Here is a 72,089-nt window from a genome sequence, read left to right as displayed (position 1 = left end):
CTGGATGAGCTCAGAATGTTGATGATCACGACACCTTTGTCGCGAGAGTTCATGAAGATGTAATCGATCGGTAACGACATCAAGTCAAGTAATGATGAAGTGAAAGGTTATTGGAACCAAGGGTACGACACAAACTCGAAACCAAGCTTGTTGTTCAAGGCGAAATGATATGACGATGAGGATCGACGTAAGGTTAGTTCATCGTCGAAAATTGGTGCTCCGAGAATAAGGACCAGGTAGCACAGTTAGAATCGTCACGACAATGATATAGCCAAACAGGCTAGGAATGGCGTGATCGGGTACAAACTCGTACTTATAGAAGCTTACTGAAGAGTTGTTGAACCGAAGAGCGGACTCGGTTCAGTTATCGATGTCTTTGAGTGTTCAATAACTCAGAGCCCGCGAAAAATTGAAACCGGCGGGAAGGTAGCACTTGATGAAGAACTCATAAAAAGTTATGCAGTTCCATGATAATCTCGAGATACCAGGGGGGTAATACTTGACACAAGATCAAAGTAAAGGTTGGACTGGTGTATTGATCCATAGACGACAATTGTTTTAACTTGTCCGAGAAATGAGATCAAAGAAGAACAATCATGGTCGGAACCACGGTTGCAAGGGATCAATTCACAGATACCATAGGTTAGTTATCAAGGAAATAGTTATTGTTACAAGAAGCTTTCATGATAGGATATATATCGCGTCCATGGGCATGAACACAAGTTCAAGGTCGACTCCCACTTCTCCAATGCATAACCTTTCATTCACTTCTCACGTTCGATGAAGTTGTAGTGTTGAAATTTTGTCTGGTGAAGCACCAGAAGGGTATGACTCGTGAAAACTTTCGGGTTCACACGGTTTAGAGAAGGCATATGTTCAACCCATAGGGGCTTCTTAGAAACATATACCACAAGTTTCAAGAGTAAATAACACAAACTCGATGGCAGAGCATGGTTGAGAAAAGCAGAGGATACAATTTACCAAAGGCATTATGTATCCGAGGAAAGGCTCACAAGGTTATTGAATATGAAGGGCGTTGTCAGATAAATCCAACAAAGGACTTGATGGTCCACAAGGGATCTGATACGAGTATCGGTACTCAACTAGAGGAAGAAGAATGCAAGGAGATCAGATTATAGAAACAACTGACTAACTCAATTGTCAAAGGCAAAGGAATTATGATTTCCAAATCAAGGGATCAAAAGCAATGCTCTGATTAGGGATGGATAAGTTGAATAGCCTTAGGGTACAACCAACGACAATTGGATTGGTCGAGAACCAACTCCATTAAAAGAATGGAAGCTCAGCCGGAAAGGTAATTTATAAGGATCAATGATGATTGCGTGTGTTCGCAAACATATTGAGTCAACAGACTCAAAATGATAATGACAATGAATGTCATTAAGACTACGAGACTTATGGAATTAACCATAATGCAAGCAAGCAAGAATTTCAAGAGCCAAAGGCTCCAGAGGGTTTTCGGAAGATCGAATATTATTTTGAAGACTTTTGTGAAACACAAGATCAACTGGGGATGAGCGGATACTCGGCAAGCGCGAGTAATTATCCGTAGGGGTATTCATGCAGCAAGGAACTGCAGGGCAGTAAGCGTAAAGAATTCTCGGAATATCGAAGAGTATTTCAGGACATCTTGTATAACAAGAGCAACTGGGGATGACAATATGAACGATAGGTGTAAGTAGTTATCCAGAGGGATTTATCGATGGAAGTGAATTGCAAAAGCGATGGCACATAGTCTCGAGAGCACATCATAGAGTATCTTCGGAATCTTCTGGTGCAGTAGGCGGTCATCGGTAACAAGTGGCTCTCCGGGAGAAAGTACTTGCGAGAACCTAAAGTTAGTTTTGTTTTTAGCGAAATCATTTAACCCGAATAGAAGAGAGCTCAGAGTCCCAGAGTAAAGGTCGAGGAGTAAAAGATCCTAGTACCACCCAATGGCGACGTGGGCCCGTAAGGCACACAGCCAAGTTAGTAAAAGTTTTGCAATGTCTAGGCTCGACTTCGGCCAAGAAGTGTGAAAGGGGGATTCCTACAGGCAGTTGGCTCTGATACCAACTTGTGACGCCCCCGATTCAATCGTACACTAATCATGCACGCAAATGTGTACGATCAAGATCAGGGACTCACGGGAAGATATCACAACACAACTCTACAAATAAAATAAGTCATACAAGCATCATAATACAAGCCAGGGGCCTCGAGGGCTCGAATACAAGTGCTCGATCATAGACGAGTCAGCGGAAGCAACAAAATCTGAGTACAGACATAAGTTAAACAAGTTTGCCTTAAGAAGGCTAGCACAAACTGGGATACAGATCGAAAGAGGCGCATGCCTCCTTCCTGGGATCCTCCTAAACTACTCCCGGTCGTCATCAGCAGCCTGCACGTAGTAGTAGGCACCTCCAGTGTAGTAGTCGGGTCGTCGTCGATGGTGGCGTCTGGCTCCAGGGCTCCAGCATCTGGTTGCGACAACCAGGTAGAAGGGAAAGGGGGAAAAGAGGGAGAAAAGCAACCGTGAGTACTCATCCAAAGTACTCGCAAGCAAGGAGCTACACTACATATGCATGGGTATATGTGTAAGGAGGCCATATCAGTGGACTGAACTGCAGAATGCCAGAATAAGAGGGGGATAGCTAATCCTGTCGAAGACTACGCTTCTGGCAGCCTCCGTCTTGCAGCATGTAGGAGAGAGTAGATTGAAGTCCTCCAAGTAGCATCTTCAAGTAGCATCTCCAAGCAGCATCTCCAAGTAGCATCGCATAGCATAACCCTACCCGGCGATCCTCCTCTCGTCGCCCTGTAGAAAAGCGATCACCGGGTTGTCTGTGGAACTTGGAAGGGTGTGTTTTATTAAGTATCCGGTTCTAGTTGTCATAAGGTCAAGGTACAACTCCAAGTCGTCCTGTTACCGAAGATCACGGCTATTCGAATAGATTAACTTCCCTGCAGGGGTGCACCACATAACCCAACACGCTCGATCCCATTTGGCCGGACACACTTTCCTGGGTCATGCCCGGCCTCGGAAGATCAACACGTCGCAGCCCCACCTAGGCACAACAGAGAGGTCAGCACGTCGGTCTAAATCCTATGCGCGCAGGGGTCTGGGCCCATCGCCCATTGCACACCTGCACGTTGCGTACGCGGCCGGTGAGCAGACCTAGCAACCTCCATTACAAAGGAAGTTGCGTTAACGCAGTCCAACCCGGCGCGCGCCACTCAGTCGCTGACGTCAAGAAGGCTTCGGCTGATACCACGACGCCGGGATACCCATAACTACTCCCGCGTAGATGGTTAGTGCGTATAGGCCAGTAGCCAGACTCAGATCAAATACCAAGATCTCGTTAAGCGTGTTAAGTATCCGCGAATGCCGAACAGGGCCAGGCCCACCTCTCTCCTAGGCGGTCTCAACCTGCCCTGCCGCTCCGCCACAAAGTAACAGTCGGGGGCCGTCGGGAACCCAGGCCCACCTCTACCGGGATGGAGCCACCTGCCCCTTCAACCCCCAACTCCGAATAGTATCACAGGTAATGTAACAGTGTAAAGTATATAGTATATGCCCGTGATCACCTCCCGAAGTGATCACAGCCCAGTAGTATAGCATGGCAGACGGACAAGAGTGTAGGGTCACTGATGGACACTAGCATCCTATACTAAGCATTTAGGATTGCGGGTAAGGTATCAATGACTGTAGCAGCAATGACAGGCTATGCATCAGAATAGGATTAACGGAAAGCAGTAACATGCTACACTACTCTAATGCAAGCAGTATAGAGAAGAGTAGGCGATATCTGGTGATCAAAGGGGGGGCTTGCCTGGTTGCTCAGACAAGGAGGGGTCGTCGATGACGTAGTCGACCACAGGGGCATCAGCATCAGTCTCGGAGTCTACCGGAAAGGAGTAACGAAGGGGGAACACAATAAATAACAGAGCAATCAAATGTAACACAAAGCAAGACGCGGCAATACGTTGTGCTAGGGGTGTCCTAACGTAGGGATAGGCGATACCGGTGAAGGGGGAAACATCCGGGAAAGTATCCCCAGTGTTTCGCGTTTTCGGACAGAGGAGCCGGAGGGGGAAAGTTGCGAGTTTGATATGTTAGGGGTGCGTGGCGGACGAACGGACTGCGTATCCGGGTTCGTCTCGTCGTTCTGAGCAACTTTCATGTTGAAAATATTTTAATCCGAGTTACGGATTAAAAGATATGATTTTCTAAAGATTTTATTAATTTCTGGAATTTATTTAATTATTTAATTAATTCGGAAAACAGATTAATGACATCAGCATGATGTCATGCTGACATCAGCAGTCAACAGAGTTGACTGGGTCAAACTGACATGTGGGTCCAGTGGGACCCACCTGTCATACTCTGTTTAGGTTAATTAGGTCTTAGTTAAACTAAGTACTATTTAATTAAACTAACTAGTTAATTAGATTAATTAAACAAGATTAATTAACTTAATTAATTAACTTATTGATTAATTAATTAATGTAATTATTATTTATTTATTTATTTATTTTTAATTCCTTTTTTTAATAAAGTTTCTGGGGATGGGGCCCCCTTGTCATAGGCCCTTGGGGGCTTAACGGGCGCGGGCGAGGCTGGAACGGGGCTCCAGCGGGCGCGGCCATTGTGGCGTCGGCTGCGGTAGGTGGAGCGAGGGGGAGCCGACAGCGAACGGCGCCGGCGAAGGGCGGCGCCGCCGGAGAGTGGTGGCGGCGGTCGATGGAGGCTGCGGCTCCAGCGACAGGGGCATTCCATGGCGCGCGTGGGAGGGCGAGGTAGGGCGCGGGCCAGCGGTGGACGGCGCCAGGCGAAGGAAGAAGAGGCCGGTGGCCACGGCGTGTCCATGGCCGGAGCGGGATGCGACCAGAGCGCACGGGCGTTGGCGCCCAGCCCGAGCGGGCGTACGCCCAGATCGAAGGGGAAGCCGCCGGCCACAGGCACGGCGAGGTGAGGTAGGCTGGGCGAGGCGGGGCGTCGGACCGGGCGAGGGACGGAGTCCCAAGGCGGCAAGCAGCCGGGAGGGGTGGACGCGGTCAGGGCCGGCTAGCAGGGGCGCGCACGGACACGGCGAGCACGCAGCCACGGCGAAACGGCGACGGAACAGAGGGGGAATGGGGAAAACGTGCTCACGGGGCCCTGTAGTTGTGCTAAAAATGAGCTCGGGGAGGCGCCGGAGCTCGGGGTCGCGATGATCGATGACGAGGACGAAGGCGGCGCGACGCAGCCGCCGGGGAGGAAGAGGAGGCAGGCCGGCGACGTTGTGGTGGCGACGACGGGCGACGGCATCGGGTCGAGGAGGAGCTCGAGGAGGCCGGTGGCGTGGTTCCGGTGAGGTAGGCGCCGAGAGGGTGGGCGAGGAGGCGACGCCGGCGGAGACCTCGGGCGATGGTGGACGGCGACGGGTAGCCGCAGGGCGTCGGGGGCGACGGGATCGGGGCCGATCCCGATCCATCTCGATGGGGGAGGAGAAGGGGATCGTGGGGGGCAAGTGGGGTTAGGGTTTGGGGTAGTGGGGTAAGTAGGCCACGGGGGTAGACGGGTCGGCCGGCTGGGCCAAGGCCCAGTTGAGCCACGGGGGTTTTCCCCCATGTTTTATTTATCTTTTGTTTGTTTTGTTTTCTATTTTTCTTTTAGTTTTGTTTTCCCCCATTTTTATATATTGATTCGCATTAAGTAGAGCCATCAATTGATTTTTGTAAAAAGTGTAACTTGCCTCATAACTCAAATTGCATTGAATGGCACTGCCACAAAAAGTTTTACTCCAGAATAAATTAGTTTAATATTTTATAAAATTACCAAAGGCATTTTATTAATTGTTTTGCTGCTGTTTTATCCACTTATAGTATTTAAACATTTTATGAAAGTGTGGTTCCTCCACCGTAGTTACTTCTGCACCGTTGGGCACAACCCGAACATGCGAACATTTTAGTTTTAAAGTTCGAAAATCTTGATGTTTGCCTTTTATTAAATTTTGAATTTGAATTGGTTTTTGAACTAACGCGGGATTATCAACAATAACTGCGGTGACGTGGCATCATTAACGGGGGATTACTGTAGCTTGATTACCCGGGCGTCACAACCACGTAGCTGGTTTGATCATGACAATAGAAAATCTACAACATCAACCTCCAAAATCGCACCAACTCAAACACTGACTCCTATGTTCCACATACGAAGCCTCCAAGGAGGGGAACAACACTGGTAGCGCCACCATTGTTGTGGTCGTCATCGACGGTCAAAGGATTCCCCCCATTGCAGTCCCCAAGACCTCCCTTCGACCACCACATTTAACCGGTGAGCGTCTGAAGTCCAGATGTGGGGGAGGACAATAGCACGCAAACTGCGACTGGACTCTTTCGGGAAGGGTGCCTAGCTAACGAAGAACCAAGGCACCACACCTCTCAATCATTGGCTCCTCGCTGACCACACAGGCCGAAAGAGCCGATCAAAACACCCGGAGCAAACCCCATCGCAAGGACATTGTTGTCGTCACCACCCAGGGCCGCCGCCCCCGATCTCTAAGCTCCCCCACGCCCGCATAACAGAAGAAAGAAAGTTGGCTCCTTCTCCACCGTGAGACCCAACTACGACTGGCAGAGAGCTGAGAGGGGGAGGGGAATAATTGGTGCCACTAGGGTTGGTCGCCTCCGGTGTTGCCCCGGACGGAGCGAAGCGGGTGCTGCGGAACGTTTTCTTCTATATCAACAATCATGCATCCACTCAAAATTCACAACATGAGTTGCCACTCAAAATTCCCCGTTCATATTTATCTGGTTGAAGTTTTGTAGCTTACATGGTGACAGTTTGACCATGACGTTTCCATTATCTTGGTGATAATTCTGACCGATTCAGATGGTGGCAGTTTGCACAGCATCTTCATTAGATGTACAAAAACTTAAAACTCACAAAAAAATAAGAAAGAGAAAAAAAATCATGTTGTGAATTTGCACAGCATCTTCATCAGATGTACAAAAACTTAAAACTCACAAAAAAATAAGAAAGAGAAAAAAAGGCGCATCCAGGGAATCGAACCAGATGTACAAAAACTTAAAACTCACAAAAAAAATAAGAAAGAGAAAAAAAAATGCGCATCCAGGGAATCGAACCCTGGTCAGTACCGTGGGAGGGTACTATGATACCACCATACCAGATGCGCTTTCATGTTCTACATCTTTGCTTTCAAAAAAAAATGTTCTACATCTTTGGTACGAGTAGATTTCCATTCTAGAGTACTCAGACCTGCAAAGAAATAAAAACAATAATTTATGGAGAAAACTACCATCTGAGCTACATCCCCTTGTTGACAAATCTTAATTAACAGGCGTGATCACCATTTCCGTAGCTCCATCGCCAGCAGACATCATGGGCAAGGCTGCATTGCACCGCCCATCCTCCGCCGCCGCCACCGAGAAAACTCCACCCTACCCCTCGTTTTCGCTCCCAAGTCCTTCCCCGGGAAGCTTTCTTTCAACCAAGATTTCAGCCGTGGCGTGGTGAGTCTCTCCGGCGCCAGGTTAGGTTGTTTTTGGGTGCCTTCTTATTCGTCCTTTTCCTCACTCGACCCTTTGCTCTGCCCTCAGATCGTCCAGTCCAGAGACGCCGCCGAGAACAGAACACCGTCGCGGCACCGCCGGCAATCCGCCACCAGAGTCCGCTCCAGAGTAAAATCCCCTCGCCTCTCTCTCTCTCTGAACATTAGCCGATATGTATATATAGATCGCCGAAGCGGCTACTGTTTCTTGCCCCCAATCCGCCGCCCGATCTGCCTTTCTCCTTCCTTTTTCCATGCGTCGAGTGATTTCTTGTTTCCTGCCGCTTTAGCTCTAGGCCGAGATCTACATTTTCTTCTTCTTCTGGTCGCTGAGCACGGACCAGAACGGATTTGGCGCTCGGTCCTACTGCTGGGCTTTGAGCTCATTATGCTCTAAGTGATATTGAAATTCTATATATAATTTTGTAACAAAAATTGTTGATAGTAAATTGTACGTTTTAGAAATATATTAGATATCTGTAAATGTCACAATAAAAATTGTAGATAGTTGAATTTACATTTGATTGTATAACCATGTTGCAATAAACAAATGTAAAATAGAGTGCCCCATTGCTCGCATATTCCGATTATGACCATGCCTACAGATCAATAGCTCCATGACAGCAAATGCAAATAAATTATACTTCTAGTACTTTCAAAAGAAATTGAAATTTTTTGTTTCCTCAGAAGAAAAGGGAATTTCTTCACAAAATCTCACACCGAGTGTTTTTATTAGCAAATCCCTTTTCTTCTTTTTTCACGCGGCATCGTAATGTTTTGCTTCTTGTTCTTTTTCTTCTTATCAGGGAGCAATCAGCATGGCGGACAGCAGCGGCACAACCGTCTTTGACAACCTGCCGGAGCGGCTCGTCGTCGACGAGATCCTTGTCCGGTTGCCGCCCAAAGACATACTCCGCTGCCGCGCCGTCCGCAAGTCGTGGCTCAGCGGTACTTCCACCAACACATTCATTCGTGATCATCACCGCCGTCAGCCCTCGCTCCCCATCATCAAACACCATAAGGGCATCTGCCGCCTCACCGGAGCCTCCAATGAACGAAAGATACAGCCCGTCCTCTGATATGCACGCTATTTTTCAAGCAACAACGTTACACTCCACGTCGCCTGTGATGGCCTCCTCATCATGTCGCAGCAGCGATCCGATTTCCGCATCTGCAACCCGACCACCCGCAAGTGTGCTTCCCTGCCACATCCCCCGTCACGACCAGGCTCCAGGTTTGTCGACGTAGTTGGCTTCTACCAGCACACCACATCTGGAGAACACCGGGTGCTCTGGGTGTCAGTCCCGATACCCGTCATTAGAGCAATTAGAGCGACTGGTCCTCAGGGGGCAGACATGGCAATTGAGTTGCCCGATTACTTGGTCCTCACCGTGGGATCGGACCAGCCAAGATGCATCCAGTGGCCGACTATTTCAAAACAAGAGTTTCCTGATATCCGGTCCTCCAGAAATCCACCAGTCCACCATCGTGGTAGCCTGCACTGGGCAATGGGTATCAATATAACTGTATTTGACACCATAGCTGAGACGTTCCGGTGGATGAGCTGCCCGGCACGGTTGGAGAACACCCATATGTTTTTTTAGAAAAGGAGGATGACCCCCGGCCTCTGCATCTGGGAGATGCATACGGCCACTTTATTGATTATTCACGAGGACCGTACAAAGTATTACAACCATGTGTCTGAATCCACCATCTTGGCAACATATGCCGCTACTCCTATCCAATATGATGAAGGGGTGCTAGCTGGGTCACTACCCAGACCACTCACCTAAGCCTAACATCAAAAGCGGAAGCCGAAACTCATTCGGACTCCCCAGCCGAGCCACCTACCAGGACAATCTGGTCAGACGCACTCGTGTGTCGTCGCCGCCATCTTCCACAGGTCTTCAGATCATATTGAGGCTTCTACCCTGTCTGGCCACTCTGCCATCGACGTCACCATGACGCCAGATAGCAACCTCCTCCTGCGCGAGCCCATCTCCGCGCATCGGACGTCGAGTCTCCACAGCGCCATGCCATCGATCTCCGCCGCCATCAATGTGTGAGATGAAGCACCGCTCCACCATCCCTCCAGCCAGCACTTGCTCCAAAACGATGCCCCCAGAAGGGAAAGCGATAAAACGCCATCATCATCCGATCCGGAAGACCCAGATCTGAGGTTTCCCCCTGAGCACCCCGAGCCTGATGGCGCAGACTGCCGACGATGCCTCGACCATCGGCAGTAGCTCCACCAGCCGAGCGTCGCCTACGTCGCCGCAACCTCCAGGATGAAGCTGACCAGAATGCATGTGTCGACGCCGAACCGCCACCACTTCCACCGCCGCTTGAGCAGCCCCCGAGCAACGCCTTCAGGAAGGAGCACGCCACCTTGGTGTCGTCGTTGCTTGGAATAGGGGGGTCTGAGATTTTCACCTGAGCTCCTGGGAGGGGTAGAAGAAAGGAGTTCCTCTCCGAAGCCTCCATCGAGGAAAGCAACACCCAAAGGCACTGCCATCGGAGTGGCCGCCACGCCGGCCAAGAGATTCCCCCGGAACCCTTCCAGCCACCGGATCTGCAAGGCCAACACCCATGAACGGTGGCCGAAGCCACCAAGGGCCGGATCCGATACAGATCGGAGTAGATCGGGGTCGAGGACGAACATCACCATGGCCACCAACATCCAGCGAAGAACCGTCGCCGCAGCCGAAGCCCACCACCGCCCCGCCATCCACATGGCCAGGGAAGTGGCCCACCTGCCCACGCCAGCGCCGCCCGCTGAAGCTACGCCGCGTACCACCAGCCAGGGCCGCCGCCATGGATCCGAGGCTCCCCACGAGGGGCGCGCCCGACCAGCGCGAGCGCCAGTCCCGCTGCCGCCGACGACGAACGCCAACGACGAGCGCCAGATCCCGCCGACGGGCGCCGCCATCACGCAGCCCGCCTCGTGCAGCCCTCCACGCCAGCCACCGTGGCAGCCCAGCGTCGCCGCGTCCCGCACAACGCCACGTTCCGGCCAGGGTAAATCGCCCCACGGCGATCCCGCCTCGCGAGAAGGAGAGAAAGCCCCGCCGCCGCCCATGCCGGGCGGGCTTCGCCCGCCGACACGCCCTGGCGGCGGCGAGGGGAGGGATGGGGAGAGGGTCGCGGTTCAGCGGCGGCTAGGGTTTCCTCCCCTGCCGCCCGTGGGAGCGCCAGAGGAGGAGCGCCAGAGGAGGAACGCCTATGAATCAGCAGAGAAATAACGGCATTGCTGCTGCTGCTGCTCTGGAGAACACCCATATGTGGTCGCTTGACTCATTGTCGGATATGGGCGGCGCCCTTGCTTTGTGCCGCTCCGCCCCTGACTGCGTCACTTTTGATATTTGGGTGTTGCAGGACTATGATGCCGAGACCTGGGGCTTTCAATATCAGATTAACTTGTTGGCAATGGAGGTATCGCCACCGATTGATTTGGGCATCATGCTTGTCCCTATGACCACCCTGATCAATGAGCGTGAGCTGTTGATCCAGCAGCGTCTTAGCCGTTTGTTGCATTGTGAAATTGACGGTGTGTCTTTAAGAGATGTGGAAAGTGAAGAGCATGCATACCACCTGCTGCCACTTACTACCCATTGCCTCCAAGAGAGCATGATTTCACTTCCATTGTTTGAGACGCAAGAAAATGCTGTGAACAAGGAGGCTCCATTCGTCATAGTGCTATAAAGATACCTTGCTCCATCTTAATGCTTTGGACTTGTTGTCTGCTGTGCCCTTGGGATATCTATCCCTTACGAGCCATGTTTTTTTTTTATTACCTTTTAGTACTACTAATAGAACTGAACACTTTGTATGTCTGAAGTAGCACTTCTCCTATCATCAATTCGTGATTGTTATGCTATCTTGAGCACCATGTTGATGTTCTAACTTCTAAACAATTGAGTATCTATGCTATGAAAGTGTTCTGCTGTTCCCCCCTGTTTACTTTCAGTTTGCACTGTTAACTATCACGAAAGGCATGATTGCACTTGATTGTTAATTCCTTCATGAGAAGTTATGGCATTTTAGTTGTTGAAATGGTTGGTTCAGATGCTCCCTTCTGTAGCTTAATATTTCGACCTTTCATGTTCCCTGGCATATTTGGGAAGCTGGTTGTGTGTCTGATTGTTGCTTAACCGTTGTTAAAATATTGGCAGGTGCTTGTTTCATTGACTTTCACCATTTGACAGAAAAGAGCTTGACTGTTGGTTATTGTATCCAATTTTATTTTTTTTGAGTTGGTTGCGAGATCTTATGGGTTTCACCTCTAGCCCACCCCAACTTGTTTGGGACTAAAGGCTTTGTTGTTGTTGTTGTTGTTGTTGGTAGTAACAAGTTACGAAACGGTCGGAGAAAATAGATTGGTACTTTCTGTCCTGCTTGCTGCTTTTGTGGCGCTATGTTGATCAGCATGTTACCGTCCACTTTGAGGCTGGCGTGTTATTTTTCTGCGAGGCTGCTGTTGCATGTCTCGGCACTACTGTTAGCTTGTTATGGTTTGACCTGCTGAGAGCTGAAACCGACGTATCCACCTTCAGGAATCGATGAAAAGCGATCTACATTTACATGATTCCGAGATGGTAAAAGATATAAAGTCAAAGTGCTAAGGAACGCATGGTGAACAACCAGCAGGAGCACGGTAATCCCGGACGAGTAGGAACCAGAGGAACTCAGGAACTGAATGTTAGTCAGTACTGCCTCCTTGATTGATATTGTTCAACACTGATCATTTGTTCGGGAATGTTAGTCAATACTTCAGGAACTGAATTTGTTGATAGATGCTGTGATCAGGAGCCTGTTGTGTAGATAAGGGCTGTTCTTTTTCCTGAAATCTGGATGCTGTATTGGTGAGATTGACTGACTGAATAAATTTGGTTGGGTGTAAGGCTGAACATACAGACGAGTTTTCTGTTTTCTGGAATGCTGTAACTGTCTCCGAGTATCATTTTGCTCCTCCTTTTTTTTAGAAAAAGGACGGTAACAAAATCATGATGGTGGTATTTTGCTCTTTTGGCCTGTGATTATTGTAATCACACTTGCTTTGGTATGCAGCAAATTTTTGTGCGCATGTTTTTCCTTCTATGTCTAAAAGGAGTCTGCCCACGTTCGTAAGATTTGGAGTTTGCAAATATTTGCAGTGCACAATCCACAGTATATATTTCAGTTCTGCATTAAAAATGCTAAGCGAGCGCTCTACCATCTGAGCTACATCCCCTTCCACGCATATTATTTAACAATCTCATTTTAGTAGGGGTTAACCTATATGTCTTATTGACAATCGCTATACCCAATTTCAGAAAGTTCAGCACGTTAACAAATTGGGATTAGTAAACGGATCTGGGGGCATGTCGAATGACAAGTTACATTTATCTGCGTATTATGGCATACATACGTACCATGTAATTATTCCAAGCCATTGACCGCACCATCATAAATTTCCATTCATTAGGCTTTGTATAAACATAGCTCCAAGCATATCTGAACTGCACACCACTTCCTGAAACATTACATAGTCAAAGACACCCTCCTCCATGGCAATAGGAGACTCCAGAATAGATGGTTAAGGGAAAATTTGGCATTCCTACGTTTTACAAGGATAATAAATAAACTAAGTCTGATTAAGAAGAAAGATAAAGGGAATGGTAAAGTAACTATCATCACCTAGAAATAGTTTATACTCGCACTGCGTGTGAACAAAGACTATGCATGTGGTTTGCACTGAGGTGCAAATAGAGTAAGTGGATACTCACATGGCACACTTGATGGAAGGCCTCATGTCGAGAGAATTAGAGTTAGTGGGATCAACTATTTAGAATAGTTGATTAGCCCATTTCCCTCCCGATAGCATAGATGTGCCGCAACCCTTTTTCTAAAATCAATCCGCACTTATCGAAATTTCCAACTAATGCTTCCATTATGAACTCAGGTGGCATAATGCACTTCAATGTTAGTTGTCTAGTGCTTCAACTGAGGATTGAACCATATTACAACCTGTACAAAGGGCAATCGCTCTGGTGTGGCAGCCCTCGCCTAGCTAGTCTGTTAGACGTCGAACATCTGTTATGCAAAGCCGGCCAGATGAAGAAGCGACATCTCAGCGGGGCACGGGACTCCCAATCGACATCGGGCCTTGTCCATGGAAGCGGCTTTCCATATTGGTAATTTGTTGGCGATCCCATCGACAATCTGTTGGAAGTGCAGCGCTATTGGTTTCTTTAGGCAAAGTGAAAGGCCCAAGTATCTGCATGGGAAATTCCCAACAGTACATCGGAGTCCATCTCGCGGTAGATCCACTTGATCCGGAGAGCATCTAATTGACAGAAGAACACACTTCGTCCGGTTGATCCTTAGACTAGAGGGTTCCCCAAAGTCCTCAAGAAGAGCATGACAATATCACAAATATCGACAGGCAGTGAGAGGGTCCACGATTACTCCGGGCAGAAAGCATACCCTGCTCAGGATACCTGGAAACTTTGTACTATAGTACTTCCATTGAGAATATAACTGTACTACCACCAACACCATAGTTGTGCTTCAACGGCACATCAACTGTCTGCCACCATCATACTAGTTGTGCAGCAGCGGCGAGTTAACATCTTCCAAGTCACAGGTCATTGGAATATAAGGCCCATTCTTGCTTCTATACAGACGCCGTTATCTTTTATTCGCACCAGAGTAGCACACATCAATAGTATTTTTTTTTGCGGAATCACATCAATAGGTGTTTTAATGTCATAGCCCATCATTAAGCAAAGTCAGCGATCAAAATTTAAAATAGGCCTATAGCTTTTCGTTGCCTCTCTCGAGATACAAGACCTTTGTATTGCGAGAGTTGTCCTGGCCATGTCAAGCCTGAGCCCTTTCACACATCTCTCTGTAAAATGTTGCTAGTGGAATGTAAAACATTTTGTTGTTCAAAAAAAAGAGCTTCAGCATTTTGCTCAGTGCAGTCGTCAAAACATGGCACCAAGAAATCCGGGTTGACTCTTCCTTGAAAAAATAATAAGAAAAATCGGGGTCGACCCATTTCTAGGAGAGCCTGGAGAGGAGATTTGAGTTGACCACCACAAGAGTCCACTCCACTGTCCATGTCCCACTGCACAAGACAAACGAAAAAGGTTGTACTTTTCGAGTTCGCCCCCACCCTTCTCCGCCGCCGGCGCCATCCACTCCTCATCTTTTCTTCGTAGCCAGAATCTTTTCTCGCGTCCGGGGCTCCTCCTCATCCCCTGCCCGAACCATCGTCCCTGACCTGGCCAGGGACGCATGGCGGCGAGCGAGGACGACAGCAGGAACGGCTGCGTGGAGGCCTTCCTGGCGTCGTGCGCGGCGTTCGGAGACGAGGCGTACGGCGCCGTCAGGGCCGTGCTCGAGCGCCTCCAGGCCCCCGCCACGCGCGCCCAGGCGAGGTGCCTCCTCGGCGCCGTCTGTCGCCGCCTCGCCGACGACCCCGCCGCCGGGCATGAGGAGGAGGAGGAGTGCTTCCGCGCCTTCAACCTCCGCATCCACGACGTCGTCCTGCAAGGTTGGGCCCCCATCCTCCCCCCTCCCCAGCAAAGCAAATCGGTAAAAGTCGAATGTTGATCCGGCCGTCACCCATCAGTATTGAACTTTGTAATCGGTTTGCTTAAAATTTGGAATCTGATTCCCTTTTGTGGGGATCACTTCTTAGGGTATCTGATTCCTAAAAGCTCTTTATATGAATTTATTATATGCATTGTTCAGACATATGCTCTAAGAACCATTTTTTTTGAGCTTTAGTACAGACACAAGCGCTCATATACACGCGCATACACTCACCCCTATGAACGCATACACGCACACCCTACCCCTATGAGCACCTTCGAGAGACTGAGCCGGCATATCATCTTGAGATTTACGAAGTCACCGTAGGCGTCTCGTCGTCGACGGGAACGTCTCCTCCCACTGAAAGCGCATCGCCGAAAATCCTGAAATAAATCCAGGAATAATGCGAGCACCAGGATTTAAAACCTGGTGGATTGAGGATACCACTGTCCACCTAACCAACTCAACCACAGGTTGATTCGCATGCTCTAAGCACCATTGACGGATCAATATCGCAAACTTATTGATATAACAACTAATTGCGGAAGGGAAGGCTATCAGAAACAAGTATAACAGGACATCATCTGTCCACCATGTATATTTAGTTAATACCATATATAGATGTTTTTAGGGTTATTGTATGATGTAGTGGTCTTTGTGCGAGAGCGGCGTTTCGGTGCCCGGGTGCATCTGCATCCGGTCAAAAAAAAATTCGTAAACAATTCAGAAAAATTCAAAAAATTCCAGAAAAAAATTGAATGGTAGACAATTTGATGCGTGAGGTATGCTCCAATTTTCAAAACATTTGAACTTCTGTGCAGCTCTCAGCAAAAAAGACAAATCAGACCAGAACAGTATATGAACAGTGCACATTTTTACAGACCTTCGATTTGTCCTTTTTACTGAGAGCTGCACAGAAGTCCAAATGTTTTGAAAATTGGAGCGTACCTCACGCATCAAATTTTCTACCACCCAATTTTTTTTGGAATTTTTTGAATTTTTCTAGTATTTATTTTGATTTTTTTCATGAGCGCAGGTGCAGATGAGCTCGGGCTCAGATTCGAATTTTCCTCTTTGTGCAGGAAAAACTGCAATTTACAAGTTTCTTACATTATCTGGACTGGAGTCCGGAACTGATATGATTCCTTTGTTATTATTGTTGGGGAACGTAGTAATTTCAAAAAATTTCCTACGCACACGCAAGATCATGGTGATGCATAGCAACGAGAGGGGAGAGTGTGATCTACGTACCCTTGTAGATCGACAGCGGAAGCGTTAGCACAACGCGGTTGATGTAGTCGTACGTCTTCACGGCTCGATCCATCAAGCACCGAAACTACGGCACCTCCGAGTTCTAGCACACGTTCAGCTCGATGACGATCCCCGGACTCCGATCCAGCAAAGTGTCGGGGAAGAGTTCCGTCAGCACGACGGCGTGGTGACGATCTTGATGTACTACCATCGCAGGGCTTCGCCTAAGCACTGCTACAATATTATCGAGGATTATGGTGGAAGGGGGCACCGCACACGGCTAAGAATATGATCACGCGGATCAACTTGTGTATCTAGAGGTGCCCCTGCCCCCGTATATAAAGGAGCAAGGGAGGAGGAGGCCGGCCCTAGGAGGGGGCGCGCCAAGTGTGGAGTCCTACTAGGACTCCCTAGTCCTAGTAGGATTCCACCTCCCATATGGAATAGGAAAAGAGGAAGGGAAAAGGAGAAGGAAGGAAGGGGGCGCCCTCCTTCCCTAGTCCAATTCGGACCAGACCAAGGGGAGGGGTGCGGCCACCCTTGAGGCCCTTTTTCTTCTTTCCCGTATGGCCCAATAAGGCCCAATACGTATTCCCGTAACTCTCCGGTACTCCGAAAATACCCGAATCACTCGGAACCTTTCCGATGTCCGAATATAGTCGTCCAATATATCGATCTTTACGTCTTGACCATTTAGAGACTCCTCGTCATGTCCCCGATCTCATCTGGGACTCCGAACTCCTTCGGTACATCAAAACTCATAAACTCATAATATAACTGTCATCGAAACCTTAAGCGTGCGGACCCTACGGGTTCGAGAACAATGTAGACATGACCGAGACACGTCTCCAGTCAATAACCAATAGTGGACTTGGATGCTCATATTGGCTCCCACATATTCTACGAAGATCTTTATCGGTCAGACCGCATAACAACATACGTTGTTCCCTTTGTCATCGGTATGTTACTTGCCCGAGATTCGATCGTCGATATCTCAATACCTAGTTCAATCTCGTTACCGGCAAGTCTCTTTACTCGTTTCGTAATACATCATCTTGCAACTAACTCATTAGTTGTAATGCTTGCAAGGCTTATGTGATGTGCATTACCGAGAGGGCCCAGAGATACCTTTCCGACAATCGGAGTGACAAATCCTAATCTTGAAATACGCCAACCCAACATGTACCTTTGGAGACACCTGTAGAGCTCCTTTATAATCACCCAGTTACGTTGTGACGTTTGGTAGCACATAAAGTGTTCCTCTGGTAAACGGGAGTTGCATAATTCATAGTCATAGGAACATGTATAAGTCATGAAGAAAGCAATAGCAACATACTAAACAATCGGGTGCTAAGCTAATGGAATGGGTCATGTCAATCACATCATTCTCCTAATGATGTGATCCCGTTAATCAAATGACAACACATGTCTATGGTTAGGAAACATAACCATCTTTGATTAACGAGCTAGTCAAGTAGAGGCATACTAGTGACACTTTGTTTGTCTATGTATTCACATATGTATTATGTTTTCGGTTAATACAATTCTAGCATGAATAATAAACATTTATCATGAAATAAGAAAATAAATAATAACTTTATTATTGCCTCTAGGGCATATTTCCTCCAGTCTCCCACTTGCACTAGAATCAATAATCTAGATCACATCGCCATGTGATTCAACACTATTAGTTCACATCACCATGTGATTAACACCCATAGTTCACATCGTCATGTGACCTATACCCAAAGGGTTTACTAGAGTCAGTAATCTAGTTCACATCGTTTATGTGATTAACACCCAAAGAGTACTAAGGTGTGATCATGTTTTGCCTGTGAGATAATTTTAGTCAGCGGGTCTGTCACATACAGATCCGTAAGTATTTTGCGAATTTTATGTCTAGAATGCTCTGCACGGAGCTACTCTAGCTAATTGCTCCCACTTTCAATATGTATCTAGATCGAGACTTAGAGTCATCCAGATCTGTGTCAAAACTTGCATCGATGTAACTTTTTACGACGAACCTTTTGTCACCTCCATAATTGAGAAATATTTCCTTATTCCACTAAGGATAATTTTGACCGCTGTCTAGTGATCTACTCTTAGATCACTATTGTACTCCCTTGCTTAACACAGTGTAGGGTATAAAATAGATCTAGTACACAGCATGGCATACTTTATAGAACCTATGGCTGAGGCATAGGGAATGACTTTCATTCTCTTTCTATCTTCTGTCGTGGTCGGGCTTTGAGTCTTACTCAATTTCACACCTTGTAACACAGCCAAGAACTCTTTCTTTGACTGTTCCATTTTTGAACTACTTCAAAATATTGTCAAGGTATGTACTCATTGAAAAAACTTATCAAGCGTCTTGATCTATCTCTATAGATCTTGATGCTTAACATGTAAGCAGCTTCACCGAGGTCTTTCTTTGAAAAACTTCTTCGAAAACACTCCTTTATGCTTTGCAGAATAATTCTACATTATTTCCGATCAACAATATGTCATTCACATATACTTATCAGAAATGTTGTAGTGCTCCCACTCACTTTCTTGTAAATACAGGCTTCACCGCAAGTCTGTATAAAACTATATGCTTTGATCATCTCATCAAAGCGCATATTCCAACTCCGAGATGCTTGCACCAGTCCATAGATGGATCGCTGGAGCTTGCACATTTTGTTAGCACCTTTAGGATTGACAAAACCTTCTGGTTGTATCATATACAACTCTTCTTTAATAAATCCATTAAGGAATGCAGTTTTATTTATCCATTTGCCGGATTTCATAAAATGCGGCAATTGCTAACATGATTCGGACAGATTTAAGCATAGATACGAGTGAGAAACTCTCATCGTAGTCAACACCTTGAACTTGTCAAAAACCTTTTTTTTGCGAGAATTCTAGCTTTGTAGATAGTAACACTACTATCAGCGTCTGTTTTCCTCTTGAAGATCCATTTAATCTCAATGGCTCGCCGATCATTGGGCAAGTCAATCAAAGTCCATACTTTGTTCTCATACATGGATCTCATCTCAGATTTCATGGCCTCAAGCCATTTCACGGAATCTGGGCTCATCATCGCTTCCTCATAGCTCATAGGCTCGTCATGGTCAAGTAACATGACCTCTAGAACTGGATTACCATACCACTCTGGTGCGGATCTCACTCTGGTTTACCTACGAGGTTCGGTAGTAACTTGATCTGAAGTTACATGATCATCATCATTAGCTTCCTTACTAATCGGTCTAGTAGTCACAGGAACAGATTTCTGTGATGAACTACTTTCCAATAAGGGAGTAGGTACAGTTACCTCATCAAGTTCTACTTTCCTCCCACTCACTTCTTTCGAGAGAAACTCCTTCTCTAGAAAGGATCCATTCTCAGCAATGAATAATTTTCCTTCGGATCTGTGATAGAAGGTGTACCCAACAGTCTCCTTTGGGTATCCTATGAAGACATATTTCTCCGATTTGGGTTTGAGCTTATCAAGATGAAACTTTTTCATATAAGCATCACAACCCCAAACTTTAAGAAACGACAACTTTGGTTTCTTGCCAAACCACAGTTCAGATTGTGTCGTCTCAACAGATTTAGATGGTGCCCTATTTAACGTGAATGCATCTGTCTCTAATGCATAACCCCAAAACGATAGTGGTAGATCGGTAAGAGACATCATAGATCGCACCATATCTAATAAAGTACGGTTATGACGTTCGGACACACCATTACATTGTGGTGTTCCAGGTGGCGTGAGTAGTGAAACTATTTCACATTGTTTTAACTGAAGGCCAAACTCGTAACTCAAATATTTTACTTCTGCGATCATATCGTACAAACTTTTATTTTTGTTACGATGATTCTCCACTTCACTCTGAAATTCTTTGAACTTTTCAAATATTTCAGACTTGTGTTTCATCAAGTAGATATACTCATATCTGCTCAAATCATCTGTGAAGATTAGAAAATAATGATACCTGCCACGAGCCTCAATATTCATCGGATCACATACATCAGTATGTATGATTTCCAACAAATCTGTTACTCTCTCCATAGTACCGGAGAACGGCGTTTTAGTCATCTTGCCCATGAGGCACGGTTCGGAAGTACCAAGTGATTCATAATCAAGTGGTTCCAAAAGTCCATCAGTATGGAGTTTCTTCATGCACTTTACACCGATATGACCTAAACGGCAGTCCCACAAATAAGTTGCACTATCATTATTAACTTTGCATCTTTTGGTTTCAATATTATGATTATGTGTATCACTACGACCGAGATCCAATGAACTATTTTCATTGGGTGTGTAACCATATAAGGTTTTATTCATGTAAACAGAACAACAATTTATTCTCTTACTTAAATGAATAACCGTATTACAATAAACATGATCAAATCATATTGATGCTCAACGCAAACACCAAATAACACTTATTTAGGTTCAACACTAATCCCGAAATTATAGGGAGTGTGTGATGATGATCATATCAATCTTGGAACCCCTTCCAACACACATCGTCACTTCACGCTTAACTAGTCTCTGTTTATTCTGCAACTCCCGTTTTGAGTTACTAATCTTAGCAACTGAACTAGTATGAAATACTGAGGGGTTGCTATAAACACTAGTAAAGTACACATCAATAACATGTATATCAAATATACTTATGTTCACTTTGCCATCCTTCTTATCCGCCAATCACTTGGGGTAGTTCCGCTTCCAGTGACCAGTCCCTTTGCAGTAGAAGCACTTAGTCTCAGGCTTAGGACCAGACTTGGGCTTCTTCACTTGAATAGCAACTTGCTTGTTGTTCTTCTTGAAGTTCCCCTTTTTCCTTTGCCCTTTTCTTGAAACTAGTGATCTTGTCAACCATCAACACTTGATGCTCTTTCTTGATTTCTACCTTCATCGATTTCATCATGAAGAGCTTGGGAATCGTTTCCGTTATCCCTTGCATATTATAGTTCATCACGAAGTTCTACTAACTTGGTGATGGTGACTAGAGAATTCTGTCAATCACTATTTTATCTGAAAGATTAACTCCCACTTGATTCAAGCGATTGTAGTACCCAGACAATCTGAGCACATGCTCACTGCTTGAGCGATTCTCCTCCATCTTTTAGCTATAGAACTTGTTGGAGACTTCATATCTCTCAACTTGGGTATTTGCTTGAAATATTAACTTCAACTCCTGGAACATCTCATATGGTCCATGATGTTCAAAACGTTTTTGAAGTCCCGATTCTAAGCCGTTAAGCATGGTGCACTAAACTATCAAGTAGTCATCATATTGAGCTAGCCAAACGTTCATAATATCTGCATCTGCTCCTGCAATAGGTCTGTCACCTAGCGGTGCATCAAGGACATACTTCTTCTGTGCAGCAATGAGGATAAACCTCAGATCACGGATCCAATCCGCATCATTGCTACTAACATCTTTCAACACAAATTTCTCTAGGAACATATCAAAATAAACACAGGGATGCAACAACGCGAGCTATTGATCTACAACATAATTTGCAAAATACTACCAGGACTAAGTTCATGATAAATTTAAGTTCAATTAATCATATTACTTCAGAACTCCCACTTAGATAGACATCCCTCTAATCCTCTAAGTAATTACGTGATCGAAATCAACTAAACCATGTCCGATCATCACGTGAGATGGAGTAGTTTCATTGGTGAACATCACTATGTTGATCATATCTACTATATGATTCACGCTCGACCTTTCGGTCTCCGTGTTCCGAGGCCATATCTGTATATGCTTGGCTCGTCAAGTATAACCTGAGTATTCCGCGTGTGCAACTGTTTTGCACCCGTTGTATTTGAACGTAGAGCCTATCACTCCCGATCATCACGTGGTGTCTCAGCACGAAGAACTTTCGCAACGGTGCATACTCAGGGAGAACACTTCTTGATAATTATTGAGAGATCATCTTAAAATGCTACCGTCAATCAAAGCAAGATAAGATGCATAAAAGATAAACATCACATGCAATCAATATAAGTGATATGATATGGCCATCATCATCTTGTGCTTATGATCTCCATCTTCGAAGCACCGTCGTGATCACCATCGTCACCGGCGCGACACCTTGATCACCATCGTAGCATTGTTGTCGTCTCGCCAATCTTATGCTTCCACGACTATCGCTACCGCTTAGTGATAAAGTAATTTATTACAGCGCAATTGCATTGCATACAATAAAGCGACAACCATATGGCTCCTGCCAGTTGCCGATAACTTGGTTACAAAACATGATCATCTCATACAATAAAATTTAGCATCATGTCTTGACCATATCACATCACAACATGCCCTGCAAAAACAAGTTAGACGTCCTCTACTTTGTTGTTGCAAGTTTTACGTGGCTGCTACGGGCTTAAGCAAGAACCAATCTTACCTACGCATCAAAACCACAACGATAGTTTGTCAAGTTGGTGCTGTTTTAACCTTCGCAAGGACCGGGCGTAGCCACACTCGGTTCAACTAAAGTTGGAGAAACTATCACCCGCTAGCCACCTTTGTGCAAAGCACGCCGGGAGAACCGGTCTCGCGTAAGCGTACGCGTAATGTCGGTCCGGGCCGCTTCATCCAACAATACCGCCGAACCAAAGTATGACATGCTGGTAAGCAGTATGACTTATATCGCCCACAATTCACTTGTGTTCTACTCGTGCATATAACATCAACACATAAAACCTAGGCCCGGATGCCACTGTTGGGGAACGTAGTAATTTCAAAAGTTTTCCTACGTACACGCAAGATCATGGTGATGCATAGCAACGAGAGGGGAGAGTATGATCTACGTACCCTTGTAGATCGACAGCGGAAGCGTTAGCACAACGCGGTTGATGTAGTCGTACGTCTTCACGGCCCGACCGATCAAGCACCGAAACTACGGCACCTCCGAGTTCTAGCACACGTTAAGCTCGATGACGATCCCCGGACTCCGATCCAGCAAAGTGTCGGGGAAGAGTTCCGTCAGCACGACGGCGTGGTGACGATCTTGATGTACTACCGTCGCAGGGCTTCGCCTAAGCACCGCTACAATATTATCGAGGATTATGGTGGAAGGGGGCACCGCACACGGCTAAGAATATGATCACGCGGATCAACTTGTGTATCTAGAGGTGCCCCCTGCACCCATATATAAAGGAGCAAGGGAGGAGGAGGCCGGCCCTAGGAGGGGGCGCGCCAAGTGTGGAGTCCTACTAGGACTCCCTAGTCCTAGTAGGATTCCACCTCCCATATGGAATAGGAAAAGAGGAAGGGAAAAGGAGAAGGAAGGAAGGGGGCGCCCCCCTTCCCTAGTCCAATTCGTACCAGACCAAGGGGAGGGGTGCGGCCACCCTTGAGGCCCTTTTTCTTCTTTCCTGTATGGCCCAATAAGGCCCAATACGTATTCCCGCAACTCTCCGGTACTCCGACAAAATACCTGAATCACTCGGAACCTTTCCGATGTCCGAATATAGTCGTCAAATATATCGATCTTTACGTCTTGACCATTTCGAGACTCCTCGTCATGTCCCCGATCTCATCCGGGACTCCGAACTCCTTCGGTACATCAAAACTCATAAACTCATAACATAACTGTCATCGAAACCTTAAGCGTGCGGACCCTACGGGTTCGAGAACAATGTAGACATGACCGAGACACGTCTCCAGTCAATAACCAATAGCGGAACCTGGATGCTCATATTGGCTCCCACATATTCTACCAAGATCTTTATCGGTCAGACCGCATAACAACATACGTTGTTCCCTTTGTCATCGGTATGTTACTTGCCCGAGATTCGATCGTCGATATCTCAATACCTAGTTCAATCTCATTACCGGCAAGTCTCTTTACTCGTTTCGTAATACATCATCTTGCAACTAACTCATTAGTTGTAATGCTTGCAAGGCTTATGTGATGTGCATTACCGAGAGGGCCCAGAGATACCTTTCCGACAATCGGAGTGACAAATCCTAATCTTGAAATACGCCAACCCAACATGTACCTTTGGAGACACCTGTAGAGCTCCTTTATAATCACCCAGTTACGTTGTGACGTTTGGTAGCACACAAAGTGTTCCTCTGGTAAACGGGAGTTGAATAATCTCATAGTCATAGGAACATGTATAAGTCATGAAGAAAGCAATAGCAACATACTAAACGATCGGGTGCTAAGCTAATGGAATGGGTCATGTCAATCACATCATTCTCCTAATGATGTGATCCTGTTAATCAAATGACAACACATGTCTATGGTTAGGAAACATAACCATCTTTGATTAACGAGCTAGTCAAGTAGAGGCATACTAGTGACACTTTGTTTGTCTATGTATTCACACATGTGTTATGTTTCTGGTTAATACAATTCTAGCATGAATAATAAACATTTATCATGAAATAAGAGAATAAATAATAACTTTATTATTGCCTCTAGGGCATATTTCCTTCAATTACTTGTACATATAAATTATTAATTGTTGTCTTTAGTTGGCAAGTATTTAACCAAAAACTACCACATTTGCCGGAAACGTGACGAAAAACTACCACTATGATTTTGTGCGAAAAACTACCAAATTTTTCCTAAACCATGGCAAAAAACTACCAACTCGCGAAAATGCTCGCTTCGCCCGCGCTAACCCTGCTTCTGACCGGTTGGGCCCGCGAACAGTTGCCACGCGGGCTAACGGGCGGTCGGTGCGCGTTGACGGCCGTTAACGGCCCGTCCGCTATCGGGACGTCGGCTGTCGGTCGGCCAATAAGTGAGAGCGAGCGAGCTCAGCCACTCGCTCATTCTCTTCCTCCTCGCTCGCTCTCACTCATCCTCATCCTCTCCCCTCTCCCTGGTGCTGTGAGATAGGTTAGCCTATCGCTGACGCCGCCGCGGTCATTGCTGCCGCTAGAAGTTGAGGATGCCATCCTGGAATGACGAGGAGAGCTCGGACGAGGACATCAACATGGTTTCAATGGATCCTCAGCTCTTTGTAAGTGCATAATGGTGGAACAGAGTTAGGGTTAGGGTTAGTTCATCCAAGTTGGAGATTCCAAGTTGCTTTTGGTTTGATTCGAAGTTTCTTTTGCAGGAAACCCCTGACACTATGGTGGAACCATTTTTCTGTGGTTCTTACACTGAATCTGAGCCAACGTGCATGATGCATCATCAGAGGCCGAAGAAGATGGTGGCTTTTGAAGGTGCTTTGACTGGGAGGCGATTCCTGGGTTGTCATGTGCAGCAGGTATTAAATCTTGAACGCTAACTTGTTTTGCTGGTGGAGATGTGTGATGTGTTTTGCTGCTGGAGATGTGTGGTGCAGCATGTGGTGCAGAGATGTGTGATGTGCAGAGATGTGTGCTGTAGTTTAGAACTGAAACTTAAAAGTGCCATACATATGGAAGCTATATGTGAAAGTAGATCTTTAGTTAACTGAATTCAATACATGACTGAACCTGAGAACACCTACATGCAGAGATCTTTAGTGTACTGTGAACTGAATGTATTAGTTAGGTGTTTACTGAATATAGTTGTTAACTGAAAAAGAACAGAGTTAAATGAATTTATATTTACTGCTTAATATAGCTATTAACTGAATTTATCTCTGATGCCAAGTCAGGTGTTGTGTGCTTACTATGAAAGAATTATGTTTGCATAATTCAGAGAGCATATTGATGTAGGTGTGAACTTTGGTTATCTGTACTTAGTTTGTTACTAAGTGATTTGTGCTTAATTATAAATAATTGCTTCTGTAGGATGTAGGTGTGAACTGTGGGGTTGTGGAGTGGGTGGATGGTCCTTGGCCAGAGATTCTACAAAGGTGCCTAACAAGGATTTGGGACATGTACCATGAGCAGAACTTGGGGAGGGTGAAGGACAAACAAGCCCATGAGAAAGAGGTGGCCAAGCTACAGAAGGAAATTGATTTCCTGTCAAACAACTACAGCCAGTTGGTGGAAGATGTATCCAAGTTTTTTGACTATCAAGATGGCAAGATGTCTCATGACATGGACTATACCAGTCAGGCAATCAATGATCTAAATGCAAAGAAGAAACAACTTGAGGATCAAGCAAAGATTGAGATAAGTATGGAAAAGATGAAGCTTGCCAAGGAGCAAAGGTGCATTCTTCAAAGCCAAGCAGATATCATTCAGAACATGAGGAAGGCCATGAAGGAAGTGGAGGGGGACAGGGACCTACTTAAGCAAGAGAAGAAGAAGCTGGAGTATCTGATTGCTGATCTGGTCAATGCTGGGCATGCCAGCAAAGATAAGCTGGAGAGGATCAAGGCAATTATGAATGAGTGAAGTGCTTGGTGTGTGGGTTAAGTAATTAGTAGGCCTATATATATAGCTGGCCTTGGAATGTCATGCATGTTAGGTGTATATTTTGGGAAAGTTTCATGTGCTTTCAGAATGGTATGAGGGAGGAAGGTACTGTTATGGTTTAAGAACTAGTTGGTTTTATCTATGATGTAATGACTATTATGTTAAGACCTACTATGCTAAGTGAGTAGTCATACTAAGTTAAGTAAGTAAGAATGTTTTATCTATGATGAGGTTGCTTTACTCTGCATATATCATGTGTGCATATATCATATATATCAAGTAGCTTAGATAGTGTGACAAATAACTTAACATGTGTAGCAAGTAGCAAGTAACATATATAGATAGTTTGACATAGATAGATAGCACTGCCATTCATAGTCTGTCATAGAAAGCAACTAGTACTAGATAGTGTCTGACATAGAAAGCAACTAGTAGTAGATAGTGCCTGACATAGATAGCAACTATTAGTAGATATTGCCTGACAAAACTGAACCTAGGAACTTACTGAACTTACGAAAGTTCAGGACTGACAAAACTGAATTTTTTTGCACTGAAGTAACTGAAGGCATCACTTCACTCCTCCTTCTTCAGCATCTTCAGGCGCTGGGAGCGGCACACTGCAGTCACGGCCGCCCTCTTCTTCTTGCCCGGCGCCGGCTCCACCACATCTTCCTCGCCGCCATCTTGTTCTTGCTTCACCACGACGCCATCTGGGAGATCGACCTCCGGCAGCGCATCCACGTGGATTGGGAGGTTCCCGTCCCCCTCCACGGCATCGAGGACGGGAGTCAGCAGCTGCACTTCAGGCTCGTCGTCGGAGAGGACGACGACCTCATCCACCTCGTCGTTAGATTTGTCAGACGACTGCTCCTCATCATATTCACTGGACTCATCGTCAGAGAACTCGTCGTTTGAAGACTCGCCGTCAGAGTCGTCAGAGGGCCCAAGGACCCATGGATTGCGCCTCTCCCAGTAGGCATTGTTGATTGGGGCTGGGAGCGCGAGGACGGCGTCGGTGATGTGGTCCGCGGTGGCCGGCGGCGTGGTGGATGAGCGGTACATCCACCATCGGGCGCGCTGCCTGGGGTCGGGGGAGCGCTGCACCTCGCGCATCGCCCACAGCAGAAGGGACGGCGGCGGGATGGTGCGGCCGACAGGGAAGGCGCGCTGCTTTTCAGTAGCTGTCATTACCTTCACGAGGCCGCGGGCGTGGTTCCTCATCATCGCCAGATTGGGGAACCAGCGCGCGATCTCCCTGTACTGCGCGCGCATCTCCTGGTTGTTACCGGCGAGAGCTTTGATGGCCAGCTGCCAGTCCATGGCGACGGCGGTGGTGGTGGTTGTCGGCGGCGATTTCGACAGGAGAGAGGGGGAAGCGGAGTGGGCGGTGCGAGCGGCGAGTGGGCGAGTGAGCAGAGAGCATGGTGGGTGGACACGTAATAAAGTCGTAGAATCCTAAACGGCTGGGTTTACTCAACGCACGCTCACCACAATGGCGGCTGCAACGCACGCTGAACAGACGACATGGTGGGCAACATATAATAAGTTTGGCCGATGCTAGTCAAACAAATCACTAGCACTAGCCCATTGGTATTGAACGCATGGTTACAACCAATTAGTCCTAGGTTCGAGCCCTAGGCCAGACATTTTTTTGTGCATATTTTTTTTTCTAAAATGAATTTGGCAGTCACTTCTGAACTGTAGAAACGGCAAAGTAAAACAAAAAAACAAATTAAAACAATTAAAACATGCACCTAAACTGCACAAATGGCAAAGTAAAACAAATAAAACAAAACACTAGCACTTAACCCATTGGTATTGGGCACAAATAAGTAGCAACCATACATTCAACATTGCACACAAGTTCACATGTCTGAATTTAAGCAGTCTAGTAGCAGAGCACAAACTTAGTACCATACGATCAAACTAAGTAGAAGAACACAAACTTAGTAACAGAGTTTCAATGGTTTCCACTAGCACTAAAATATAGTGCAAACTTGCTAGGGGGTTTCCTCTTCCTCTTGCCTGCTAATATCCCTGGTTCTGCAGTGGATGCTCTTGGTGCATTGAATGTTCTTGTTGATGCTGATCCTTTTGGAGCTCTTGTTGATGCTGATCCTGTTGGAGGTGCTGGTGAAGACCTGACTGCTCCTGCAGAAACAGTTGATGCTGAAGCTCTCTTATCTGCTGCTGTTTTTCTGTTCCTCACTGCTTTAGGAGGTGGAGCAGATGAGGCTGGCATCTGTGAAGTTTGGTGTTGATGTGGTGGTTCTGGAGGTGGGTGACTAGCACTAGAGGAACCCCTAAAAATTTCTCTATTCTCCTGCATGACAGAATTAAGATAGTTAGTACATAGAGCAGACCTAAAATAATTAAACAACTATTAACTAAAAAAAGAATGCAACATTTTTAAATGACCTGGTGTAAGTTCTTTCTCATCTGAAGACTTGGGTTTAGAGCTTTCCCACAGTAAGTAAATCTATGGCCCTGTAGACCACAATTGCTGCATGTAATTGTTCCCATCCTGCTTGTGTCTTTTGGTGCAGGCACCTCAAACTGGCCCTTTCTCCTAGCTCTTTGTTTCTTCCCTGCTTTTTCTTTGAACACTGGTGGCTCAATATCCCGAGTATGGGTGTCAAGACAGAATCCAGGACCAGGGACAGGGTACACTATGTCTTTGTATGCTTCAATATATAGTGGTTTTTTGAAAAATTCATGCACATAGTCCTCTGGGTGCATGTGAATCTTGCTCATTGCTGCTATTGCATGACTGCATGTCACACCTGTCATGTCCCACCTCCTGCAGTCACATGAGTTAGTAGCTAGGTTGACACAGTACTGATTTTCCTTACTAGACACTTGCCAAATGTCAGGACCAGCCTTATGTGCCTCACAAAATTTGGCATACTTCTTATTCTCCTCTAGTTTCTCTGAATAATTGGGTGTGATCATCCACCCGCTGTTCTCTGTTTTTCCCTAGTCTTCTGCCTTTTGATCATCTGCTTAATCCTTATTCCTTCAAACATAGTTCTAATTGTTTGGCCCTAACATCAATGATCATTTTGTTGAAAACCTCACTAAGGTTGTTCACAACAAGATCAGTTTTGCAATTGTAATCCATTGAAGACCTATACCAAGTCTCCTTTGGAATTTTTGTAAGCCACTTCCAGGCATCCTCACACTCTGCTTTAAGCTCTGCCATTGCTAATTCATGGCCATGTTTGGTGAATGAGTAGCTAGCCTTATCTACTAGCTTTTTTAGTTCTGCTCCTCTGAAACCAGCTGACTGAAAATTTGCATAGATGTGCCTGAGGCAGTATCTCTGAGGGGAATCAGGGAACACCTCATTTATAGCCTTAATAAGACCCTGATTGTAAATTAATAACCATGGTCATGAACAAAAACAAATAAAGCCAGTAATAACTATATTTATCTGAACTACTGGCTAAGATAGGTTGCATACCTTTTACCTGTCAGAAATAATGGTGTAGGTTCCAAATTTGCTTCCACTTCCAATGCAACATCTTAGCTGGGTTAAGAACCATGTCCAACTTTCTGAATCTTCCTTATCAACCACACCAAAGGCTATGGGGTAGATGTTGTTATTGCCATCTCTTCCTGTGGCTGCAAGAATTTGCTGTCCAGTGGTTAGCTTGATGAAGCAACCATCAAGCCCTGCATCCATATCCAAATTAGCTACCAAAAAATTACAACAAGATATTTTGAACAAAATGCAGTTATATATTTACCTATAAAGGGCCTGCAACCATTAAGAAATCCTTGCTTTGATGCATGCAAGCAGTAGAAGATGTACTTAAATCTAGGAGTTGGGGCAGGGTTTTCTGGGTCCTCAAATGTTGTAACTACACACCTGCTACCAGGGTTTGTGTCAAGAACTGCTTGTAGGTAGTCCCTCAGTCTATAGTACTGCTCCTTCTGGTCACCTTGTACAACCTTAATAGCCTTTCTCCTTGCCCTATTGGCCACACTCTTTGATACATCAACTGAAAACTTGACTTTGCTGTTTTTAATAAGTGAATCCACAGGTGCTCTAGGATCTGCTCTAAGAGAAGGCTCAACTGCTTTGGAAAGCCACTTAGTAGTAACCTTTGTGTTCTCTGCTGATGCTGGACAAGTGTGCTCCATGTTACACTTCTTAATGCAAAATATTCTTTCATGAGCTATCCTGGAGGCACACATGTAAAATTCACATCCATGCTCTCTCTATGAACACCAAACAATAATTCTTGTTGGAGTGTTCCTGTGGTAGTGAAAAGACCTCAAAGTCCTTATATGAAAATCTCTTAATGCTTCTCTGAACTAGTAAACAGAATAAAAACACAAGCTCTTGCACAAGAGTAAATGTGAATTGGGAATTGAAGGGTCAAAATATACCCTTTCCTTCATCTTTTTCTTACTACTCTTTGTCTTTGGCTTCTTCATGATGTATGGTAGTTCAACTTCATCTTCTTCTTCCTCATCACTTATGCCTGCATCACCAGCAAAACAAAACTCATCTGCTTCAGGAAACCAATCTTCAAAACATTTTTTCTCTACCTCATTGTGACATCTGCTAGTTGGCCTAGGGTTCTTCACATGTTTCACAATAGCAGTACTTTGCAATGTTGTTTCCTTTTCAGAGGCACACTCTATTTCCATTTGTTGAACAGATTCAACACTCCCATCTGAATGAACCGAATCATCAGAACAAAATTCAGACACTTCAGTGTCTCCTTCAAAGTGGTTCAAATCTGCCTCTCTTTGAATCCTGCTCCTCTCAAGCTGAGCCTTTCTATCATCTATCTCATTCTGAAGCTCAGATTGCTCCACAACCTTTTGCACACAACAACTCTTTTGAGTGTTCATGTAATTCTGAATAGGCTGTGTACTTATTGCAGGTTCAACATCTCTCACAACCCTTATGTTCACAACATTGACATGATTAAAAAACTCCAACATTTCATGAACACTAGCTTCATTACCTAAATACTTTACTCTTTCAGATCCAATTTCCTCCTCCTTCACATAGTACATGTAATCACTCTGCCCATACCCTTCACTAGTAATGAGTGATTGTAGAGTCACAAAAGATATATCTGACCCATATATACCCTTTTTCACAGGGTTTCTTCCTTCTAAATGAAACCATATCTCCCACTTCTTGTCAGCAAAACTGCAGAAATAGGTGCTCATGAATTCAATTGAAAATGACAAAGCTACAAGTGCAATACAATTTACTACACATGTCCAACAAGCTCTAACAAACACATCTTACTAATTTGCCAGATTGAAGCAGCTAACCTAGCAGATGATATTTCCATACCTGCAACCCATTGGCGATGACTGGGCGAGCTGTGCCTCCTGCTGCCGCGAGCCGGCCTGTGTCGAGAAGCTGGTGCTCCCCAACCAATTGTCGACTGAGCCCGCAGCGTCCAAACTTGTGCCACCGCCGCCAGCGTCGTCGCCGCCTCCACCACCCATATCGCCGACGCCCCCCTCCGGAACCACCGCCGCCATCGCCGCCGCCACCGCCACCTAGTTCAGAGAGAGGGAGAGGAGTGAGAGAGTGCAGCGAGAGGGGAGAGGATCAGATCTTGACCCGCACCCGACCGACAGCCGCCGTTCCGACAGCGGACGGGCCGTTAACGGCCGTCAGCGCGCGCCGGCCGTCCGTTAGCCCGCGTGGCAACTGTTGGCGGGCCCAACCAGTCAAAATAGGGGTTAGCGCGGGCGAAGCGAGCGATTTCGCGACTTGGTAGTTTTTTGCCACGGCTTAGGAAAAATTTGGTAGTTTTTCGCACAAAAACATAGAGTGGTAGTTTTCTGTCACGTTTCCGGCAAATGTGGTAGTTTTTGGTTAAATACTCTTAGTTGGCGCATGTCACGATGGTAAAAACTTTCGTTATTACTGATTTTTGTTCTGGTTGCATAAGAATTTAACAAATGCTTTCAGGATCCCAGCAAAGAAAGAAGCTGATAATGATGGAGATACCTAGCGTTTTCGGTCCCGGAGATAGGTCCATCACTCTCTATGAGGGCATCAATCATCATCCAGATCCAGATTCCATTTTCAGGAGTAAGTCCGTCGCACAGCTGGGATGTGGCGACGATCCATTGCGCTTGCAGAAAAATGGTGCCCTTCCAAGGTTGGTGTCTCTTGTCCCATCTCCTGTGGACATTTATCTTATGATCGTCGCTACGTAAGTGGGAACTGCAGCAGTTTGACATTTGTTTATAGAAGTGGGAGCTCCATAGTTAGGTATTTACTCAGGTTTGATGATATGATACTTCTCAGACTTCTGATAATCTGCCGACTGTCTAAGTTAGTCGGCAGATTATTTGAGCCTCAGATGCCAGGGAACCAAATTAGTTCTGGCTCAGCTCTACATTACCTCAATAGTCCAGCCATATATTTTTGTCAGAATCCAAACTGAGCATCTTTTGTTTCTTTGAAGGTCTATGGTCTGGATATTAACCCAAGGGCAATCAAGATTGCATGGATAAATCTTTATTTGAATGCACTAGACGACGATGGTCTTCCAATCTACGACAGGGAGGGGAAAACACTACTTGATAGAGTTGAATTCCATGAATGCGATCTTCTTTTTTACTGTAGAGACAACAGGATAGAACTTGATAGCATTGTTGGATGCATACCGCAGATAGGGTCAAACGAAATTGTAGTAGACCCAGAACTGAAGGAAAATGCTGACTCTTATAATCTAATTTTCAGATTCTTAAACCCAATCCAGAGGCAATGCCAAAGAGGAGTTCTTGTATTCCTTGAGCAGCTACTATGCTCTTCAAGTAAGTCAGGCATCTTTTGCATGTTCATCACTTCAGCCATTTAATCTACCAAATACCAATGGTGATTTATCTTAACATTTTTTTTTCTTTCTAGCTGGGTTAGGAGGATCAAGAGTGAACTTAATTTACATATTTTTTTTCTGTAACTGCATTATTGTTCTTTATAAACAGATTAGAAGAAAAAACTGTGTTTCAAACATATGTCATTTCCTTGTAGGCCTGTTCCTACCCCTGATATAATAAAAGTATAGTTCAGAAATAATATATGATCTGTATGGCTGTATTTCTAACTTGATTCCACAAGTATAATTGAGTTAACAGCTTTGGGCTCTACACTAACATGGGCAACCAGAACAAATGATGGACAGTATAATTACTTTCTTGGGGAGTAATCCTTTCCATCTCAACCTTGCATGGCTTTATTGTGTTACAATTTATAACTATAAACATGATTAGCATTCCACACTTTTCCATGAAAAATGAATGAATGATTGCTGAAATATGGATTTATTCACAGTTTCTTCTAGAATACTGGAATTATTAGCAGTGATATTCAATTTTTCTCTGTTTGAATAGAGCTTTGATTTGTTGATATGCATTGATAATCTGTTTGACATGATGTACACATATTTTCTCATAAAGCCAATATTTCTTATGGTGGCTGATTGTTCTGTTCCAATTTCCCTTTTGTTCATTTCTTGTATGCTTGTAAACTTACGGCCTCCAGGGTTTTGTGGAGGACCAATTTGGCCTCGGGTTGATTGCTCGGGCAGTTGAAGAAGGGATGGCTGTCATAAAGCCTACGGGTACTATGATATTCAACGTGGGAGGCTGACCAGGTCAAGGTGTCTGTGAATGCCTATTTCTACGCCATGGATTTCGCATCACTAAGCTCTGGCAAACAAAAATTATGCAGGTAGCATTGCTGTGACATACCATATGTTAATTAATCAGGAATTCCTGGTTTGACCAACAATATATACTCTGAGATTTCGTAAAAGAAGTACTTTGAGTTGTACTACAGTTAGTAGGGTTCTATATTGCAAGGAAATGCCGGCTTATCATTATATATTAAAATGCAATTTTTTGTGTGGATTACCAACTAGTTGGGTTGTTTGCAGGCTGCGAACACGGATATTTCAGCCTTAGTTGAATTTGAGAAAAATAGCCCGCATCGATTTGAGTTCTTCATGGGTTCTGTGGGGGATCAGCCCGTTTCTGCACGCACTGCCTTGGCGAGTTGGCGTACATGAAATCTGGTGGCCATGTTTCACATGCTTTGTCCGTGTATAGCTGTCAACTTCGCCAACCCAACCAGGTTCTTTATCGTTCTCTTTAGATTTGTAAAACAGTATTCTAGCAACATAAATATTACTAATTCAGAATTTTCAGGTGAAGAAACTAACTGAGATACTTAAAGATGGATTCCATGAAGTCAGCAGGTCCCTCGATTTGTCCTTCGCTGATGATTCTACTGCCCATGAGAAGATCACATTCCTAGTATACCTAGCTAGTTTCTTAAATGCGACCAAGCCCAATCCTTGTCAACCTCCAGCTGGATGTTTGAACTTCAGGAAACTTGTTGCTGAATTTATGAAGAGCTACCACCACATCCCATTAAATCCTGATGTAAGGCTTGGTGGCTATTGTCTTTACAATTACTTATACCATAATTTCTCATATCGCGCTATTCTGTGCTTGTATCTTATGCATTATATGATGCTCCCTTTTCATTTCTTGTACACCAGAATTTTGTTGTATTCCCTTCCCGTGCGGTGGCAGTCGAAAATTATCTTCGACTGTTCTCACCAGCGCTTGCAATTGTTGATGAACATTTGACCACACACTTGCCCATGCAATGGTTAGGATATTCAGAAATCGAGGTACCTCTCTGTCTGTCTGTCTGTCTCTCTTTCTCTCTGTGTGTGTGTGGGTGCGTGTGTGTCATGCAACACTTCTTGTTTGAGCAGCATCTGATCTGTACTGCTTAGTAGTGTTTTATAAAAATATCTTGTTTGATGGGAACAGTGGAAAAGACATGCCTGTTATGTGAAGAAAATGTTGGCTCAAGAATGTTGAATACTACTGCTTCCTTTTGAAATCTCAGGGAAGAATAGATTGCAACAATGCTGAAGGCGTGATCACTGTAATTGAAGCACCACGCCAATCAGATTTACTGATTGAGTTGGTCAGAAAACTGAAGCCTCAGGTTGTCGTTAGTAGCATTGCCCAGTTTGAGGCTATCACCAGTGCTGCTTTCTCGAACATACTAAGCGCAACAGAAGATGTTGGTTGCCGGTTGTTCCTAGATATTTCAGAGAACCTGGAGTGGTCTTGTCTGCCAAGCTCAAATGGTGTGTTGAAATATCTTGTTGGAAACACCCTACCTTCACATGCGACTATATTGTGGGGTCTAGTAAAAAACCAGGTGCCTATAACTTACCAGAGAAATTTATTTTTCCCATTTCAGAATGACTGCACATATGGCATGTTAAGTACGATTTTGTTATGATGAATTAACAACCTGATCTCCCTCACCAGATATTTACACCATAAGATGATCATGAGTAAATATAAATAGGCCATACTTTGAGCAGTGCTTTCTGTGAAGGAGACTTATATACCATTTCATACCGTTTAGCCTGGAACTCTATTAGAACTTCTGTGCATTCTTGCACCTACATTGGAAACAGTCTTAAGGTTTCATTTTGTATCTGCTCTATCTTACTTTTGTTTAAAATTTGCAGGTTTATTCTGATCTGGAAGTTGCTTTTGCCATTTCTGAGGATGCTTCTGTCTGCAAGGCATTGTCACAAACAATTGAGCTATTGGAAGGAAATACTTCTGTGATCAGCCAGCAATATTATGGCTCTCTTTTCCATGAGCTGCCGGCGTTTCAAATTGGTGACCGTCATGAGCATGCACATCAAGTGGTAAGCAGAATTTCCCTCCTCCGATTCTCCGCCTCACGATAACATCTTGGGTTTGTCTAATTTCCCAGCATAAGTCAGCTAGTTCTAAAATCCTGGGTTTGTCGCTCCTCCCTTAGTTGGATACACACTTATTTACAGTGACCAGCTAAATTTATCATTGGGATATTTGATTATGTTTTCATCATGACTAATAGCAAGTAAAATTCCCTGCAAAAAAATGTAAGTAAAATTATTAATAATATGGCCAGGCACCTATGGAAAACCACCCTCAAGAAAAAAAGGGCGCCTGTGGAATACTTTTGTGACCTTAATGTTTAACTGTTTTGGTTTGTTGGCTTTTAATATCTTTTTCAGAGACAAGCGGCAGAAAAGATACCTGAGAAGATGATACAGTTTTCTAATTCAGCCATGTCTACCCTAAAAGAAGCTGAATTTTTCACTCCTGATTCCAAGGATTCTAGTGTCATTCATATGGATTTAGACCGGAACTTCTTACCAGTACCTTCTCCACTGAGCGCCTCCATTTTAGAAAGTTTTGCTCGGCGGAACATCATGGATTTCGAAACTGACGTTCGTTCCAGCATCGAACAGCTGGTGGGAAATAACTATGGTTTCCCAGGAGACAGTTGTCCCGACGTTACATTTAACAACCGTTCATGTTGCTTCTCTAAGGAAATTATATATGGCAGCACCTGTCTCACACTCTTCAACAAGCTTGTCCTTTGCTGTATGAGGGAGCAAGGCGCCTTCCTTTTCCCCATGGGCACCAATGGGCACTATGTCTCGGCAGCAAAGTTTATGAATGCAAAAACATCGACGATTCAAAACAAATGTACGTTCAGGCTTCAAGATTGAACCGACCGCTCTGGGAGCAGCTCTAGATGATGCATATGAGAATGAGAATGTACATTGGCCATGGGTGTATATTTCTGGCCCTACAGTTAACCCTTCTGGTTCCCTGTACAGTGATGACGAGATAAAAGATTTGCTATCCGTTTGTGCTGAACATGGAGCTAGGGTAGTGATAGACACCTCCTTCTCTGGTATGGAGTTCCAAAGCAGAGATGGCTGGAGCCTGTGGAATTTGGATAGTTTCTCTTATAATATTGCTTCATGTCTCGCACTCCGCGTTTTTATGCTCGGGGAGCTGTCCCTTCAGCTGACCATGAGTGGGTTTGACTTCGGATTTATGATTTACATTGACCCGTCCTTGATCAAACATATGGTAACAAGCCTGAGTCAACCACATCGCACATTGAAGTATACTTTCAGAAAACTGCTGTGTCTTAAGAACAAGAGGGACCAGCGCTTCTCTGATCTCATTGAGGAGCAAAAGGAGACACTGAAGCATCGTGCCGACAAGTTGACTAAGGGTAGCTCTCTGTGACATTCTAAATCGCCCTCTCAAATTTTGTGTTCCCTCCCAAATCTTAGTCCAGAGATGGGAGGTTGGTAGTTCAGAGACAAAGGATAAAGATTGGCAGTTCAGAGAAATCTTATGTTTGACATGCACGCCCCTTTTTTGTTTTCATTTTTTGATTTCCTGCAATGAACAGACACTCGAGAGCTGTGGCTGGGATGTTGTCGGCTGCCATGGTGGTATCTCAATGCTGGCGAAACCGACGGCCTACATCGGCAAATCGTTCTTTCGAAGGCGAGCTCGATGGCTGCAACACCAGGGATGTTAAATTGTGATCCAAATTATACCGTGTTGGACTAGACGTAGTACAACCGGTGTGGGCCTTTGCGTTGACGTCGACGCGTACGAGTACAACTCGTTTACTTGTCCTCCAAAGACTCTCATGTATTGCCCTCTTATATACCCCATGTAGTCGCACCTCAGACGGTCTGTCGTCTCATGCTTGTAATACTCCTCTTCATAGTGATTGCGCCTTCGCGTGTCCGTGATTTTTTCCCGCAAGGGTTTCCACGTAAAAATCCGTGTCTCTTTGTCTCGTTTATTTCTCGTTATTATCTAACAAATGGTATACAGAGCCAAGTTACAAATACGAGATTTGAGACGAGGGAATTAGGGTTACGGCGTCCTATGCGCCGCCGCCGACGCGACCTGGCGAACCGAAGCCAGATCGATAAAGGAAGCCGAGTTCGACTGGATTTCCACAAGTTGCCGCTGCTGCGTATATACGCTTGAAGCCCCGAGTACGCAGCATCGCCGAGTAGCTGCTGCTGTTTCGTTCAAGTCCCGAGGCTGCTGCTGTTGCTTCGCATCATGTCAAGCATTGATCTGCTCGTGCTACTTCAACTAGTACTAGTAATTGATTCGCACGGTGACCGAGAAAGCTACATCTCACGTGAAGCTTACCCAGTCGGCTAGTACTAGTTTGGTTTATTGCTCTGTCATCGCTAATTGCTACATCTGTTCCGAAGCTACCAGGTGCTACTGTTCCTAGTTCTTTGCTCTGCGTAATTTAATTCTATCAAGAATTTTCTCTACCGGCTTGTACTACTTTGTGCACAGTTTATCGACTCATGGCATCCATGAAGTATGATCTTCCGCTGCTGGACCGTGACACAAGGTTTACCCTATGGCAAGTCAAGATGTGGGCGTTGTTGGCACAAGACGACTATGATGTAGCACTGGATAGTTTTGGAAAGAACCGAATTGAGGACTGGACTGCTGAGGAGAAAAGAATTGATTGTAAGGCTTTGTCACAAATTCAACTTCATTTGCATAATAATATTTTGCAGAAAGTTTTGAGCGAGAAAACTGCCGCCGCTCTATGGTTAAAGCTGGAAGGGATTTGCATGACTAAAGATCTCACCAGCAAGATGCATCTGAAGCAAAAATTATTCCTGCACAGGTTACCCGAGGGAGGTAATGTTTTGAATCATATTTCGGAATTTAAAGAGATCATATATGATCTAGCTGCAATGGAGGTTAAGTATGAAGAGGAAGATACTGCTTTAATGTTACTTTGTTCACTGCCAAGTTCTTATACCAATTTTAGAGACACCATATTATACAGTCGTGATACTCTCACACTTAATGAAGTTTATGAAGCTTTGAACTCTAAGGAGAAGATGAAACTAATGGTGCCTCATGATGGTTCAAGTTCATCCCAAGCCGAGGGATTATCTGTTCGTGGCAGGACAAAGGAGAAGAACTCACATAATGGAAACAGAGGCAAAAGTAAGAACGGCTACAGGGGCCGGTCGCAATCTAGAGACAAGAAGTATTGCAGGTATTGCAAGAGAGACGGGCATGCCATCTCTGAGTGTTTCAAGTTGCAGAACAAGGAAAAGAGGAGAGGTAACAAACAAGGTAAAAATTCTGCTAACGTTGCTCGTGATGATAGTTCCGATGATGCTCTTGTCGTTATTGCTAGATGTGCTGAGACCAATGATGAGTGTGTACTTGACACCGCATGCACTTTTCATATGTGTCCACATAGAGATTGGTTTAATACTTTTGATTCCACTATTTCTGCTGGTTCCGTTTTGGGTTTTGATAATTCACCATGCAAGATTGAAGGCATAGGTTCTATTCGAATCAAGATGTTTGATGGCATAATCAGAACTTCGACAAATGTTCGATATATTCCGAAGATGAAGAGAAATATTATTTCTATGAGTGCCCTTGATGCAAAGGGGTACAAGTATTCAGGTGGAGATAGTGTTTTGAAAGTCACCAAAGGTTCCCTTATTGTGATGAAAGGTGATTTAAGTTTGACCAATGGTCTTTATTACCTACGAGGTTCTACCGTTTCAGGTAACGCTACTCTAGTTATTTCAAAGAATTCTGATATTGATGCTGCTAACCTTTGGCATATGCGACTTGGACATATGAGTGAACTTGATTTAGCAGAGTCAAATAAGAGAGGTCTTCTTGATGGATATGAACCTGGTAAATTGAAATTTTGTGAGCATTGTGTCTTCGGCAAACACAAGAAGGTGAAGTTCAATACTTCGGTTCATACAACTGAAGGTATTCTTGATTATGTTCATTCTGATTTATGGGGACCATCTCGCAGAAAGTCACTAGGTGGTGCTAGTTACATGCTGACTATTATTGATGATTATTCGAGAAAAGTATGGCCTTATTTTTTGAAGCATAAATATGAAGAATTCTCAGCTTTTAAGGAGTGTAAGATTATGATTGAGAGACAAACTGAAAAGAAGATAAAAATACTTCGCACTGATAATGGTATGGAATTCTGTTCTAAGCAATTTAAGAATTATTGCAAGTCTGAAGGCATTGTCAGACATTACACCGTTCCTTATACTCCTCAACAAAATGGTGTTGCTGAGCGCATGAACATGACCATTATTTCCAGAGCCCGTTGCATGTTGTCCAATGCAGGTTTGCATAGGCGTTTTTGGGCTGAGGCCGCTTCCACTGCTTGTTATCTCATTAATCGTTCACCATCTATTGCTCTTAATAAGAAAATGCCAATTGAGGTATGGTCTGGTTCACCTGCTGATTATTCACAGTTGAGAGTTTTTGGTTGCACTGCTTATGCTCATGTTGATAATGAAAAATTGGAGCCTAGGGCTGTTAAGTGCATCTTTCTTGGTTATAAGTCTGGTGTTAAAGGTTTTAAATTGTGGAATCCTGAAACCCATAAGGTTTTTATTAGCAGAAATGTTATCTTTAATGAATCTGCTATGTTACATGATGTTTCATCTACTAATGTTCCCGTTGAGAGTGAACAACAGCCTATTGTTCAGGAGCCTACTGTTCAGGTGGAGCATGTTATTGATTCAGGTGATACATCTGGTAATGAAATTGTTGATGCACATGATGAACCTGTCGTTAATGATGATTATGTCACTCCCACTCCAAATCAGCCTATTGTTCCGCCCAGTTGGAATCTCGCACGTGACAGAGTTAGACGGGGTATTAATAAAACAGACAGGTTAATTGAAGAGTGCAATATTGTTTCTTTTGCTTTATCTGTTGTAGAAGAAATTGAAGGTAATTCTGAGCCTTTTTCATATTCCGAGGCTATTATTTCTGGTGATAGTAATAAGTGGATGACCGCTATGCATGATGAGATGGAATTACTTGAAAAGAATGACACTTGGGATTTAGTAAAATTGCCTAGAGAGAAGAAACATATTCGTTGCAAGTGGGTTTTCAAGAGGAAAGAAGGTGTTTCTCCTAATGATGAGACAAAATATAAAGCAAGGTTATTTGCTAAAGGTTACAGTCAGATTCCAGGTATTGACTATAACGAAGTCTTTTCTCCTGTTGTGAAGCATAGCTCTATTCGCACTTTACTTAGTATTGTTGCCATGCATTATCTTGAGCTTGAACAATTGGATGTTAAAACTGCATTTTTACATGGAGAATTAGAAGAGGATATTTATATGGAACAAGCTGAAGGTTTTGTTATTCCTGGAAAAGAAAAGCTTGTCTGTAAGTTAAAGAAATGTATTTATGGATTGAAGCAATCCCCTAGACAGTGGTACAAGAGATTTGACACCTTTATGCTCTCTCAAGGTTTCAAAAGGTCTAATTATGATAGTTGTGTTTATTTGAAAACTGTCAAAGGTTCAACTATTTATTTGCTCCTTTATGTTGATGATATGCTAATTGCTGCAAAGAGTATGTCAGAGATTAATGAACTAAAGAAGCAATCGAGTAATGAATTTGAGATGAAGGATTTGGGTGCAGCAAAGAAAATACTTGGCATGGAAATATCTAGAGATAAACCATCTGGAAAAGTATATCTAAGTCAGAGAGGATATATTGATAAAGTTCTTCATCGTTTTAATATGCATAATGCCAAGCCAGTAAGTACTCCGTTAGCTGCACACTTCAAATTATCATCAGCCTTATGTCCTAAGTCAGATGCAGATATTGAGTACATGTCTAGAGTTCCCTATTCGAGTGCAGTTGGTTCACTTATGTATGCCATGGTTTTGTTCTCGTCCTGATTTATCATATGCATTGAGTGTTGTCAGTAGATACATGGCTAATCCTGGAAAAGAGCATTGGAAAGCAGTTCAGTGGATTTTCAGATACCTACGTGGTACTTCTAATGCTTATTTACAGTTTGGGAAAACTAGAGACGGACTTGTTGGTTTGTTGATTCTGATTTTGCTGGTGATTTGGATAAGAGAAGATCACTCACATGTTATGTTTTCACCATTGGTGGTTGTGCTGTGAGTTAGAGAGCAACTTTGCAGTCCATTGTGGCTTGTTCCACTACTGATGCCGAGTATATGGCTATTTCTGAGGCATGCAAAAAAGCTATCTGGTTGAGAGGTTTGTATTCTGAGCTTTGTGGAGATTCATCTTGCCCTATCGTATTTAGTGACAGTCAAAGTGCTATATATCTTACAAAGAATCCAATGTATCATGAGAGGACAAAGCACATTGATGTCAGATTTCATTATATTCGAGATGTTGTTGCTGAAGGCGATTTGAATGTATGCAAGATAAGTATTCATGATAATCCAGCTGATATGATGACAAAGCCAGTTTCGACCAATAAGTTTGAGCTTTGCTCAGGCTTAGTTGGTATTTCTCACTAGTCCTATGGACTTTGACGCACAAGGTGTTTATGCTGATTTGGATGGAGTTATTCACTTTCTTCGACTACTGGAGGAAATTTGAATCAAGGTGGAGATTGTTAAATTATGATCCAAATTATACCGTGTTGGACTAGACGTAGTACAACCGGTATGGGCCTTTGCGTTGACGTCGACGCGTACGAGTACAACTCGTTTACTTGTCCTCCAAAGACTCTCATGTATTGCCCTCTTATATACCCCATGTAGTCGCACCTCAGACGGTGTGTAGTCTCATGCTTGTAATACTCCTCTTCATAGTGATTGCGCCTTCGTGCGTCCATGGTTTTCTCCCGCAAGGGTTTTCACGTAAAAATCCGTATCTCTTTGTCTCATTTATTTCTCGTTATTATCTAACAAGGGAAGCGCTCCTTAGATCCACTGGACTCTGCATGTCCAGCAGCAAGTGGACCGGGATACCGGACTACTGCCGGTTCAGCTTTGCTCTTGAGAGCAGCGAATTCGACCAGGTGATGGACTGCATAACTCGGTTCAGGGAGTTGGTTCTAGGAGACAATGCACAGATGAATGTTAATAGTAGCTAGGGGTTAATTTGAGTCATCCTCATGGAAAGTAAAACCTGAAGAGATGTAGTAATGTTTTTTTCTTTTATCTGCTTGGTAACTGATTATAAAACGGAAATGAGGTTTTCTGATGGAATTGCTGGCGAGTGGCTTATATTCTGGAGAATATAGTGGAGTATTCCTTCACTATGGGTATATCATAGGACCAAACCGGATGCTAACTACTTTATCTACTGGAATCAAATACTTCCACTAAATTTCATAAAGCAGACGGTTTAGTGGCTCAACTTTTCAAGATAGCCTGAAAAACGTTCTTATATTATGGGACGGAGGAAGTAGTTATCACCGTCCCTGCACAATGAACTGACTTCAGCAGATTGACTTGCTCGATTTGTATCGCTTTACCTGTTAATCATGCTGCCAGCAGCACTACCATGTTTAACTGTGGGCAAAGACCCCAAGTTGTTGATTCAAGAAACACCCAGTTCTTAGATGAGACATCACTAAGGAAAGAATGCTGAAAGGTAACTTTCTATTTCTCTTCTACAACTATCTGCTTAAATTGCGAAAGAGTACCCAAGAAGCAACTTTATATCATAATAAATTGTTCATGCTCCTTTGTATTGGGATATGGTTTTGACAATAATTTTCTTACTGACCCTCATCCTTCATGCATTAAAATCTGAAACATATCTTGTACAACAGAGTTTGGATCGCGGCTTGAATTGTTTCCGGAATTGGTTCAGTCTAGTGATGTGTCTAGGCAAGAATCTTCTTAGCTAGATGGTGGAAAGCCTTGTGCAATGTGGAAGGATTTGTTCAAGGCAATGATATTTATGTTCTTTTTGCAGTATATCAGGAAGTGTAGGACCTGTATTTTAGTTTTTGCCCCTAATAGTGATTGGTATTGTAGGTTAGGTTTCTTTGATACTGTCTCTGACTACATTTGAAAGAATCTAAGCCTGGGCTGTTTCGGTGCAGATTATTAGATGGGAAGGTGAAGTTCTCGAAACTTTGAGGTAAAGTAGTTGGTTTGTCACAGAATTCTTGTGCGACATGGCTGCACTCTGGTGTTTTACTATGTTTATCACCCTTTCAATTAAATCTTGATGTTCGTATGACTCTCCGGTTACCCATGATGGCAGATCTGTACTGACTATATATTAATACCTCTGTTTCCTACTGCTACAGGCATTAGGCACATAATGGACAACGAAGAGCCTACGTTAATAATCAATAGTATATTTTTGAAGGTTTTTGTGTTGAGGCAATTTTTTGTTGTTTGATAGTTAGACCGTCATCTTTGATGGAGACGTAGGTGTCAAAAGTCTTTACCCATACTGACATGCCAACATCAGATCTCCACAACAATTGTTATAGCGTGGTCCTTACTGAACCGCCATGCCATGGTGTAACTCACACTCTTTGTGCCTCACTGAAATTCGGTTATTTCTATTACGCACCGGACGCATGAGTGCATGCGTGGCTCATGCTTCCTAAAGCCTCCCTTGAAACCAGGACTGGGACACTCAAAAAAGCTTCACAGCTCAATGCAGCAATGGCGACTCTTTCTCTCCCTGTGGCACACCCGCAGGTCTCCCTCTGGCGACAAGGGCGGCGGCGACTGCATGGCTTGCCAAGCTGCCAGTTCAGACACGCCGGGAGAGTGCAATCCAGCTACAGGGGACTCGAAGCTCTGTATGATGATGGGTACGGGACGGTCAAGGACCTGGACTACTTCTATCAGGCACTTGGGCAGCTGGTTGAGCATGACAGTGGGCCGCCCTGCTGGTTATGCCCCGTCGACGCCGGCTCGACAGTCGAGGATGCTCCGCTCATGCTGTATTTGCCAGGTAAACGATCGAGTATGTGTGGAAATGATGTGTCGTCGACATCTTCCTGTGTCTCTCTCTGCATCTCTTTCCAGTGTCTTGATGCCTGAATGTTTAGGTTAGTAGCACACACTGATTTCAGATGCTGATTATGAGATTATCTTTTCAGGGGTAGATGGAATGGGGATGGGGCTCTGCATGCACCACAAGGCTCTTGGAAGGTTAGATACAAATAGAAGTTCCCTGGAAAATTTATGGCAAACCAGGAGGGCAGTTATGATACTTTAAATATATTGTACACTTGTTTCTCCATTTGCAGGATATTTGAACTTAGATGCTTGCACATTCCTTTTCACGACCGCACGCCATTTGAAGGTATCAGATACCTGTGCATTAACTGATTATTTCTCTCCGAAGCATTTTGCATCTGAATTGAAAATTTGAGCTTACTGTAAGATTCAGAGTGAAAGACATCCTTTTGGCTTGAAAAAGAAAATTTCATTTCTCCCAGCGTCCACACCAAGAAGTTGCACACAGCACATGAAGTCGTGTTTAGATAATACCTTCAGGTTAACACGTGGGAAAGGCAAAAGATGCCCAAAACACATTTAAGCAGAGCCGACGTCAACTAGCCGCCTGGCCAATCATTAAATTAGAAAGATTATTTGTATGATTTTAGCTGCTTCTCTTTTTCAGAACTTGTCACAATGGTAGAAGATGTTGTGAGGGCAGAGCATTCCACTTCTCCTAATAAGCCCATCTATCTATTGGGGAATTCGTTTGGAGGATGCTTAGCTCTTGCAGTTGCTGCTCGCAATCCTCGTATTGATTTGATACTGGTACTAGTTAATCCAGGTATGCAAGAAAATCTGATGGTATGCGAGTGAACTTTCCTGTTTATGAAATTTCTAATATGCAAAATTTTATTTTGTCTCTCTTTTTTCTCCTGGGAAAGCTACATCGTTTGAGAGGTCAGAAATAAAAAAGCTTCTGTCGGTTTTCAGCCCGTTATCAAACAACGCCTGTATTGCAATTACAGCTCTACTGAACTACAACATCGGTAAGTACGTGATGCATTTGTTGAACTTCAGGTTGTCTGATAATTAGCACGATATACATCTCTTTACATCTGTTCTTTAAGTTGTTAATACTTGCTTCTTCTGTTCTTCCTGATCATGAGACCAGACAACGAGGTGAACATGGCACTGAGTAGAATGCAAAGCGGGCAGCATCCGTTAGAAGCACTCATCAGATTGACAAGTAACATGTCAACTTCCCTGAAGCATACGGTTTGTACCATCGACTTCATTACTGTTTCTATGTATCTAGTTTATCAAGAAAATACTAATTAAGGGAGAAAATAAGTTAATAAATTGTTGCCTGGATCAATCGATGCAGAGGCCAGAGGTTATTCTCTATAGAAGAAAAATAAAAATTAAGGAAGAAAATAGTCTGAAAATAAATTCCTTTGCCTACTAGTATCTTTTTTTCTCATGTTTCTCTGGGTGATCTGTAGGTTAAGGTGGTTTCAGAATATGTGCATCTTTTAAGGAAAATATGTGTGCTTTTAATTGCAGAATATATTGGACAAACTACCAAAAGACACACTAAAATGGAAGTTGAAACTGATGAAACGGGCTGCGCAATACGCTAATTGCCGTTTACAATCAGTTACAGCAGAGGTGCTACTGCTAGCCAGGTTTGTGGCCTTAAGCTCAGTTCTCTACTTCCAATTTCATCGTTAGCCTTGCAGAATTTTGTCACATGGTAAATTCTAATGCATGATTTAGCAATGTTTCTTGTCTGAATGTGTATTTGTTGTCGTATTTTTTTATCATGACTGAAGTTCTTCTCTATGCTTGCACTCAGCTGCGATGACAACTTACTTCCGAGCAAATATGAAGCCTACAGGCTACAGAACAAAATACCCAAATCCAAAATCTTCTTCTTTGAGAAGCATGGGCACAGCTTACTGCTGGTGAGTTTTAGCTGACTTTATCAGACTGCTGTATATCTTTTGCACTGGAAGGAACAAGTCATATACCTCGAAGGGACAATGCCGATGATGTCCATTCCAAATTTCAGGAGCATGGTGTCCATGTCTCATCCATCATCAAGTGTGCTGGTCTCTACCGCCATTCGAGGCGCTATCATCGGGTTTTCGACTACATCCCGCCATCCACAACCGAGTTAAAGGAAGTCGACAAAGCTAGCATGTAATCAAAGTCACCACCCAGCAAATCGTTAAATCATATGCGCTGAATCTTGAACACATCGATTGCACGTCACATTTATGCATTGGTACAATGCAGCGACCTATTGTTCAGAACGTGCCCAGCGATGTTCTCGACGCTGGAGGACGGCACGGTGGTGCGGGGACTCGCCGGGGTGCCCGAGGACGGGCCGGTGCTGTTGGTAGGCAACCACATGCTGCTGGGGATCGAGCTCATCTCTCTTGCCGCGGAGTTCATGCGGCATAAGAAGGCCGTGGTCCGTGGCATTGCTCACCCGCTGCTGTTCCCGAAGAAGACGAAGACGTGGTCGGAGGGCCACGACTTCTTTGACTTCCTCAACCTGTGGGGAGGCGTGCCCATGACCTACAAGTACATATACGAGTTGCTAGCAACCGGGGAGTTCGTGCTCCTCTATCCGGGTGGCTACAGGGAGGCACTCCACTGCAAGGTACTTGCAGAATAAAATTTGTTGATTTCATTGGTTGGATTTATTATACTCCAGAATTCTGTCAGAGTAAATTCTACCGTTGTGAACTTACTTACATTTGAACTTGTGGATTGTAGGGTGAAGAGCACAGTATTTTCTGGCCAGAACAGACTGAATTTGTTAGGATGGCAGCGCAGTGCAACGCCACAATCGTGCCATTTGGAGTCGTCGGAGAGGATGACCTCGTGAACGTAAGCCATTACCGGATTAGGTCATCCCTTGCTCAATTTGCAAGTAAACGTTCTTCGGTTCAAGTTTGGATCCATAGCCAATGTTTGTCAATCCTGAAACCGCTAGAGATTCAGAATGTAACCATAAGCTGATTTATTCTAAAAATCACAGCTGCTTTGCACATTCGACAATATCAGGAGCGCGCCCTTTGGCAAGGAGATAATGCGGGCCTACAGTAAGCATCTGAATCTCAGGTATGGTCCGCCCTGCTGCTACTAACTCCTTTTGTCAGGTCTAGTTCATAGCTACAAGGAATAACCCATCTGTCTTCTGGCTGCCGCAGGGATGCCAAGCATGAGGTGATCTTCCCGGGTGTGTGCATGAAGATCCCGGGCCGGTTCTACTACCGGTTCGGAAAGCCGATCCCAATGAGGGGGAGGCAGGACGTCCTCACCGACCGTCGGGCCGCAACGGTTCTCTATGCACACATCAAGTCGGAGGTGAAAGGCATCATCTCCTACCTGCTGGAGAAGCGGGAGGAGGACGAGTACAGGAAGATCTCGCGGAGGCTCATGTTCATGGCTTCCCAGGGCTTCAACACCCAAGTTCCGTCGTTCGATCCTTGACATACGCTAGTTGCCACATGGAATGAGAATGTCGCTACTGAATATTCATTTTTCGACCTTCGATCAGACATTTATGCAGAATAATGCTTGTAATTTGTGAAGGTTGAATTTTCAGCATTCCTGTTCACAAATTAAATTCGTGTGTGCCCTCTATCGGCCATGACAAATTGTTCAGTCTAGGCAAGCTCGGATGGTGGGAGGCCATGGCAGCTGGTACTCGTACGCTGGCCCGTTGGAGTACTTGTCGCTGTCGCTCATGCGCCTGAACTTCATGGTGGAGAGATCGATGGAGATGATGCCAGAGCATCCCGCCGCCCCCAGCACGACGGACCCCTCCACCACCGTGAGGATCTTCCTCGGCAAGCGCATTCGTCCACCGGAATCTTGAAGCCCCAAGATCGACTGCGGCAGCAGGATCGTCCTCTCCTCTGCCCACTCATCACGACTCAAGATGGCAACGGGCCCCGAAACCCGCGTCCCCGCGGGTTTTTACCCTATTAGGGGACGAGGATGGGCGTCTTTTCATCCCCGCGGGGCTGTTGTTGGGCACATTATACAACCCGTCACGTTTCGTGGGTTTGCACCCGTTTCGGTAGTCCCCGAACCCGAAACCCGGCAAACCCGGCAAAATACATTTTTTACCAACCAGTGCTCCTGCGCGACCCAACCCAAAACTACCGAGCCCCCACCCCCTAGTGTTGAAGGCCAAACAGCCAGTATCGCCCGCTCCTTTCCCCCTCGCTCGAGCCCTCATCTCTCTCTCTCTCCCACATAATACCTAACCCTAAACCTAGGACCCCAGGCGCCGCCTGGCTCGATCCCATCTCGCAAGATCCGCCGACCACGATCTGCGCCGGCGAGCCTCCTCCCTCCACGTCTTCTCCCCTGCCGCCGGTCTGATCTGGAGAAAGGGCGTTGCCGCCGGTGACGAACTCAATGGTGGCCTCTTCATGTCCCAAGTCGGGTTGTTTTTTGTTGAAATTTGCTCTAGTTATGCTGCTGAAATGTGCTTATTTTGCTGTTGAAATGTTATTCTTTGTCGCCACTATGTTTATTTAAATATTTTGATTTTCTCGTGGGTTCCCCGAAACCGATGGGTTTAGGGGACGGGCGGAAAACTAGCCCCGTGCACGGTGATGGGGACGGAGACGGGTTTGCGATTTTCTCGTGGGGATGGGTTTGGGAAGGCAAAACCCGATGGGTTTCGTTCCCGTTGCCATCTGGAATCACGACCGAGGTTGTTCCGTCGACCGAAGGTCCTAAGTTCGTTCCTGTACAGCAGCGCGATCCGCACCAGACCGTCGTTGCAGTGCACGGCCCTCAGCTGGGGGTCGCACCGGTACGGCAGCTGTGCCGAGAACTGGGAGGACGAGAACTCCTGGGTGCGCTTGTCGAGGGTGACGACCTCTGAGCGCATGTTGTTGGTGTTCCAAGCCGTCCAGTAGACGGCGTCCTGGGTGTTACCGGCGAGGAAGAAGAAGCCGCCCCACGGCCCAGCGTAGGGGATCCCGCCGACCCGCCAGTTGTCGGCGGCGGAGGGGAACATGCTAGTCGTGACCGCACCCTGGTCGTACGCCGCGATGATTATCCTGAAGTTCGACGGGCTGATGCCCCCGCCGTCGCCGTCGAGGAGGAAGGCCCCGAGGCAGCTCCAGCTGTTGGGGAACGAAGGGTGGCCAATGACGCTGCTGCAGCGCCGCGTGGTGGGATCGCAGACGATGAGGCAGGGCCGGTAGTCGGAGTCGCGGCGGAAGCCGGGGCACCTGGTGAGGAGGAGCACTCCGCCCCGGCTGTCGGCGAGGTCCCAGCCGCGGCCACCGCGGCTGTCCGGGAGAAAGCAGAGCGAGAAGTGCTGGAGCCACATGCCGGCGGTGTCCGCCGACGCCGAGAGGAAGAAGATGGGATTGCAACCCGGGGGGCGCGACCCATGCTTGCGCTCGTTGACGTGGTAGTGGCCGGCGATGACCGGGCGCGCGTGGAGCGAACGGAAGCGGCCGAGGAACCCGCCACCGGCGATGACGCGACGCCAGCGCTTGCACGCGCACGCGGCGCGGGCGAGGTGGAGGGACGTGGGGAGGCGCAGGAAGATCAGCTCGAGCACATCGTCAGGGACGTCGTGCATCGTCGCAACCGGTGGCGTGGGTTCTCGTCGCGGTCTACCATGGCCGCCTGCAGAATCAAAATGGGAATGTCTAGGGCACATCTAGATGTGCCCTACTTATTGCACATCTAACTGAGTGAATCAAGTATGAAGAGGAAAAGAAAAAAGAAAAAGAAAATATCCACACGAATCTCAACGTAGATCAATGATATAGGACTTAGATGTGCAATACTTATGGCACATCTAGATGTGCTTTAGCAAAACTGAATCAAAATTGGCCTCACGGCTATGGTGTCGTCTTTCGGTGATGGAGGCAAAACCCTAGCAAAATTTTGTCAGGCTAACATGATCTGGATGAGCAGGCGTACGTCGTCTTATCTCCAACGAGTCTTCTTCTCTACTATCTAAAAAGAATCTGGTTTAGAGAAAGTTGGACAAAAAATGTGCTTTAACAAGTCCTGTAAACATGAGTTTTTTAGAGAAAACCATCATGATGGTTTATATTTCATGTGAAAATAAGGATACATCGTTTGATATGACGTGCACTAGAAAACCCGAAGGCTCTGACTTCTAAACAATAGTTTGAGAGGTCTCCGAATTCCTAGCCAACACATCGGCCGCCATATTGGCCTCCCTAGGACAGTGATTAAAAACAATAAAACTAAAATTAAAAGCTAAGAAAGTGCATTCTTCATAGATAGCCGGCATAGGTCCAAGGGAGGTTTTTTAAACGCGAGTTTTTTTTAAGGTTGCACTATATAAACAGCCCTGCTTCTCTTCGATATCCTTTCGTAATAAACCTTCTCATAAAAGTGCCGCATTAGCGTGCTACCGCCGTACCGACGGCGTCGCTGCTTCCGACCACCGCGCTGCCGCTGCCGACCACCATCACCGCCATCGACCACCACACTGCTGCTGCCGACCACGTCGGCCCGTGGGCGTTGGAGTACTTGTCCCCGTCGCTCACGCGCCTAAACTCCATGGTAGAGAGGTCGAGGGAGACGAGGCCAGAGACTCACGCCGACCCAGCATGATGGACCCCTCCACCATCGCGAGGATCTTTCTCGCCAAATGTAGTTCACCGGTTTTAACCATGTCGTATGATACACATGTCATGTCTTGTGAACACGATCATACTGCAGCACTCTCGCAAATTAAAACAACTAATGATACATAAATTGAAAATGCTAACAATGCATATGCCTTTATAAGTGGAAAGTTTCAGTGTTATACAACATTGATTTCACTTTCGTTGAAACTTGATTGAATTTGAAACATTGCAGTACACACAAACTTAGTAACCTTTCAGTCACATAATTTTGAATGCATTGCAAACATTAAGCGAACATAGTTGAATTTCTTCCAAAATTGTCGCACCGCGACACCATCCGATGCAATACCTAATAGTATAAACTATTATAACAAACTAATATAGCCATATGGCCACGGTCACCGTGTAGTTTTGTCCATGTTCATGGTCATCGCGTAGTTGTTTCCAAGGCCATGGTCACTGCCTAGTAGCGGCCACGGCCACGGCCATGCCGCCCGCCATTGACATGGACGTTGATCCATCCATGTCCAGCACCACGACCGGCGCCATCACCACGCCCGCCCAAAAAAATGTCATACAATGCGGCATCAGCGGCCTCGGCCCAATGCAGAAAATTTTCCACATCCATTGCGCTAAGCACGGGCGCAGGCGCTGGCACGGGAACGTGTGCGAGCGCGGGTGTGTCCATCAGCGCGGCCTCCACCTCCATCAGAGCATCCTCCTCCAGTTCCTTGTCCATCTCTGCCCACAAGGGGGCCAGAGGATCCTCTCCTGCTCCTTCTCAACGACGCCAAAATAGAAGACTAGGGGGTGCACCATGGACGAGGTGTTTGTGCTGGATTGGAGATGGCAATGGTGTGAGAGAAGGGACGGCTGCTATCTTATAGTCTGCAGCAGGCGAGCTTGACATTAAGGAGAAGATGGTTGGATAGGTGGCTGCTGGCAAGAAAATGTGTTTTATGAGGATAGGTAACATGTAGGCCGATAAATAGTTATTCCCCATATAGATCACTAATTTGCTGCGATGACCCATTAATGTACGCAAACAAGTTACAAAATTATATGAAATGCCAACAGAGATGATACAGAATAAAGATAGCCTGGTGACATAACACAATAAGTAGGTTGAAGAGCAACCTTCATGTTCACTTAATGATCACTATGCGCTGCACTTTCAAAGTTCTCCACCAACAGCATATTCCATGTCAATGGCAAGGTGCGACGGGTTAAACAAACATGTTCTTGATTGATACATAAAATAAGACTATTATAACAACTCCATTCAGTTTTATGTATTGGACAAAATTTGCTAAATTTTAAATATTAATAATGACTGGCACATTTATTTCAAAAATAGTGTCATTTGTGCTTTTTGGAGTGTACACATACTGACAAGTAGGTCAGAGTTCATATTTCAGAACCTTCGAAAGTTTCACTAATCTAATGTACTCCCTCCATTCCAAAATAGATGACTCAACTTTATAGGAGTAAGTAACAACCATCAAACTTAGCAAACAAGTGCCAAGTCAGGATTTCAGTAATTTTACCTCCTAGAATGATGCGATATTATGGTGCCACCGTAACCGGTGATTGCTAATCTGCAAGCACACAAACAAACCCCAAAACCGCCCAACAACAAAAATCTAGAGTAATAATCATCACACTTCCATTACGGATTTCCGTAAATTTACCTCCTAGAATCATACGATGATATGGTGCCACCGCAACTGGTGCTTGCTAATCACAAGCACACAAACAAACCCCAAAACCATCCATCCAACAAAAAAAATCTGTAGTAATAGTCATCACACTTCCACTAATTAAGGATTAATCCATCACCTAGGACCTCCCAACTTCACCGGAATCATCAACGAGCAAACTCCAAAACTAAGCACATATGAAAGGAGCTGAAAACCACAACATATACCTTCTAGCCCTGCTTGATATACTTCACGATGCCCTGTATAGCCTCCTGTGTCCGTGTTTGCGCGCCACGAGACACTGACATTGTCATCGGCATTTGCATCCAACACTTACCTCATGGTTGGGAGCTGAGGGACAAACGGGAAGGGACAAAGGAGACATATGGATCAGCACCCAGGACGCGACACGAGAAGACTAGACAACGGCGCTGCTAGCATCCCCATGGTGGATATCGCTGCCTTCGACGCCGCCTGCGGGGACGGTACCCTTGCCACGCGACCGGTTCTAAATTTCGAGTGGGTTATACACATCCGGATGCATACATGACACGTAGCCATCACAATCTCAAAGCACACATCCAAAGATGCTGCGTCGGTAGTGGGGGGCAGTGCCGTGGCCACATGCGGGTGGTGAACGCGGTGGAGCCCGGCTTCAGCGTGGTCGACATGAAGCCCCGAAGCGGCCTCCTCCACCTCGGCTCCTCAAACCATGGTGCCGCCCTCAACCGTGGCCGACGTGAGGCCGGCGACGTCCTCCAACTGCAGTGCGCGCTAAGGTCCCGGGTAGCCGTCCGCCATGGCCAGGCAGCAGCAGATCACCAAGGCCCAAAGGTAGATAAGCGCTCGAAGAAGGTCCCTAGCCAGGCGTTGTTCGGTCCAGTTTTTCGTTCCCCTCGCATCTCAACCATCTCCAGAGTCGAACACACGCATACACAAACAATATCATCGTTGCATCGTGCTATGCATCCCCTGCTTGAGCTGCACCGCCATAGTGCCACATAGCGCTACAATGCCCAAGCGGCTTGCTTCCCTCCTCTGGCCTCCCTGCTCCGTACTTCCTCCGCCCATTCCGCCTGATGGCTGGTCCACCTTTGCGCGACTGTGCCATGCCGCCGTTACCTTCTCCCCGGCCAGTCCTAGTCCTGGCCATTGGGATCCTGCAGTGTTAACGTCTTGTATTATAGCTACTCTACAGTTCACAATCACTTCTTCAAAAATTGAATGTCGGAGCCAGGTCATGCCCAAGATCACAATGCATCTGCTCCATCTCTCTAGCACATAAAGTAATACAACAGTAAGCGCCACAGGTGGCTTTTCCAGCTTAATGGGCTTGCCCTCAAAGGATACAAACAGGGATTCGAAAACAAGATGTTCTTGGGAAGAAAGAGAGAAGGACAGTCATGTAAGGAAGATCCTATGTTGGGAGATATTGGTGGGTGTCATCTCGTTCAATTCTGGGAAGGGAAGAACATGACTTGCTGATTAAAAACGTGGATTACAATAGGTTGTCTGATCGGAAAAAGAAATTGGAAAGTTACATTTGGTCATATGAATAAGAAACAAAAATACATCATTTATCTAGTGTTCTCTACTTCCTTTTTACTACGCCGACACAGGGAAGCTCCACCGAACCCAAGTAGAGTTTGCCGTCATCTCTTTCCATGATCTCGGTTGGCCTAACTTTCTTTGACCCTCTCATCTGCTCGACTATCTTCCCGTCGGCACCAACCCTGACAACAAGAAGATGGCTATCATGGCCAAAGGGCAACTCATTCTTCTCACGGTGCAACGCCACCCAATAACCTCCTTTCCTGTTGGGCTTGACGTTATCTGGGTAGCCCGGCAGGTCGGCAAAAGGCTCGGACTTGCCCGTGTCGACCCCTTCGATCCAGTGCCTCAACAGCTTGCACGGGCCAGTAGATGCGACCACGAGGTGCGTGCGGTCGGCGCTGAGCGCGACGCCGTTCGGGTATGTCATCCTTGGTTGGAGCACGGTGACGTCTGATGTTCGTGGATCATACATCATGAGGCGGCCCGTCGAGTCCCCCGTCTTGGTGACCATCTCGTGTTCTGACCTGTCGTAGTTCATCGAACTGTGGGTGAAGTAGACTTGACCGGTGACTTGATCGACGTTAACCCCGTTGGTGAAGCGCAGCGGCATGCCATCAATCTGGTCGACCAACACGGTGGCCTCCCCGCCGCCGGGCGGCACACGCATAAGCCCTTTGCACGCATCGGCCACATAGAGGTCGCCCGTTTTCTCGTTGAAGCGCAGGCCAAGCGGGCGGCCGCAGCGGCTTTCTATGTCCGCCTCCGTGCCAAACCTGGATGTCGTGCACGTTTCGCTGTCGTAGCCTGGTCCGTAGGCGTATGTTGTCCAACCGAGCTTGGGCCGGTTCCACCTCAGGATGCGGCCGTCGGAGATGCCACTGTAGGGGCCTCGGCCCTGAGCGTCGAAGGCGACGCTCTCCGGCCCGTGCACTTCTCCGGGCGGCAGGGGCAGCTGCTGTGTCCGGGAGGCGTCGAAGCTTGCAGCGGCGGCTGCCATGGCCCCGGGCATGAAGAGAAGGACGAGTATGACGAGAGCGACGGTGGCCTTGAGGAGGCGGCTCATGCCGCAGACCATGTTGGCGGCTATCCTCCTCGCTGGCTACCTTAAAGTTTGTTGATCGATCTGTACGTGCGTACTTGTTCGATGGAGCTTGGTCGATCTTCTGCTGGATGTGGATATGGTTTGGTTTGATGGATTCAAGGGAGGTGGCTAGCTACAAGTCCTTTTTTTCGAAAAGGGGGTCTCCTGGCCTCTACATCAGAACGATGCATACGGCCACAAAGATAAATAAATAAAAGTTGTTTAACAAGGTCGTCACTCTGAAAGCAAAATAACGGCGAACTCACAAAGAGTCACAAGCGCCAGAAACACAAGGCCGAAAAGCCACAACCGGCAGGCAAAACAAAGATATGTAAACTAATTGCCTATCCTATTACATGACTGTCATCCAAACTGGTTGAAGATATTCCGTGCTACCATCTTTCACCGGACAGATCCAGTAACCAAACGCTCCCTGGTCTCCATCGGAGTGAATAAGGACCACATACGGATCAGTGCAGTAGCTCGGAATAAAACCTGCAAAAAATGAATATTCGTTTTTCTGTTAAAGGTCAAATCATTTCTGCAATTCCAAATTGCCCACAACAAAGCACATATTCCTACACGAATGTGTCTGGCTGTTTCGGACTCTATCCCAAGAAGCCACGTTTCAAATAACGAACTGACCGAATTCGGAGGAGTAATGTTAAAGGCAATATGCACCGTTTGCCACAAAACCTTTGCCAAAGGGCAGTCAAAGAAGAGGTGCTTGATGGTTTCGTCCCGATCACAAAAACTACACCTAGTAGATCCTGTCCAGTTGCGCTTAATCAAATTATTCTTTGTTAGAATGACTTGTTTATGCATGAACCACATAAACACTTTAATTTTCAAAGGAACTTTGACTTTCCAAACCTCTTTGGAATTAGGAATAACACTTGAGTTAATGACATCGATATACATCGACTTGACAGAGAACTCATCAGACCTAGTAAGCTTCCAACACAACTTATCGGGTTGGTGAGATAGCTGAATCTCCATCATTCTACTCACCAAGTGAAGCCATGCTTCCCACCGGTCGCCCACAGGCGCCCTCCTGAACTGAATATTAAGGGGAATTTACTGCAAAATCGGGGCAACTAGAGCACCACGTCGTTGAGTAATACGATACAGGGACGGATACTGAAGCGCCAATGGCGTTTCACCAAGCCAAGTATCCTCCCAGAAGCGAGTGGTGTTGCCATTACCGACTATAAACTTAGTTCTATTAAAGAAGGCAACTTTAACTCTCATAAACCCCTTCCAAGACGGCGAGTCTGTGGGTCTCGCTGTCACCTGGGACAACGTCTTGGACTGCAGATACTTACTTCGAAGAATCTGCGCCCATGTGGCCTCGGTTTGAACTGAAAGTTTATACAGCCACTTGCTGAGAATACATCTGTTCTTGACTTCAAGATTCTCAATACCAAGGCCCCCATGGTCCTTTGGTCGACAGATGATATCCCATTTGGCTAGTCGGTATTTTCTCTTTGTTTCATCACTTTGCCAGAAGAACCGGGATCGATAGAAGTCCAGTCTTTTCCTAACACCAACTGGAACTTCGAAAAAAGATAAGAGAAACATAGGCATACTCGTGAGCACCGAATTAATAAGTATTAGTCGGCCTCCATAAGACATGAGTTTTCCCTTCCAGCAACTTAGTTTCTTCTCAAACCGGTGTTTGATGCTCTTCCATTCTCTGCTCGTCAATTTACGATGGTGAATGGATATACCTAAGTAAGTGAAAGGTAACACCCCCAATTCGCATCCAAACAATTGCCTTTAAGCCTCCTGTTCCTCATTGGCTCTACCAAAGCAGAACAACTCGCTTTTATGAAAATTGATCTTCAGTCCGGTCAATTGTTCAAATAAGCATAACACCAGCTTCATATTTCTCGCTTTCGCCAAGTCATGCTCCATAAAGATGATTGTATCATCAGCGTACTGCAGGATGGACACCCCTCCATCAACCAAATGAGGCACCAATCCACCCACCTGACCAGCCTCCTTGGACCTTCCTATCAGAATTGCCAACGTGTCAACCATGATGTTGAACAGAATAGGAGACATTGGATCACCTTGTCTCAGGCCCTTGTGTGTCTGGAAATAATGACGAATGTCATCATTCACTTTAATTCCAACACTCCCTTTTTGCGTAAAGGATTCAACCAGGCGTTGCCAAGCTTCGTCAAAACCCTTCATGCATAAGGCCTGCTGAAGGAAAGGCCATTTGACTTTGTCGTACGCTTTCTCGAAATCCACCTTGAAAACAACTCAGTGTAGCTTTTTCGTGTGGATCTCATGGAGCGTTTCATGAAGGACCACAACCCCTTCGAGGATGTTCCTGTCCGGCATGAAAGCAGTTTGTGTAGGCTGCACCACAGCGTGCGCGATCTGTGTGAGCCTGTTAGTCCCGACCTTGGTGAAAATTTTGAAACTAACATTGAGAAGACAGATTAGCCTGAATTGCTCAATTCTCACAGCCTCTGTTTTCTTAGGAAGAAGGGTTATCGTTCCAAAATTCAAATGGAAAAGCTGAAGCTGCCCAGAGAAGAGATCATTGAACAAGGGCAAGAAATCCCCCTTAATGATGTGCCAACACTTCTTATAGAACTCAGCCGGAAAACCATCCAGGCCGGGAGCCTTATTATTTTCCATTTGCGATATAGCCTCGAAGACTTCTTTCTCAGTGAAAGGGGCCGCCAAAATATCGTTCTCAACTGTTGTAAGTTGAGGAACATCCTCAATCCTAGACTCATCCAGACACACACAATTATCCTCTGGGGGTCCAAACAGCTGCTTGTAATACTCAGTAATGTATAGTTTTAGGTTTTCCTGTCCTAAAATCGTTTCTTCATCTTGCTCAAGCTGGAAGATCCTCTTCTTTCTGTGTTTACCATTAGCGATCATGTGAAAGAATTGAGTGTTCGCGTCCCCCTGGACTACTCGCCGAACCTTGGCCCGCAACGCCCACTTCAATTCCTCCGCTCGAAGAAGCTCTTTCAGCCTCATCTCCGCGTCAAGCTTGGCATGAAGCTCCGAGGGTGGCAGAACAGTGGTTTCTGCTTTTACATCTAAGGACTGAATAAGGTTAAGGAGCCTTTCCTTTTCGACCTTATAGATCCCACTAAGATGCTTAGCCCATCCACGCAGAAAACTTCTCAAATGCCTGATCTTATTCTGCCAGCGCTCAAGCGCATTCTTACCTCCGAAATCCATAGCCCACTCCCTGGCTACGAGATCAAAGAAGCCGTCTCGCTCAAACCAAGCAAGCTCGAAAGAGAACACATTTTTATTTCCCACGTGGGTGGCCTCACCAGAGTCAACAAATAACGACATGTGGTCAGAAATTCCACGGGAAAGAGCCTGAACAGTTACAAAGGGAAACTTCTGTTCCCATTCAACGCTAGCCAACAGGCGATCCAACTTTTCAAACGTCGGAGTTGGCATCGCGTTAGCCCAAGTGATTTTTCTTCCTGAAAGCTCAATCTCTCTCAGATCCAAGCTTTCAATGATAGTATTAAACATGAAAGACCATCTGCCATCAAAGTTGTCATTGTTCTTCTCCTCACGCCTTCTAATGATGTTAAAATCACCCCCACCAGGATAGGTAGCTGCTCAGAGCCACAAATCCTAACCAGACCAGCCAAGAACTCAGGCTTATGTTCAGGCTGTGCGGCCCCATATACCGCCACCAAAGCCCAGTTGAACCCATCGTCCTTTGACCACACCCGAAACTTGACTGCAAAATCTCCCATAACCACACTTTGAACCTCGAGTGAATCGCATCGAACTCCGAGTAAGATCCCACCCGATCTCCCTCTCGGTGGCAAACAATCCCAACAAAATCAATTCCTCCCGACAAGGTAGTTAGAAATTGTGGCGCAAAATTATCTCTACCAGTTTCCGATAAAGCGATAAAATCTAATGTATACTCAAGAGACGCCTCCACCAGAAACCTTCTTTTAGCCAAGTCTTTCAGACCTCTGCTGTTCCAAAAGATTCCTTTCATACTTCATCATGGAATTTTTTTGCCGTACGGATCCTAGCACTCCTACGCACTGCAGACACCGGATAAACCTTCCGCTTCCACTTGCGTTTGATGCTATTCTGACTCTGCAACCGGTCCTCACAACCAGTTTCAGCAGGTCTCGCGACATCAATCACAGATGTCTCATCCTCCTCCTCCGACTCAGGCATCGGAGGAATAAGATCCGCACAAAAATTATCGAGCACTCTGACCCCCAACGCATCAAACTATGAATCAGTCATGGGCTTAACCGCTGCTAAGTTATGAATCATCTCTAAAGCCCGCTCAGCCTCTAAATCCATAAGGTCATTAACAGAATTTGAAATTTCAGTAGCATTACTACCTAGTGAAACTCCTAACTGATTTGTATTATCGACAATCTCATCGGTAGAAAAATGCAAAATGGAATGAGATGTATTTACCGACATACCAGTAGTGACCTCAATGTCACGAAGCTTGGCCGCCCTCATAGTGCACCGCTGCTGAATGTCGTCCACCTCCGGATGATTCTGGAGATGGTAGCTCAACCGTCGTCCCTCAGAAATCGGATCCGGAATCCCTCCAAACGCAATGACCTCTTCACGAGAAATCTTGCTCGGGGTGTGGCCTCCTGCCGGACCCCGAACACGAAGTTGGTCATCCTCCATGGACGACCTGGCGTTAATTCCAGGACCCGATGAGGCCCTCGCCAACGCCGGAGAAGTCGGACGCGCCCCATAGGGCGGAGACGGCAGCGCACCGGGGGAAGGAAGTGCCTGGGCCACCTGCCCGAACTCCCCCCCCCAGTGCCGGAGGGGCGGCCACCATAGGCGCCCAAGAGAGTAAGGCCCCGAGGCCTCCCGCCCCGAGCCCCCTCTCGAAGGCGATACCGCAACCTTCAAAGCAGACCAAGCGGCGGGAGAAGGGGGATCCGAGCCCACCTGCATCGGGATCCCTCCCAAAGGTAAGACCGCTACCGCTGAGGCCTCGTCCAACACTGACGGAAGGGAGGACACGGGGGCCACCTGCCCCAAGTCCCCAGCAGAAAGCTGAACCGCCCCCTCCATCACCTGCACCTCGGTAGTAGAAGAGAGAACCACGTGCCCACGCACCTCATCCTCTCCCCTGACCGAGATCATCGAAGCCCGAGGAGCGGGACTCACAACATCCTCAAAAACCAAAGCAGGCAGCGCGAGCTCCATAGCCTCATCCGAATCCACTGATACGTCTCCAACGTATCTATAATTTTTGATTGCTCCATGCTATATTATCTACTGTTTTGAGCATTATTGGGCTTTATTATCCACTTTTATATTATTTTTGGGACTAACCTATTAACCGGAGGCCCAGCCTAGAATTGTTGTTTTTTGCCTGTTTTAGGGTTTAGAAGAAAAGGAATATCAAACGGAGTCCAAACAGAATGAAACCTTCGGGAACGTGATTTTCTCATCGAATACAACTCAGGAGACTTGGACCCTAATCAAGACACGTAACAGGAGGCCACGAGGTAGGGGGCGCGCCTACCCCCCAGGCGCGCCCTCCACCCTCGTGGGCCTCCTGTTGCTCCACCGACGTACTTCTTCCTCCTATATATACCCACGTACCCCAAACGATCAGATACGGAGCCAAAACCCTAATTTCACCGCCGTAACTTTCTGTATCCACGAGATCCCATCTTGGGGCCTGTTCCGGAGCTCCGCCAGAGGGGGCATCGATCACGGAGGGCTTCTACATCAACAACCATAGCCTCTCCGATGAAGTGTGAGTAGTTTACCTCAGACCTTCGGGTCCATAGTTAGTAGCTAGATGGCTTCTTCTCTCTTTTTGGATCTCAATACAATGTTCTCCCCCCCCCCTCTTATGGAGATCTATTCGATGTAATCTTCTTTTTGCGGTGTGTTTGTTGAGACCGATGAATTGTGGGTTTATGATCAAGTCTATCTATGAATAATATTTGAATCTTCTCTGAATTCTTTTATGTATGATTGGTTATCTTTGCAAGTCTCTTCGAATTATCAGTTTGGTTTGGCCTACTAGATTGATCTTTCTTGCAATGGGAGAAGTGCTTAGCTTTGGGTTCAATCTTGCGGTGTCCTTTCCCGGTGACAGTAAGGGCAGCAAGGCACGTATTGTATTGTTGTCATCGAGGATAACAAGATGGGGTTTTCTTCATATTGCATGAGTCTATCCCTCTACATCATGTCATCTTGCTTAAGGCGTTACTCTATTTTTAACTTAATACTCTAGATGCATGCTGGATAGCGGTCGATGAGTGGAGTAATAGTAGTAGATGCAGGCAGGAGTCGCTCTACTTGTCTCGGACGTGATGCCTATATACATGATCATACCTAGATATTCTCATAACTATGCTCAATTCCGTCAATTGCTCAACAGTAATTTGTTCACCCACCTTAGAATACTTATGCTCTCGAGAGAAGCCACTAGTGAAACCTATGGCCCCCGGGTCTATCTTTATCATATCAAACTCCTACTACTTAGTTATTTACTTTGCTATTTACTTTGCCTTTATTTTACTTTGCATCTTTATCATAAAAATACCAAAAATATTATCTTATCATATCTATCAGATCTCCTCGTAAGTGGCCCTATAGGGATTGACAACCCCTATTTGCGTTGGTTGCGAGGATTTATTTGTTTTGTGCAGGTGCGAGGGACTCGCGCGTAGCCTCCTGCTGGATGATACCTTGGTTCTCAAAAACTGAGGGAAATACTTACGCTACTTTGCTGCATCATCCCTTCCTCTTCGGGGAAAACCAACGCAGTGCTAAAAGAGGTAGCATCCACCCGATCACTCCACAACCTCGGTGGTGCAGACGCAGGCTCGAAAGCCCCAAATCTCAGAGTCGTCGTAGGCACCGATGATGGTGGAACCGCCCCATCCTCGGTCGTCGTAGACCCGGACCCCGGTCCCTTGGACAACTGTCGTCCCGTATCATGGACCGAAGTCTCCTTTGCTCCCGCGCTGTCATCACCCTCGTGCATATTGACGTCAGCCCCGTTAGCCCCCTCGGCCAACAGGGTCAAAAACCTTTCCACGATAAGTCCACTTGACGACCTTAGGCACATACTCAATATCCAAAATACTAACTAATATACGAGCAATCCCGTGAGCTCTGGTGAAAGCCATATCCACACGCTCAGGCTTCCCCACCATGATTTCCAAGCTATCCACAACCCTAGCATCCTGCATCGGCTTGGAAGGGGCCCCGGAAAAACACAACCACGCCTGAGTAAGTGGCTTGCCCTGAGGCTCCACCTGTTTCCACTAATGAAACTCAAGGATGCAATCGGTGCCCGACACTTTGCACATCCCAAAACTGAGGAGCCTCTGCAGGTCCTCCACCTAAGAAAACTCAACCTGAAACATCTTATCCGCGAGACTGACAAGCTCCCACTAAAAGTCCCGAGGGGCCAACTCCCGGAGCCTCTGCACAATCTAAGTCTTGGAGACCTCTCCTCTGGTCAGCTTAACAATCCCAGTAGTCATACTCTGGGCCTCATCAGGAACCTCCCTCTCATTAGGAGATTCAAAAAACGTGAGTTTAGCACAATACACTCCGTACATCATGAGAGATGGTGCCTGATCTTGCAGAAGTGGGCAATCCCCCGAATCATGAGCTGGCTTACCACAAGTGTCACATAACACAGCTATGCACTCAGCAATAAAATGACCCTTGTCACCACATCGATAGCACATCATTTTCTCTTTCTTGCGCGCCCACTTGGACGCCCTATCAGCATCAGCCATGTCCGGCATCTCCACGGACACATCACCCATAGTCTCATCCTCTGGAACCTGAACACTAGCGAGAGCCGTCACAACCTCCATAGCCTGACTGGTCAACACCGGCTCCTCGGTACTCCCGCGAGCGGTCGTCTGCTCGACAACCACGGTGGGCGAAGGTTGTCGTGGGCGGTACCGACCACCACGACCACGATGACCGCCACGATGGCCGCGGAAACCACCCCGCTGACGATGACCCGGGCCAGATGCCCCCTCGACAAAACCACCGGTAGGACCCAAGAACGGCCACTCCGCTGATCCGTCGCTCTGCCAAGCAAATCCACGACCTCCACCCGTGGACGAGGAACCCCGATGCTGCCCAGCTCCATAGGAATTATAACCGTCATCCCCCCATTGACCCCTGGGCGTAGCTGAAGCACCACCAACGGCACTGCTCTGCGGCGGCGGTGCCTGCGACCCCACCGGCGCAGCCCGATTCCGAGGCGGCCGAGCAACGTAATGCGGCAGTGGAGCCGGCCGCGGTTGCAAGCCCATCATCGGTGCGGGAGGCCTAGGCGGCGCTGCACCGCGACCCACAGCAACCACACTGGCCACGCCGGGCGCCACCGGGCGAGTACCGAGGACCGGCCCTCCACGTCCGACCGAGGGAACGACCACCGGAGACGCCATCGGCGGCCAGGCAACAGGCAGACCGCCAGCGCCGTGACCCGCCGCAGCATTAGGCGCTCCACCAGCAGCTCCTCGGCCCGCCGTAGTCACTGCTCCACGACCAGTGTCGGCTGCCGGTGGTGGCGCAAGGCCCCTGCCGCTGCCCAGGCCTGGCGGCGGTGCCCCTCCTACGCGGCCAGCCCGACCCGGCGCAGCCGGTTTCTTCCCCGGCGGCGGAGCACCTCCAGGCCCCGCCATGGCCCCTAGCGGCAAGATGCGGCGTGCCCGGCCACTCCCCGCAGAACGTCGTGTCGGCGTTCATGTAACGAGAGCCCTAGGGCACGGCGCAGGAACCAGCGACAACGATCTGGACGTGCATGCCTCGATGCCCTGGGATACGAGCGAAACCGGTTCCTGCTGGGCCTCATACCCAACGGACCCTAGCCCACTCAAACCCACCGGCCCAACACCACAATACAACACGTCTCGGCCCAGGACGAATTCAAACGCTCCTGGCGAGCCACCCCGATCCGGATCGCCATGACCGCCGGCGGCCCAGCCGCGGTCATCTCCGGCGCCGATCGAGGCAGTGCCCGGCGAGCGCTCTTTCTCCTCTTCACAGTAGTCCAAGAATCCGGCCGAATCAGATCAAAAACGGTTAAATTCGGTAGACGTACCTTAGGCAAGGGGCCCTTCCACGGCCGGATCGCCGTCGCCGCTGTTCTCCGGTGAACCACCCGGCGCAGCATCCCCTTGGTTTCTCCCGCATGAAGCCCGACCCTAGCCGGATCCTCGAGGGGCAAAACCTTGTCGACGGTGGAAGCGACCTCATCTTTGTCATAACCTGCACCCAAGAACTCACATAACCGCATCCGTGTCCTCATCCCCCTCATCCTCGTCGGCGTCGGCAAGGGCCCAGAACTGCCCCCACCTGCCGCCGCTCAACGGAGGGAGCAGGCCGCGACACTGCCGGGATCCTGGCGGCCGCACTCCCCGTCGCCCCCTCATCGCGTGATTGTCCTTTTTTTAGAATTCGCTCCTCAGCCCCGCTTTAGGTTGTACGTACTCTTATGGACAGCTACAGGTCCGAGTCGGTCCATACATGGTTCAGTCACGTAGGCAATGGAGTCTGAGTCGTATTCGTAGGATTTTAAGGAGAACCGAGCCTGGCTGGGTACTACCAGCTCATCTCTACTGGTTTCATGCGGCGGGGCTGTGCAGCGCGCCTGGGAACTCCGTGTCGATGGTCACCTTGGAGCGGGACGTCTCCTTTCTCTCTCTCTCTCTCTCTCTCTCCCGTAGCTAGGCTAGGTGAATCGTCTTCTCCTTCTCTTTTTCTTTTCCTTTTTTTGTAGAATTAGGCCGAGCTCCGACCCAATCAAATTAATTTTGGGACTCGCCTGACCTGTTCGCCGCCCGCCTGGAATCGCACGTTCATCGCCGCCGCTCGGCCGCCGTGGTCTTCCTCGCCCCACAAGACGACATGATCACCGCCTCCTCCTCCTCCTCAAGCTGCACTATGCCGGATTGGACGAGACCACCCTTTTCTTCTTCTTTGCAGACAACAACATGAATCCTCCCACCAGAGCGAGAGGGAGGGAACCTTTCACCTACGACCCGACCACTGCCATCCGCCAACGACCTCCTCCCCTCAGGCTTCATATATCTTCCTCGACCGACTTCTTCCAAAACAAGAAGCCAGCGAGCTACAAGAGCAGCGTGAGTTGTATCCCATCTCCCGTACCGTACTGTGAGAGATTCAGTCAGCACATATTGTCCCCGTCAACGGAGCACTCACCGGTGACGACTAATCGATGACTAGGAGCGAAACCACCTCGTCACAAGGAGAAGGAGAGCCTCGCCTCTCGCCGGCCATCACCCAAGCCCCAAGCCATAAGTCACACGCGCATCCCGCACGCGGACGAATGCCTCTCTCTATTATATATAGAGATGGTCTGGGAAGGCATAGTGAAGAGGAGCAGGAGGCCGCGGTGCTGAGGATCAATGAGGTGGCACAAGCTGAACCCTCTTTTTTTTTTAGAGAAAAGGCGAGAGCCCGACTTTATAGATAAAGCCACCAGGCAGAGTATATGACCAACAACAGCACCCAACAAAGTATCACGCGCAGAAGATAAAGTATCATTACAAGGCCAGCGGCCTTACATGGCACGCAGGCCAGCCTAAACCAGACACCAAAAAAGCATTCAGGAAGCCGTCCTCAAAGAAAGCCGAAGAAGCCCAGACGCCGTAGATTTCATCTTGGATAGCATGGCGTCGAAGGCCTGGAGGTCCCCTTCTTTAGTTAATAATCTCCACTGCTGCAAGAAACCATTGGCTTTAAATAAGCAATTGACAGGATTAGCCGGAAAAATATGTTCAATCGAGAACTTATTCCTAGTAGTCCACAACGACCAGCCAATCGCAGCCCATCCAACTAAGAAGACTCTTTTAGAATGGCCAGAAAGAAGATTGACATAATGCCTCAGGTCTTCAAAGGAGGAAGGGGACCAATTTACATGTAACCAGAGTCTGATGCAACTCCACATAAGTTTAGCTAAGGAGCAGTGAAAGAAAATATGCTCGGTGTTCTCCAGTGCCCCACAAAGCACACACCTGTCGGACCCCGGCCCGTTTCTTTTCTTAATCTGATCGGCCGCTGGAAGCTTACTCCGGACAGCTTGCCAGAGAAATATCTTGATCTTAGGAGGAATTCGAGCCGACCAGACATGCTTAAACTTGACCGGGCGCCCCCCAGGGATAAGCTTGGAGTAAGCAGATTTAACCGAAAAACACTCCGAAGAGGAGAGGGGCCACACCACGGCATCCTCTTCCTCCGAGAGCAGGGGGAAGCAAGCAGTAAGGCGCTGCCAATCTTCCAACTCTTTAGGAGAAAGAGAACGACGAAAATCCAGAACCCAACCCCTAGCCGAGAGCTCAAAGATAGAAACCTCAGTATCATCGCAATATGAAAATAGAACCGGAAAAGCAACAGCCAGCGTGGAGTCCCCGACCCACCAATCAAGCCAAAACCGCGTAGACTTACCGTTCCTAACTACAAATTTTACAAGGGACCGAAAGATCGGCCGGACTTTAACCAGTTGATGCCAAAATTGCGACCCACCCACAGCCGGCGCGAACATAGGACTCGAGGAGGGGAAATATTTACTTTTAGGATAGAGAGCCAGGGTGGCAGTTCCTCAAGAGTCATGATCTTCCACCACCATTTGATCATAAGACAATTATTCATCACTCGCGTATTAATAATGCCCAGACCCCCTTTGGCCTTGGGGCGACATATAATGTCCCATCTGACCATCCTATACTTACGTTTATTGTTCGCTGCGTTCCAATAAAAAGCACCCCTATGCTTGTCAAAACCATTATGAACCCCACTAGAGAGAAGATAGAATCCCATTAAGAACATAGGTAGCGAAGAAAGACAAGAGTTAGTAAGGGCGACCTTGCCCGCTTGCGTATTATATCGCCCTCGCCAAGGGAGAACTCTGTTGCCAACTTTGGTAACCACCAGAGCGAAGTCTTTAGCCAAAAGTTTAAGCGGGGAAATGGGGAGGCCTAGATATTTGAGAGGGTAGGATCCCAAAGAGCAGTTCAGAAGATGGGCCACCCGCTGCGCCTCTTCGTCCGAGACCCCAGTCACTACAACCTCACTCTTAGAGAAATTGATTTTAAGACCTGAGAGCACTTCGAAACAAAGCAGAAGGAATTTCAGATTGGTGAGGCTATTATCATTAAGTTCCATCAGAATTATAGTATCATCCGCATATTGGAGATGAGAGATGCCATTAGGGATGAGATGAGAGCTCACCGGAGTGATATGACCAACCAAGGCAGCTCGAGAGAGAATGCGAGATAGAGCATCAGCCACAAAGTTGAAGAGTAAAGGGGACGCTGGATCCCCTTGCCTGAGGCCCCTGCCACTAGCAAAAAACTGGCTAATTTGGCCATTGACAGCCACAGCCGTGTGCCCCCCAGAAACCAATTGCATCAAGCGCTGCATAACAGGCCCCTCAAAGCCCTTAGCCAAAAGAACTTGCCGAAGGAATTTCCAGCTAACCGAGTCGTAGGCCTTTTCAAAGTCAAGTTTGAGAACCACAACCTTGGTCCCTCGCACCCGTAAGTCATGAACAATCTCATGTAAACAAAGTACCCCGTCCAAAATGAACCTCCCTTTGATGAAAGCAGACTGGAAAGGGCTAATGGTCCGATGTGCAATGGGAGATAGCCTAGTGGCCATGCCCTTTGCAGGCATCTTTGCGAAGTTGTTGATTAAAGCAATCGGCCTAAATTGAGAAATCATATCCGCACCCTTGACCTTAGGGATGAGGGAGAGAACCGCATAGTTATGTCTAGAAATGTCAACCGATCCCAGCCAATACCCTTGGATGACAGCAGAAATTAGACCTTTTAGTTGGGGCCAGAATTGTCGAAAGAACGGAATGGAGAAACCATCAGGGCCTGAAGCCGCATTAGAATTAGCCGTCCGAATAGTATCAAAAATTTCCTCCTCAGAAGGGGGAATCAACAGAAGCTCATTATCAGCGTGAGAAATCCTATCAAAGGGAGCCCAGAAGCCCGGGGCTAGCGCGAATCCGAGGTCTGGTTTAGCCGAAAGCAGGTTAGAGAAGAACCGAACTACATGATGGAGAATGACCGGCGGTTCAGAGACCCTAACACCATCAATAATGAGGCTGTTAATCAAACATCTACGCCGTCTGCCATTCACAATGGCGAAAAAGTAAGCCGTGGGAGAATCACCCTTAAGAGTCCAATTAATCGTACCCCTTTGCTTCCAATACACTTCCTCTTGGCGATGAATAGCCAGAAGCTCCTTCTCAAGGCCATAGCGAACTTGCCACTCAGTAGTCGAGAGCCCACCGTTGTCCGCACAGGAGTCGAGGGCACTAATTTGAGCACTCAACCTAGATTTGTCGCGCCTCGACTCAGCAAAGTGGTTCTTGGCCCATCCTCTAAGGAACTTGCGTAGGGAGTAAGAAACATAATGCCAGTCATCCATAGAGCCAAATGAACGATGGGGGGAGGTAAGAAAGCCCAAGATCTTCTGAGCCAGCATATCAGGGAACCCTTCCACTAAAATCCAGGACGCGTCAAATTGAAATCTTTGACAGCCATTGGGGCAGAGACCATCGTCAAGGATGAGAGGAGCGTGATCGGAACCGACGATGGGGAGGGCCCGAAGTGAGCAGCGAGGAAAAAGGCCATCCCAAGCAGGGCAGATAAAAACTCTATCAAGAACCGAGCGAATAGGACAAGTCTGTCGTTGGTCCAAGTGTAGCGGGCCCCAACCCTCGGGATCTCACCGATAGCCGTGTCCCTGATGAAAGCATTAAAAGCCTCGGCCCGCACCCAGGAGAAATTGATAGAACTCTTATCAGAAGGATACCGAAGCAGATTAAAATCACCCCCAATCAGGAGTGGCAGTTGGCAGGCATCAATTTTAGTAAAAATCTCATCCAAGAAAATTTGTGACAAGGAATGATCAGCCGGACCATATACTACCATAAGTTCAAGGAGGGTGTTATTGGAACGTAGGGAAACAACCATACTAGCCAGTATATACCATGGTCGAAAGCCACAAAATCAAAGGTGACATTATTGGTGCCCAGAAGAAAGCCGCCGGACTAACCAACAGAGGCCACGAAATTCCACCTAAATATATCAATCCCAGCAATCGCCGATAGTTCAGAAGGAGAAAAGGAGGGTTTAAGAGTCTCAACAAGCTCGATAAAATCAATTCTTTCAGCGCGCATTAAGTCCTTCAGTTGGTCTCTGCGCCCCCTAGCGCAGAACCCTCTAATGTTCCAAAACAGGGCCTTCATCTTAGGGAAAGGTTTTTAATTCTCAAGCTCGACCTGCACGGAGCCTTGCAGGTTTTAGCACATTTCCCGGCCCCACGCTTCTGCACCGGAGACAGCTGCCCCTAGCAACCTCGCCCGGTTCCCCTCCGGCCACAACCAGAGGGGCATCCATCCCAGTCCCGGCCTCCTTGGCCTTGGCGATATCAGCCTGAGCACGTTCATTAGCACGAATCAACTGCAACAGAGAGGAGGGAGAACCCACGCTAGCGTCTAGACATATCCCAACATCAGCTAATATCGAAAGGAGATGTTCATCGGAATGGGAGGGTAAAACAAGCCTAACAGGAGACTGAGCCAAAGGGGGGGAAGGAGATGAGGGTGAATCCAAACCTGAGGGGGGAAGATCACGCGCCGCCGCACGCCGAGCCGCCCGATCCACCACGCGCTCGCCACTGTTGGAGACGCGGCCACTCTTGCGAGCGGTCGAGGCAGGAGAGCGCACAGGGACCGGAGGGGCCCGACCAGGGGAAGCCGCCGCCGAAGAAGGGCCCGAAGCCGCCCCCAGGTCTGCCTCCAGACGGCGGCAGAGCCCAGCCGCCGACTGCCTGGAGTCCCACGAGGCCCGGCTCTTCGCGGAAAACTTCTTCACCGAGGACTTCTTCCTTTTCTTGGCCGCCGAAGGTCCCACTAGAGGTAGATCTTCAATGCCGGACAGCGAGGGGGAGGTGGGGCGCACGGGCATGTTAGAGCACGCCCCCGATAAGGGGGTGCCCTTCGAAGAAACTGCGGCCGCAGGACCAGCCACCGTACCAGGCACCGAGCCCTGAATCCCACCACCCGCCGGAGCCGGAGCACAGTCCTTCATCAGCTCCTGCTCAGCAGGAGAAAGCCCATCCCACGCAGACTGGGTGAATCGGGGATCCGTGCCATTCAGCGAGTCCTCAGGACCCCCCCCCACCCTCCCGGCTCTTGTCATCATCACCCGAGGCCGGGGGAGGAGGGGGGAGGAGGAGCGACCGCACCAGGAGCATCTTCCACCCGAACTCGAAGACGAAAGCCACCAGCCGCCGGGAAGACATCAACGGAACCACGGATGCAGATCGGATCAACACACCACACACGAAGGCGAGCAGGACCCAGAACCGACAGCGAAGCAAGATCGACCTCAATAGGTTTCCCGATAAGCACCCCAAAAGCCATCAAGAAGGACGCGGTGCGCAAGCTGGGAGGCACATCATCAACGAGCACCCAGACATCAGACAGAGGAGATATGGTCTTGGATCCGTTGGAAGCCGCTTTGACCGATACAACAAGTTGATTCACAGGGAGAGTGAAACTGGTACAGGAAGACATCATGCGAAGACTCTCTTTAGAGGGGAAAGTGGCCGCAAACTCGAAATCAGAAAGCTGCCGGATCTGCCAGTCCCAACCCCCTTCATCCCACATATGAAGTTCATCCAAGAGGGCTTGTGAAGAGATACGCTTGT

General features: G+C 46.8%; 2 protein-coding genes and 1 pseudogene across 2 annotated transcripts; 2 read left to right on the top strand and 1 right to left on the bottom strand.

The window, feature by feature from the left end:
- The first annotated feature begins 14,832 nt into the window (after positions 1-14,832).
- On the top strand, positions 14,833-43,569 carry LOC119333037 (annotated as a pseudogene).
- A 1,427-nt stretch (positions 43,570-44,996) lies between these two features.
- LOC119329738 (acyltransferase-like protein At1g54570, chloroplastic) lies at positions 44,997-48,858 on the top strand. The gene is made up of 13 exons (XM_037602813.1): positions 44,997-45,361; positions 45,510-45,561; positions 45,660-45,715; positions 46,037-46,195; positions 46,296-46,400; positions 46,526-46,629; positions 46,918-47,039; positions 47,210-47,318; positions 47,426-47,556; positions 47,653-48,022; positions 48,139-48,252; positions 48,404-48,486; positions 48,576-48,858. Exons 1-13 carry the CDS (start codon positions 44,998-45,000, stop codon positions 48,856-48,858), a joined length of 2,052 nt encoding a protein of 683 aa, XP_037458710.1. The 5' UTR covers position 44,997.
- A 6,443-nt stretch (positions 48,859-55,301) lies between these two features.
- LOC119334632 (protein STRICTOSIDINE SYNTHASE-LIKE 10-like) lies at positions 55,302-56,339 on the bottom strand. Its single transcript, XM_037607171.1, has one exon. The coding sequence runs from the start codon at positions 56,337-56,339 to the stop codon at positions 55,302-55,304; it is 1,038 nt and encodes a 345-aa protein (XP_037463068.1).
- Between the last annotated feature and the right edge of the window lie 15,750 nt (positions 56,340-72,089).

Source organism: Triticum dicoccoides, chromosome 7A (assembly GCF_002162155.2).
Source record: "Triticum dicoccoides isolate Atlit2015 ecotype Zavitan chromosome 7A, WEW_v2.0, whole genome shotgun sequence".
In the NCBI taxonomy this organism is placed as follows: Eukaryota; Viridiplantae; Streptophyta; class Magnoliopsida; order Poales; family Poaceae; genus Triticum; species Triticum dicoccoides.
This window is presented reverse-complemented; position numbering and strand designations above follow the sequence as displayed.

Coding starts and splice junctions, on each gene's coding strand:
- LOC119329738 (XM_037602813.1), top strand. CDS start 44,998: ATGCTTCCTAAAGCCTCCCTTGAAACCAGGACTGGGACACTCAAAAAA. Junction 46,196..46,295: donor ACTGGTACTAGTTAATCCAG/GTATGCAAGAAA, acceptor CTCCTGGGAAAG/CTACATCGTTTGAGAGGTCA. Junction 47,040..47,209: donor GAGGTGCTACTGCTAGCCAG/GTTTGTGGCCTT, acceptor GCTTGCACTCAG/CTGCGATGACAACTTACTTC.
- LOC119334632 (XM_037607171.1), bottom strand. CDS start 56,339: ATGGTCTGCGGCATGAGCCGCCTCCTCAAGGCCACCGTCGCTCTCGTC.